Consider the following 71,323-nt stretch of genomic DNA (forward strand, 5'->3'; position numbering starts at 1 on the left):
ACAGAGCAATGCCAGCTGGCAGAGGGCACCTCTTTCGGTCACAGTTAACCCCAGCTTGGTGGGATTTAGCTCATTTTACAACGCTGGCATCCCAGAGCAATGCTGAGCATTATTCCTGTTTCATCAGAAGTTGAAGATGAGGCAGCAGTGTGCCAGGGCCAGCCCACCGGCTCTCACCGTTGCTGCCTGCCCTCCGGCACGAAGCAGGGCTCTGCTCTGTGGCAGGAACTGCTTGAGCCATAAAAGAGGGGTCTGGACAGGGTCAGCATAGAAAACCACTGGCAAAATCAGTCCTGAGTGAGGGCGGCACTATGAAAGTGATGATAAGATACCTAATTTTCTGTTGCCGAATGCTGTAGCACTCATCATCTTGCTCTTTGTGGCTTGGAGACAGGCACTGTTTTCACATGGTGGATGTGCTATGGGGCACCCTAAAATGCAAGGCCTTGCCTGGGGGCACATGGACAAAGCCACTTTCTTTGCAGAATAACACGCCTAAGGGGTGTGGGGCAGTAGCAGAAGGGGGTTGCCAAACCCCACTGCATTCCCAAGAAATAGCAGAGCATTTCTCAGAGAGGGCTGTTGGAAATGACAGATGCTGCTTGGCCTTGCCCAAGCCTCCATCCTCCAAGGTGCAGGCTGCCACCGGCTGCCACAGCTCCCTCACCGCTTGGCCGGGTCACCTGTCACCGCTGCGTGCACTTTCCCTGGCTGCGGGGAGCGTTTCGCAGGCTTTCTACCAGCTACATGCTGCAGTTGGCAGTCGCGGCATTCTGGAAGTAGCCAGCAGGTTAATCCCCGTAATAATTTGTAGTACACAGGAAAGGGCCGACTGACATAGAAAGCATCAGGACTGCGGGTTTCTATGGCACCTTAATTTCATCATTGTCCTGATATCTGCATATCAATAACCCAGAAACGCAGGGAATGACACAGGGCAGAGGTTATGCGGGAGCTAAGAAAACACTGACAGCAATAATCCAGCAAGCACAGGTTCTATTGCAAAAATTATGCCGACTGCCTACCAACCGTTTTCTTTCTTTAACGAGTCCTCCCCACCTCTTTCACTCTTTTTTCTTTGCATTTTTTTTCTCCTGATTCCCTGTAAATGGAACATGTGCAGATTAGCTGGTTCCCCTTCATTCCTGCTTGTCCAAAATGTGTGGTAAGAAGAGAGAGAGAGAAAGAAAAAAAGAAAAAAAGCTCTTAAAATGCCTGGAGCCATAGCTTGTGGATAAAAAACAGCTGCACGTGAAAAATAATTGATGTGGTTTTCAAACTCCTACAATTTGAAGAATAAAATGCCGACTCAACGCTTACTTCCAGAAAGAAGACAGAGCCCAAAAGAAATACTGTTGAAAATTGTTTGGGTTTTTTTAGTGATAGATGCACAGAACCTAATGCACCTGGATCCGACACCACATGCAATCCCCTTCTGTACTGGGGTCCAGGGCTGTAACCTCCTTCCTATAAAAAAATCCTTGTCAGAGGGCATTTTGGTGCTGTTAGTCAGAGAAGTGTAGCAGCTATCAGTTCTTCTAGACACCAGGAATAAACCTTAACCCCACCTTTCCCTACCATGAACCTGAAGAGAGGGCAGTAAACGGAAACAACACCTGTTCCCACGACCAGGTGATGAATCTTTGCTGGTTGCAGAGGTCCCTTTGACTGGTGCAGGGAGACCCTTTCCTGCATTAAAAGGACCGATGCTATAACCAGAGGGAAAAAGGGGTCAGCTCTTTGACAGACTATATAGTAAATGGGTTTGTGCTCAATAAAGGGATTTATTGTTACATACAACGTGCAGAAGTATACCTAAGAGACTGGGGCTGTCTCAGCTTTGGTCCCACGTATAATGTACTAAGATTTCAGTGAATAACTCCAGGATTTCTTTTTCCTCTCTTTTTCAGGGTGCCTATTGAACCTTTGCATTTTCCCCCGTGGCAGGCAGAAATAGGGTGCATTCCCTCCTCATTACCAACTTCTGAAGAATAGCGCTATCATTGCCATAATGCCTCTGTGACTTGACTTCCAATTACACTAAATCCCATGAATGCGCTTTCATTCTTGCACGCACACGGGTCCAGCATGCAAAATACTTGGCTCAAAAAAGTCGATCACTGAGTACAGTGAAAAGTAAGGGCACTTTGGTTCCCTCATTTTCTTCATTTGTCCATAGGGTGCTGCCTTACATCAGAACCCAGCTTTAAAAGTAACTTAAACACAGAAATATGAAGCTTTAATCAGTAATTACAGCCCTGGATTATCCTCTTGTTTGTTTTCATATAGAAAACTTAAGAATCAAGCTATTTCAAAATACGATGACTCAGTGAAATGTTTTCATTAGTCATTTGATGATGGCTGGAAGATTTTCTGTGGTTTACAGAAAGTGGAAAAGCACAAGACTTAACAAAGGGTTTTAACGGAAAAGGTTAAAAACATGGTATCAAAAAAAATGAGAGGAGGGTGACATCAAACCTCATCCAAAACCCACCGACAGTCATCAGACATCAGCTTCCATTGACTTCAGTGGACTTTGAATCAGAACCATATTTTTTTCTTAAAACAAACAGATTTCTATTGCTGTTAACCAAGTTTTTATAACATTTCTAAATTACGTATCTGGTATATTAACTTCTGTTCATGGATGGAGGAGCAGATCCTTTCCTTGAAACAGTGATGGCCACCAGATCTGAATCAGCCAAATTTTCCCTGAAGCAGAAAGGGCACTTTCTGCTCATCCAGTAGATGCCTTGTACTGACCCTTTGCTCTACCACATGTGAGAAACAGTGATGCTACTCTCTCATTTCCCTGATATTTAATGTTAGTCATCAGAAACACTGGGAAAGGGCAAAAGAGATGAGTAAAAACTACATGGAGCGAGATATAGCTGCCATGAGAAGGAACCTTGGCAGACTGTGGCAGCTCTTTTTTCACAACACATTTTGCACCAGTACTGGGTGGGATCCAGACACCTTTTGCCCCTATCTCTCCCAGCAGTAATCCGCTCCTGAGCATTAGGTGTGATAAATTCAGTCCTGTACAGAGGATAACTGAAAGGGCCCCTCAATAAAAAAAAAAAAAGAGATAAAAATAAGCATCTCTAGAGCTAAAGAATGTAATTAATTGTTTAATCTAGAATTGCTGTCTTATAGTTACGTTCATTGGCAGAAAATGCTCCAATCTGGGCTCTCATCTTACATCTCATCTTGAAGGGTGACACTCCAGCTGGATAAGACCTCCACTCCCTGCACAGAGCTGAGCTTGCCTTTCCCGATCCTTGAGGGAGTTTTAAAGGCACTGGCAGACACAAGATGGCACATGTGACAGCGCTGAAAATAGGCAGACATATCTGAAGGACTCCATCTGCCCCAAGGGCCTCCTGTTAAACTGTAACAGGAATCCAGCATGCTTACACAGACGCCAATATAGAAAATGGTGATCTTTGAACAGGCCTCTAGTTAAAAAGTAAATCTGATCTTTTGAATTTTTGAGATTTTTATGACAAAAGTCTAGGTCAGACCGATCTGACTGGGCAGTAGGTGAGGTTTTCCACCACCGTTTTGCTTCTAAAATTAGCTTCACATGATCTCTTTAAAATGTTAATCCCAGCTCATCCCAACCCTTAGCAGGGGGCTCAGGCAAAGAAGTTCACAGCGAATCCTCTCACATCACCCTATCTAGGGGGTCAGCATTTCATCCTGGTGGAAAAGGTTGAAGGACTTGCTTTAGATGTGGGGGACCTCAAAGGATCTCCAAGGGAACCCATACAAGGTCTAAACTATCTGAGCCCTGTTCCTGAGTAGTTTTGCTTTTTGCTCTCCCCAAGGCGCAGTGCCCCAGATCCTCTCCCAGGGATGCCATGACACCCCCGAGACTTCCATCACCTCCACAGTGTCTCTGAGGACACAGAGCACATCCTCCACGTCCTGTGATGCCTGCTTTTTCCAATGTAATTTACTGGGACTCCAGTCCATGTCTGAGATCTGCCTCCTGTCCTTCCAAGAGGGAGACTTTCATGCACTAAGTTTCTCTTGCCCTGCTCCAGCGAGGCGCAAGCTGGGCCCGAGCCAGGAACACATGCATTCAGGGAACATCATCGCTCTTTAAACAGTTCCTAAGTGTAAACTGGCAATGGAAACCCCACAAATACAGGTGATCTTCAGATTTCTGGGTAGTTTTGTCCATCTGTCTACCTCTAACCACACTGCAAGAATGACAACTGGAAAAATCTCTTGCTTTTACTCACCAGTAATACAGTATGAACCTATGTTCCCATGAAATGAAGAAAGTTTGGGAAGAGATGATCACTGTCTTCCTCATAACTATGCAATTTTCTACTCCAGCAGCTCAAGAGGCATCACTGATGGATAAAGAAAATATAACTGTGCTGGAACATCTGTCATGTGTGCTCCTCTTCCTACCCTCTACCAAGCTCCCCCAGGCACTGCAAAACAGCAGTCAACCATGCCTGCCCTGGGAAGATGCCCACAGTTCATGGCCTTGCACAGCTCAGCTCTGGGTACTTCTGAGCCCCCAGCTTTGGTGAACTTGTTACTGTGTATTTGCACAGGTCCCATGGGACCTGCTCTCCTGGCTTGCTATGAAGACCCAGGAGGGTGTACCAGGAGGATCTGAGCTGCCCATGGCCTAGGTTGCAGACTGCATGGCCTGCAACAAGTAACACAAAAAGTTAGAAAGAACAAAAGTGTTTATCATGTTGCCCAGTTGCTAAGCAGGAAAGAATGTGCAACCCAATTATTTGGCTTGTGAGCACCAAGGCACGTGTGCCAGTGGTATCTCAAAGGAGCAGCCTTATGCTGGGAAGGTGAGGGCAGTTCACCAGCTCTCTCCATCTCCGCATACTCAGGCTGACTTTTGGGTGTCCTTCCTGGGGTGTCTAGCAATTTTTCTTTATTCTTTCCAGTTTTTCTACGCAATGTGCCCATTTCAACAACATTAGATCTCCTGCCCCTGCCACTACTGTATGTCCTTACCACACATCCTTTCTCTCTCTTTCCTATCCCAGCAATCCTCCTTTTCCCACCATGTATTTCTCCTCCTATTTTCCCTCCCTGACCATTGCTCTTCCAACTCATTTCTAGGTCAAGCCTAAGTCTGAGTGCACTCTCCCTCCCCCAGACACTGATACCACCATCCATCTCCTGTCTAAGGATTTTTTCTGCAGTTTTTCAGTCCAGATCATCTTCCCTCCTCCCTGAGGGATTTCTGCAGACCAGCCTTCCTCTATCCCAGCCATCCCTTTTTAATCCCTCCTGCTCTTCCTTTCTAGACCTTTAGTCCTCCCTGTTTGCAGACCTCAACTAGCCCTAAGCTCCTGATGTCAGGTGGGCTCAAGGAGCAGTGAGAGCTCTTGCTCAGGTTTCCCCAGACTTACCATCCTAAATACTCCAGCAATTTTGCCTTAGAAGCAAGTTACAATGTAAGTCATTGCCTGGCATTTCCATTTTCTCTTCCCCAGCCCTGCTGGATATGACGGCTGCAACTCGGCTGTAACGACCTAAACCAGCACTCATCAAACTGCACCCGCGTGTGAGTCTTCTGCAATGCATTTCCCTTTCGCTAGGCGTGATGCAGAGACCCTCAAGGACATCCTTTTCCTCTACAGCCTGATGTGAGGAGACCCAGGAGCGTGGGTCCAGCCCTCTCCATGCTGGGCAGCCCGCAGGACAAGGCTCCGATTAGCCTGCAGTTGGCTGCGGGAGGTTAAACGGGCTGCAAGCCCCTGTCTAGACACGCACATGTTCTGCGTTCATCTGGAGAGCAGGGAAAACGACAGTGGCAATGCGAACAAAATGCTTTTCTGTCGTATGTAAGTTAGCGCTGAAAAATCAGAAAGTTGACAAGGATCAGCCTACCTGTACCTTTTAAGTTACAGATACAGAGATAACACAGCCCTGAGAGACAAATGTTCTACCGCTATCAGTAGATTATACACTAAATACCTCTCAGGGAGCATTTTGGTGATTATATAACCCCAAGAGGCCCTGACCGTGCAGCATTTTTTAAATGCATTGCAGAACCCAGCATGGTGGTCTTAAGATATGATCATGCTGCTTCTAAAACAAAGCCATTCTTAAGTTATCCAAGTTCAAAGTGCAGAGAAAGAAGTATGAAAAATTTCATAATGCTTGCAACATGCTCACCTCCCAGGTTAGATTCAGATAAGTAAAAAAAGTGACTGTGCAGAAGCTCTCTTCCCTTCTTCTCCTACAGTCCCTGTGCTGAGACCTAAAAAGGGAATGGTCTGGGGGTGAAAACTGGTCAGAGCTGTGCCTTTCCCTCTTCAAAGCCCCGCTGCAGAAACTGCTGTCGGAGGCGTTACGACTGTGCTATTCAACACCTCAGACTGTACGGTACTTTCTGGCCCCAAAACGTGTGAACTAAACCACTGACTGACTAGTCTGGGGAATGAAGGGAAAAGCCTCGACGTCTACCCAGCTCTATTGCTCAGTCTTTCACAGTTACTAGAAGGCAGCCAATGAAACAAGAAACGTCTTCAAAGTTTAGATAACTGTTTTTAGTTAGCCACTGGTTAAGTCGCTCTTTCGAAACTGCACTAGACCTCAGAAAACATACATTTCAAAGGTTAACTTCCATTCTGTTTGTGCACGACAGCATGACTGGATGCAGGAGCTGGCACCGGCACCGGGCCCCAGCCAGGCTGGTCCGCAGGCACCCGCTGCTTTGGAAATGCCCTTCCAGTCCCCTCGCCGGAAAGGCTGCTGCGCGGTCGAGGCCGGCTGGACCCGCGCGGTTGCCCACGGCCAGGAAAGCGGGAGCGGGGAGGGGGCAAAGCCCCCGAGCCCGCGGAGAGCGCAGCGCACCGCGCAGCCGGCCGCGCGCCGCCGCGGAGGGGAGGGGGGGAGGCGGGGCGCTGCGCGGGCGGCGGCGCGGCGGCGCGCGGGGGCGGGCGGAGCGCGGCGGTGCGCTGCGCGGCGGCGGGGCGGTGCGCGCCCTGCCGCGCGGCGCCGCGCGGGGCGCTGATGCCGCGCGGCGCCGGGCGCGGCGCGGCGCTGCGCGGGGCGGGCGGGCGGCGGGGCGCTGCGCGGCGCGGCGCGGCGGCTCCATGCGCGGCGGCCGGGGGCTCGGCCATGGGGCTCGGCGCGATGTGGCTGCCGCTGCTGCTGGGCTGCGCCGCCGCCGCAGGTGGGTCGAGACCGTCCGACGCTCCGCGTTTTCCGTCCGCGCCCGGCGTACGAGGTACACGCGGCGGTAGCTACGTGCATATATATGTCTCTCTCTATATATAGGTATATAGAGATGGGTATATGTGTGCGCAGACGTGCGGAGGCACCGATCTCATAGATGCGTATTACAGATGCGTGCACATAGATGTGTACATATAAATATATATATATTTATATATATGTGTGTGTGTGTGTGTATATACACACGTGCATGTGTGCTGTGCGTTTGCACACGCATTTGCAAGGGCCGGGGGCTCTTCCAGCGGCCGGGGCCGTGCTCCCCGGCGGGTGCCCCCCGGGAGCAGACAAAGCCGGGGCGGGTGCGGGCACGGCGCGGTTGCCGGGCGGCCGGAGGCGAGGGCGAAGCGGCCGGAGCGGGGCGGCCGGCTGCGGCTGCAGCTCCGCCGGGGGGTCCGCGCGGTGCCCGCGGCGCCCCGCGAGGGGGGAGCGGGGCCGGGAGCGGCGGCGGCTGGGGGCTCCGTAAAGCGCTTTTTTTCCTGCAGCTCCTGACAGCGGCCCTTGCCGTCGGGGTGTGCGGAGCGGTGCACAAGGCGGGCAGGGCTTTTCCAGCCCGCTTCCCGCTGCCGTTAAAAGGCAGCGCAGGATAAACGCTTCGCGCTCCGGTCTGCCCACGGCGGGGTCCCGCAGCACCGCGGGCAAACTGGGCATAAACAGTTCGCGTAACGCTTCCGCGGCTGCTCGCAAGCCAAGTGCCAAGTTTCTTCTTTAAAAAGAAGGAAAAAAAAAAAGTGGGAAACAAACACATAATCGGGAGCAAGATATAAATGAACCATCACAAGGCAAGTGTTACAAAAATGCTTAAGCAGGAAGCATATGATTTTCCATGGATGTTTTACAGGTGAGTCATGGTATTCGCTGCATGCTCTTGCTCATTACTAAAGGTCCTGTTCGGTGGCATGTACAGTATATTGAATGGGAGCAAGTGCTTACTTAGGCATAATCATTAGGTGCAGGTGGGGAAAAGCACCTTTTCTGGGGCTGTGGGAGAGCAGTCATGAGCTTGTGGCTCACCATGTGGAAATCCTTGTGCTCTGATCTGTCCTTTTACCGATTTCTTGCAGCAGACAGCAGTACACGAGAAAGCTGTCACCTTCTATAACATGCATCACTCTGCATCCATCGTACTGCCTTATCTAATTCAAGTGGAAACAAAGGGGTTTTCCTCCCTCCCCTTCCCTTCCCAGCACTGGGATGGCACGGGGGGTCTGTGTGCCTGCAGCCTTCTCCAGCTCTTACTGATGCCAGCCCAAAATCTGGCCGGGAGACGGCTGCCGTCAGTGGGCGTGCACGGCCAAGGCTGGGTGGTACCGGGAGCTGGATGCCGCTTGGGGTGGTTGAATAGCCTCAGCTCCCAGGGACTTGAATGGCACTTTGGTAGCCAGCACCTCCTGGCAGGGCTGCGAGCCCTGCGGCAGAGCACCCGAGGGACCGGCCACTGGGGACACCAGCCATGAACCTGGCACCGCTGCCGTCCCAGGGAAAACCCCCGCTGACCATGGGCCCAACCACTGCCTCCCTGTGGGCAATAATCTGCGGTGGGCGAAAAGCAAAAGGTGCAACGAACATAAATAATAACCTTGAGCTGTCTCAGGGTCCCAGCTGAGCCATGCTGTATTTATATACCTCTTCCCAAATATGCTTTACGACTCAGTGAGTGAGGGAAGCACAGTAAATGTTCACCTATTTGTTTAGCAGCTAACTGCACTGCGTTACATGTAGCCAAAGAATCCAGGAAAGCAGCCAAATACATAAATTAGGCCAACTTGTGGCAGGCCTAACTGATAATATGATAATAGTACTTACTTACCTACCCCTCAGGAGAGCTGTGTAGGTTAGTTAATGTTTATACAATGCTTTGGAAAGGATCTTCAGGAGATAAAAGTGATATTATATAAACTTTACAGTTATATTTGTTTACTTTTCTAGAGTAAAAGTATTCTGCACAGTTGATACAGATCATCTCGGATACACTTCTACCCATCATATTTTTATACCCTTAGGAAACTAATTTCACTGAGTATTTTTGTTCACTAAAAACTTCCCTAGATTGTGTACCCAATGAAATCCAGAGTCTGGGTTTAGAAATACTTTCTAATGAGGGCATAACAAGCAGTGGTCCACATCTGTTCTGAATAATCTGTATAGAAAACCTGTATAGATCACTGGTGGTAGAAACATTTTGTTTCCAGTGTGTTTTTCCTTAAGAAGCAGGAGGAGCAGGGAAATCTGTTAGGTGCGGAAGGCTTAGTCTCTGCTAGTGCATAATATCACTTAATTGCAACTATGGCACTGTAGACAAAAGATGAATAAAGCCCCAATAAAGGATTTATTGGATGCTAAACTGAAACAACCTTTGAACTTAAGAAAAATGCCAAGCAGAAGCCATAATAATTGGTGCACAAAGCTGGCTATGTCGGCCTGGCCCAGCGATAAAGACAGCATTATGCACCTCAGATGTTTTGGGCTGCCCACATCCAAGTCATCAGCGCCTTTTTTTTATGTTAAATGGTTATGGCTCATAAATACAGTCTCACGCTACGGCTAAATAAAGAGGCGGAGAGCCCCTAATCAGACGTTCCTGAGTCATGAGGGTTAGTTACTCTGCAGATAGTTTCACCCTGAGCCCCATGGCGATTTTATTTTTCTCTGACACTTCACATGTGGTTTTTAAACCAGTGTGGCTTCCAGAAAAACTGGAACAGAAACTGCAGAGACTCAGTTGCGGGGCGGTTTGCCAGCACCATTTCAACCAAGGATTTTCTTTTATTATTTCCCCCCCCTCCTTTACACACATCAGCGACACGTTTCCAAAAAACGAAGCGGTGCTTCGATTAAATTCTGACCTCCGCTGCAGCTTGGGGCTGCGGCGAGATCTGGGGTAGAAATGGAGAGCTGGGAAAAAAGGTGAGGATTTGTAGAAAGATGTGGTGGGATGGGATGGAGGGTGGGGGGTGAAGCAATGCGGGCCGGCCCCGAAAATCGCCCCAAACTCTTCTCGACCTCCCTTGCAGGTGCGAGTGGCGGGGGCGCCCGCTGCGAAAAGGCCTGCAACCCGCGGCTGGGCAACCTGGCACACGGGCGGGTGCTGCGGACGGACACGGCGTGCGGCACCGGCGCCCCCGAGCCCTACTGCGCCTACGCCGAGGCGGCCGACCGCAGCTGCGAGCCGCCAGCCTGCAGCCGCTGCAGCAGTGCCCGGGCGGCCCTGGCCCACCCGCCCGCCGCCATGGCCGATTCCCCTTTCCGCCGGCCCCGCACCTGGTGGCAGTCGGCCCAAAATGCCCTCCGGGAGACCATCCGGCTCGACTTGGAGGCTGCCTTCTACTTCACCCACTTGATCCTGGTGTTTAAGTCGCCGCGGCCTGCTGCCATGGTGCTGGAGCGCTCGCAGGACTTCGGAAAGACGTGGAGACCCTACAAGTACTTTGCTGCTAACTGCTCTGCGACCTTCGGGCTGGAGGACGACGTGGCCCGGAAAGGAGCCGCCTGCACTTCTAGATACTCGAGTCCCTTCCCCTGCACCGGAGGAGAGGTGAGTCTCCTTCTCCAAGCTCGTAGTCCCGTGCTCTTTTCCCAAATCTTCTCCCATCAGCTGGTGCAAAGCTGCACAGGCAGCAGGGAGTTTGGGGGACGGAGAAGCAGCACCACCGCTAGAGGCGCAGATGGCGTCGAGTGCTCGGGACTGTTGCTCTTGGCGGTCTTTCCCGGTTGCCGTGATTAGGTGGTTTTGTGGTAAGATAAGTCCATATCAGTTTGAGCAAAAATGTAACCGTTTTAAAATTAAGGGTCCCCAAATTCTCTTTAAATAAAGATGACCATTGCCAAGAAGCAAGAGGGTAACCAGCCAAAAAAGCTATTGGCTAGACTGATGTGTAGCTCTCCATAAACCAGATTAACCAGATAATTAAGGAACCTTATACTTCTTTTTTTTTAAATTCTGTTTACGCTTACTCTTTCATGAAAACAGCATGCAAAATGATGAGAAATCACGCTTGCTGAGAGGGAAAGTATAAGTCTGTGTGAAAAATCAGATTATTTTCAATATCAGAAACAGCAGGGAATAAGTTATGTGCTTGGAGGTTTTACAGATAATACTGTTTCCTTTTTGCCTAACCCGGGCTGCCCCCCAGTGCCGGAGACCCTTTCCCAGGAGCCGTGGCCCTAGGGTTGCTCTCTGGACTGAAGGGTCCCCACTCATGGTGAGGCATCTCCAGTGACCAGCTCTGGATTTTAAGAGCTGCTCCCTCTAGTGGCTTAATTTAATGAACTTTAGCTGAAAGTTAAATCAAACTTAAAATTCCCCTCTGATGTGACACAGAGAAATGGGCAAGTTTAAATGGTGAATCAGGAGGTCAGCTCTATACTTTTAGTCCCTGTTGATTACTTGCTTTGAGATGAAGGTCCTGGTCTTGGAGACCAGTATTCATGTCCCGGGAAAATCACCTGTTGAAACCTCTTTGTAGCTTCCCACCCTCAGCCTGTCATTTGGAGTCACCCTCATCCGTGATTTGCTTAGGAAGCCACTTGCTGCAGAAATACCTATCTACTGGATTGCGTCTCTTGGGGGAAGAGTCACAGGGAGGCAGCCGATGTCCTGCTCTAGGAGAAGCTTACCTGTGCCCCTGTTGGCTCAAACAGAGATCTCCAGAGCTGTCAGACAGGCCCAGGGTTGTTATTTCATTAGCCCAGTGAAGGGTTTAAGTAAGGTGGTTGGCAGGAGAAAGTCAGGGCAGTTATCTGTCTTTTTTCTGTCAGGTCCCATATAGATAACACCCCGATGCAGTTTTCACTAAATCACACCTGCAAAGTATGTGCAGAGCGGGATGAGGGCTGTGTCTGGCGAGAACTTGTGCAAATACCGTCCTTGGGCTGGCTCATATAGGGGTTGGTGCTATGTGTGGGGAAAATGGTATTGAGCCTCTTTTACATAAAAACCAGTGTTTATTTAAAGAGGGAAAGGAGTTTGGTATTGCATCTGTAGTAGTGTGCTGCAAAATAGGCTATTTACAGAGCTTGCTCCTGCAGAATCCCTTCTTTTGGCTTCACTTTAGTTTGTGTTATTGCAAAGAAGCCATAAAAGTCAAGATCATGTAATTATTCCAGGCTTTAAACAAATGTCGAGTACAAGGGGCTGGAGCTTATAAGATTTTATGTATATGGCGCACTTCAGTTCCCTACACTTAAACACCACTTGTATTTACCTGCAAAGTAATAACAGCAACTTTCTGGTGACCAGATGGCAAGCATGCATGCTTAGCAAATATCACATTTAATTTATTACAGTGTGCTACATTCCAGCAATTACTTCTAACTGCCAATAGCAACATGCATCTCACCTAAAGAAACATCAGAGTTTTGGGTTCTGTTTGGAGTTATGCAGTGCTTTACTCCCACTTCTGGTAGCACCTAATTTCAGACATATGGAAACAGTAATTTCACTTGAAACAGTGGTTTCAAATATGCAGTCATCTCAAAGCATCCAAGTCTGAAGGGTATTATTTAATTGCAGCTCAGTTGCCCCAGTTTTCTTTAAGGCTAACATAAATTCTGCAAGTGCTACTGGATTTCTTTTTTAACTTTTTAAAGTTTTTTTTTTTCCCTACGACGTAACAAGTATAACCTGTGCTCCAAACTGTGTATCGCACCATCTATATACCACTTTTTCCCACCCCAAACATTTCAACACCACATGGGCATTTCCAGGCCCAGAGTCAAGGCTCACAGGATTTTGCAAAGGGAAGGCAGTGCCCATCGGCCCATGTTTCTGCTGCGCGTTAGGGTTGGCAGCAAGCCCCATTCAGAGGCAGCAGCGTGCAGAAGCTCATAGTGCACAGGGATCTGCGGCCTCTTTTTAACAAGTCGTATGTGTTAATCAAACAAGCATCCGCTTCACTTTTTATTGTTTGCTTTTTTAAGAAAAGAAAAAACGGTCTCTTTGCATTTCTTTTGCCCTTGTTATCATGAGTCATTCCTTAGATGCCTAGTCTAATGCTTATGACAAAAACCCTCCCGTTACAACTTTGCCATGGTGTTGATTTTGAAGAGATTTATGATACCGCAAAAAGCAAGATGCCAAGCCTCTAGGTTCATTTTAAAGACCCAGAACTCAGTGTTCATGGAAAAACAAGAGATGTCGAATTAGCTCCAGGAGCTGCTTTTCATCTTTTTCCTTTAATGGACCAGCTCTTTGTTTTCCTTTCGGGTGCTGGCACTGGCAGCTGAGCTAGAGGGTGTTGACAAAGTGATCTGTATGGGACCCACCACCTAAGAAAAGGGGGCTACGTCTTGGCTAGCATTCGTTCTTCCTGGTCTCAGCCCCTTGCTTTAGTGACACAGGGTCTCTACAAGGACTTGGCAGCTCTCTACCCTTCCTCGCTGCCTTTTCCAGATGTTGCAGCACCTCTGGGCCTAGCTATCCTCTTTGGATATGGTTGAGTTGTCCACCCTGAAGCAGGCATGAGCTGGAGGATAAACAGCCTCCAATGGTGAGGTTGGGAAGGAAAGGGAAAATTCAGAGAGAATTTCTTCAGCAGCTGTCCACCATGCAGAGCAAGGCGGTTGAAGGCTGCGTAGCACAGAATTGGTATCTTCTCCTCCTCTCGCTTTATGGCGAAGTTACTCCTGTTTTACATCAAAGTAGCCTGGGGGAAGATCAAATCCTACAAGTACAATGTTGGAGGAGAGGAATGCCTGGTGCTTAATACAGTGTTCATCCAATGTTCATGTTCATCCAATAACAACATGGAAGCAGGGATTTTTTTTTAATGATGGGCAGCAGCACATACCTGATTAATCAATGTATGGCTAGTGCTCAAAATTTGTGTGAAAGCGTACGTCACAAGAGATATGACAGAAGCATGAAATATGACCATTGGAAGGAATAATTTGGGATTTATTTTTCACATAAAATTACCATGAATTATAATGTAAGAGACCAAAGGGAGATTCTAGTCAGAGCCATGCACTGGCTTTCAAGAATAATGCACTAATGCTCTGGTTTTAGTCTTAAAGGCTGTGTTGAGGGAATTAAGCACATGCTTACAGGTAAGCATGTACTTAGAGACTTTGCTGAGCTGAACTCTTTGTAGGAGCAGTCTGCCTCTTTGATCTGGTCTCAGATGAAGAAGAATCCTTTCAACAGCCAGTGAAGTAATGACTTTTCTGTAAGTGTCCAGGAGCTGAGCAAAGTGTCTGAACCCCTCCTTGATAGGAAGCAAAAAGCCAGATGGTCGGTGCCACCTGCCCAGGCATCCCCAGATACTCAGTATGTCCTGTTTGGAAACCCATCTCTAGTCTGGCACTGCTTTTGGGTGCTCCCATGGTTAAACGTTTAGGGTCAGACTGTCCCCTGCCATAGGGCTCTTTGGGAGTGGGCAAAGGAGAAGCAGGAAGGAAGAGGAAAAGCTGGTACAACCAATTGGGTTTCCAGCAAACCTCAAAGATCTGCCAGTGGGAGAGATCAGGCTTGCAACGCTGTGAAGGGGAGAACACATATCTTCCCTGTCAGGGAACAATTTAGGATCAAGCTGTGTGCAAAGGGGTCACTAAAGACCTTCCTTATGTTTAATTTAGTGAATTAATTGTTTCATGACGACAGTTTGTTTAGCCTAGGCAGAAACCTCTAAATGCTGGCCTTATATTATCAGTGTTTTAAGAGAAAGGCTAAGGCCAAGTTTTTGCCTGTGTCATATGAGTGTGCTACAAATCCAGATTAATTTCACTGTCTTCCAGGGTGTTACCCTTGAGCCACGTTACTGCGAGGAAAATCAGAACTGGATTCACCAACCAAACATAATCTGATCTAAGTAAACAAGATGCAGAAATAAACTCTTTCAGCTTCGTGCTCAAATAAGAATGCCATTTTATTAGTATGCATAGAAGGCTATCTTCCCTCCCATATTTTGAATCATGTTAATATTTCTTCCTTTACAGGCTAATCTTAAAATTATCTTTGACTAGATGTCACTGTTAAGGGCTCATCTACATGGGGCCCTGAGCAGATGTTAATTCTTTAACTATGAGTGAGAGTGACTGTCCACTCTGCAATGCAATTATCTCATTCACTTTAAATTCCCATCTGTGGTCAATTCAGATTAGCTCGCCTGAGTGTCCCCATTTAGACAAGCTCCATGATAAAAGAATTTACTAAAGCAGAGTCTCCTTGACAAGATTTTAGTAAATTAGTAACTTGTTTGAGTGTTCATCAATTCAGAATACTGCTAATAAATCACTTTGAGACTTCAACCATTGTTGCTATTTGCTATTAATAGGAGAAGCGTATTTGCAGCTTGACAATATTCCAGCAACAAATTCTAACATGCTTCCAACTTTTGAAACATCACATGCTGCTGTTTTACTGCAGTGTGTGTGTGTGTTTTACTGAGCATTTTATTGATCTCATGTGTCTCCTGCAGCAGAAGAACCTTCAAATGTTCTGCCTTGTACTGTTACTGCATGCAGCCTGCCTCTGTTCCTTAAGGATTTGCACACCAGTCCTACAGGCTTTACCTGAAAATAACTCTGTAGAGCAAAAGTAAATTGTGTCCTGCTAATCAGGAGTTTGGCCCTAATAGACACAGAGCAATTTTAACGCTCGCTAACGCAAATGGGAGTTAAAGGTACTCAGGATTTTTATTTTGGGGGCCCTAATTTTGGATCATAGAAACACTGTGCTGCAGCCTAGAAACTTTTGCCCATCTTTTAGGCCTAAGTCAGTTTGGCTTTAAACTTATCTACTACCTCTTTAGTGTCCTTAACTGAAGCTGAATCTCCATTGCTCTGAGCTCCAAGGGTCTCTTGGGCATGGGAGATTTGAGTTCAGTCACTTGCAGGACTTGGGACTCCGCAAAGAAACTGTGCGGATATGAAAGAATAGCCTCGAAACAGACTTAGATTTCAGACCATTAGAGGTCTAAAAACTGTTTTGTTAATGGTTCTGTGCCACTGGTATCTGGACAAAGAGAAAATAAAAGCCTAAACTAGTCGCAAGGAAAGTAAGGTCCTGCTGGTGGCTGGTGTTAGCAGTGCGCAGGACATGTAAGGACAGCAAAGGCAGTATGTTTTCAAGTGCCACGTATATGCTTTGTAGGTGTCTATTTTGTAGAAAAAAAAAATGTCTTTAATAGCATCTTCCTGATTATTCTGTCTTTGGGAAAACACTCCCTGTTGGGTCCTGTACAAAAGCACTGCACGCAAAGGAGTTTCCTAATCAAATGGGGGCTGGTGGTGACGGGGGTCATGACCAGACACGGCTCAACTCTTTGCATTATCTCAGTGAATTTAGCTAAATGTGGGGTCCCCTATTTCCTGAGCAAAAGAACAAGAATGATGATTTCTGATGGAATAGTTAATTGGATGACATAAGCAGACTAAGGCTGGAGTCGTTGAAATGATGTAAGAGCCTAAAAATCAAGGGCTGTGACACCTGGTGAGGAAGTGCAGGTTCCCTGGAGCAGGATCATGAGAGCTGGGTGGGATGGGTGCCTGCCGGCCAGCACGGGCATGGCAGCAGGAAGGGGCTGTGGGTCACGGCTGTGCCTGAGAGGACGCAAGACAAGGGCAGTTCTGGGCATGTGCAGAGATGAAGCTTTGGTATCTGGGGAATATTGCCATAAAAGGTACCTTCCCTTCAGATTTCGGGCAGCACCAGGGCTGAGTCACAGGACTGCTGTTTTCTGGGCACCGACACCTGCCTTCCTCTTAGGTTTTCTGTATATGGAGTAGCAAAGGTGATGCTGCCAGCGAGTACTTTGGGCCAGGCTGTGACAAGCCCCTCTGTCCCGCCGGCAGTCCCGGAGCACTGACGTGTCCCTTTGCTGGACTTCCCAGGCACTCAGCATCTCTGAAGGACCAGGGCATGCATGAGATGCTTCCTTTACCCCCCAGGGTAAAGTGATCCTCCACACAATTACCCTTTTGCAACTAGCCGACAAAAAGGTTTCATCTTCTCCTTTTCTCTCTGCCTTTCCTACTGTTTATGGCACTTGGAATATGGCCCTCCGCTTGGCCAGCTACTGAAGTGTGGCCACCTCTGGGATGGAGCATGGCCAATGCTTAATAACGCATATCGACAGTCCCCTGTTTAGAACAGCAAGTTTCTGACTGTTGCAGATCGGAGCTGCTGGATCAGCCTCCAACTTACAGCTAAGACAAATTATTCCTAAGAGGGAGCCTGACCAGTCTATGAAAGGGGATATATTGTAGGCCACCTACAATAGGAGAGAATGGGTTCCACAACTCCAAGAGATCCTTTCCAAACTTATGTCCTTATGTAGGAAGTGAAGAGCACTGTACCCAGATGAAACAAGAGGAATTTGGGTAGGCAGAATTTAATTATCTAAATTGGCATCTTGCCTTGTTAGCAGGACTATTGCTTCCCCTGAGAAAAATGCCACGGGATTTTAGTGGTGAAGCCAGAGCCTCTCTTCCAGCACTGCACCCCACTGCTTCGTTTCACTGTTCCTTTTGGGCATGGAGGGAAGACTGGCACACTTATTCGGCTCCCTGTTTGCTGGCTGTAAAGTAGAGCTGCCATATTTCTCTGGATACAAACATATACATGGGAAGCGCAGTGTCTGACGCATCTCAGAAGTTTTGGATCAAAACTTCATGCTCTGTGGACTTAATCTGTGCATGCACGATGGTTATTTGCATGAGATTTCCAGTCTGTTGACATCCAAAATGCTAGACAAATGGAAAATCCTCAAATTCCACCTGGGCCACATTTCCAGGAAGAAAAGGCGTTAATATCCAAAACAAAATTACCATAGATGTATGCCATGGCTTGAAATCTATAGCAGTAGGCTGAAAGGTGAGGAGCGCTGTTTCTCATGGCCTCTTTGACTGTGCATATTTACGTGTAAGTCAGACAGGTGTTCATTTTCCTAAAATTAAGTGCAGCACATGGTAAGTGAATGGTTTCCACTGTAGCAGTAAGCAGCCAGATGCATAGACACAAAGCCTTTTCATCATAGACAAGAGCGGTTGCAAAATGTTCTTCAAAATGATTTACTCTTTGGCTGAAAGAAATCCCCCTGATGCTCCAGGACTCCTGCAGGCGCTCTTGCCAAAACGCTAGCCTGCTGCCTCGCAGGCTTTTGCAGTGGCGTGCCCTGCTTAGAAGCTATTAAGGGGGTTATTCTGCGGCTCTGGGGAACGAGCCAGCTTTTCTCACAGCACTGCCTATGAACAAGCAAGTCCAGTTTTCTGCCTGGCTCTTTGGACGCAGCTCCAGGTTTTTCTCATTGTCCCTATAAAGCACAGGTACTGCTGGCAGGCCATGGCTGAGTCCATAAATCTTTGTGGGGCTAGGGAAAGGAGGGGAATAGCTGGAAGGAAGAGTATTTAAATATTGTCTTTCTTGCTGAAAGGCCATGGGACTTCTTCGGATTGTCAGCTGAAATGTGCCAGTTCATGTTCCTGTGCAGGACAGTGCAGCCTTGAAAACAGTGGTTTTGAAGAAGAGATTTTGAAGATGAGAACATTGTAATGATTTTTTTTCTTTTTTTCTTTAACAGTGAATATCCAATGGCATTATTCATCTGAAGGGTTTTGTGAGCCAACAAATTAAGTGTTTCTGTCTGTCTGTGATGAGAGAAAATAGTGATTAGACAAAATAAAGCCACTGTGGGAATAAACTGCTGTGAATTGGAGGTGAAGAAATCCAAATGCTTTGAGCCGTTTGCGCTGGAGAGATATTTTTGTGATAAGAATATTACTTCTGTGATCATTGTCTGAATGAAAACAGGCATGACCTAGCAGTGTTTCATTTTCATCTAATGAAATTGCGTACCATGATCTTGAAAGGCAGTTGAGAAGATGTCTCGCATCTGATTGCTTCTGGCCAGAGATGCGAGGGATGCTGGGGAGATCCTGTGACCCTTGCCCAGGTTTTCCTCATGCCTCTTTCAGCTGCTCACCTGCTGGCTTCTGCGTGTGAGCAACAATTTTTCCCCTACAGTTTGTTGCTTTGGAGAAGGGCAGGACATTGCCTTGAGTTTCCCAAGAGATATAAGTTGTATTGGTATAAATTAACCTGTCAAGGCTTCCGCAAAGGCCAGTTATTTGAAGCAGCTTGATTTTCTTTTTTAAATCTTGGTAAGATTGTGTGACTCTTGGATGGTCAGACAAGACATTATTTACCTTGCTTTATGTGCTGTAAAAGATAGCAGAAGGGCTGTAGGCACAAGCCAAATGCGCCCAAATGGTGTCCTTTGTCAAATTATGTTAAGTAGCCATAACAGCCACAGTAGTGCCATTTCTGCAGCATCTTGATGAGCTCAGTGGATGGCTGTTGGTCATATGTAGCAGGTTTCTATTGCCATTGCTTGAGTGTATGGATAGAGCACTTCATATTGCGGCTGGAAAGACAGGCTCCATTTGCTCTCAGTGACCTTAGAGCTTTCTCTAAGTCTATGTCTAAGTCATTAAGTTCCTATCTGCAGTAATGGGCCAGGTTTCCCAATTTCTGTTGCTGTTTCATCTCATCTGGATGATGCTGAAGTGCACACTGTGAATGTGCATATACAGGTCAGGCCTTCCCCTGAGGAAAAGAGGGACCCTTCCCTATAGTCTACTTCATCTCACAAGCAGACAAATAAAGAAGTGCACTAGAGGAGGTTGTAGGCGATAGCTGCCCCATTTAGGCTTATGAACTTCCCACACCAGTCAGTTATTTACAGCATCTGTCAAAGAGTCTTTTTTTAGCCGCGGGTCATTGCAACTAACCTTGCATATAGCTATTGATGGGTTTCTCTCTTCATAGCTCTTCTGCTCTGTGTGGGGAGTAATGCATCAAATGAGTTGAGCAACCAATTATCAGTAAAGGGTACCGGCACTGTGGTTCTAGCAGCCTTCTTCATGGAGGGAAAAGTTCACTGGGTTTGATTTTGGTAAGGAACAAGACTTTTTATTAAAAATTTAAGAGCTTAATATCTTAAAGATAGATCTGTCAAATATGGTTAAAGTTAGCCAGTGGTTCAAAAGTTTTTAGGAGGGACTGACAGACACACAGATACAAACACAGTGTAATTGCTAAGTCATATTTCAGCAGGACACTAACCTAAAAAATATGTGAACCTTACCAAAATGAAACACTCCTCTGCAGACACTGTTCTCCTCTCTTGGATGAGCTAAAGAGAGAATGTGACTGATGTTGACCACATTGGCACACAAAATCCCTGGAAATTAAGTGCCAAAAATACTAAACAGGAAAGTAAATACTAGCGTAGATCTGAGCCTTCAGCAATGAAACTGAGAGACAGTAAAAATCTGTCTGTAGAATATCTCTGTCTCTATCTTCCAGAGGATGTATGTTGGCAGGAAATACATTGGTTATTATCAGCACTAAGTCTAGTGGTTAGACCATGAGTATGGCAGATGGGGAGCTCTGCTACTGAAAGTGCCATGCGATTCCAGTTAAATCATATAAATTGTGTGCCTGAGGTTTCCCTCTGTAAAAAAGGGTCGCCACAGATGTCAGTGCAGGTAGGACTGTCAGTGCTCCCTGTATGTATCAAATATGATTTATTACTGCAGACCGAGTCTGACCGCTTGGCACAGCAAATCTTGAAATACGAGTAGTTTACAGGCACTGGTTGATGTGTACGAAGTTGGTAAGATGCTGGTAAGAAGTACAGCTGATAATGTCATATGTGTAATCCCACATGTGCTTTATCCCAGCTACACTCATGGGCCAAATTTCAGTTTTGGGGCACTTGAGGTAAGTCTACTGCAGGCACTAAGCCAAAGTGGCCATAGTTATTGAAGTTTTCCATCCTCACCTGTACAACAAGACTTTCTTTCATGTGTTGTTGGGTGTTAGGCTTAATTACTCTTTAATGGAGAGGTGCAGGGAGATGAGCAGAGAGCAGTCTTGGCTCCGAGGCTCTTTTGCACGTCTGAGGACTAACGAAGCGGCAGGTGGGGGCCCAGCACGCGAGCCTTATCGAAAGAGGGTGCGAGAGGGACATGTGGAGGCACCCTCCTTGAAGTGGGAGTGCCTGGCTGGCGCTGAATTTCCAGCAGCTAAATTTAGATTTGACTCCCTCTGCAAGTGAAAGAAAAAAAAAGCCTAATCAAGCTTTCATGGTGATGATGAGTTTATTGCTCTTAATGCAGTTTATTGGATGGAAGTTGAAAGCAGACATCGTGGCAGATTGACATTATAGAAAACCCCAGTGGGCACACATGTGTTGTATCATTACTATTATTTTTAAACTACCTATTTCTACAAATCAGCCTATTTGCCCCCGTGAGCTTTCCATAATGTTCAGCAAGGCAAATGATTGCTTTTAACTTTTACATCTATTTAGAAAGAAAGCTTAATTGGCTCAATAAAATTTTCCCATTAAGCTTCTCCAAATAAGAAAAGCAAGAGTTGAAAGCAGTCACCACTTTGGGGTAACTCCTCTGCGAGAACGCCTATTTTTGCCAGGGGAGCCACAGTGGGAGGGAGGAGGTGGCTGCCCCGAAGGGCTGCAGTGGCACTGTAGGTGGTCGGCAGAGCACCAGGGTCCCTTGGGGGTGCTGGGCACCCGCTGCTCCAGCATCAGTCAGTGTCTGTTGCATTTCTGTGGGCAGGCAGGGCTTGGGACAGGGAGAGGGAAGGACAGCATGGGAGCCCAGGCTAAGCTACGGGAGAAGTGCAGGAAACAAGAAAGCTGACCCGAAAACTAGCACTGTTGTATTCTGCTCAAGTTTCCTGGACGGAAATGCATCCACGTGTGCTGGGTAATGGATACCCAGGGAACCCAGCCAGCAGGCTCTGCCATGGGTCTGCTGTGCATTCGCTCCCTATGTGGCCCGGGCATGGGCAGTGATGCTTGCCATGCTGGATTTTGCCGCATGTGGAAAGTTCACCCGAGCAGGACATGAACAGCATTGCCGGCACGCCAGGCGCCCTGTGCATGCAGCCCAGAGACCACGTGCTCACACTCAGACATACAAGTCCTCCCAGGCTCTGTGGACCAGAAATTCTAGAAAAATATCCAGAGTCCTCAGGTTGCTCCTGGATGCAATTTCTGAGTTTTCCCAAATGCATAATAGCCTCTGCTTTACCCCAGGATACTTACTGTGAGTTACCTGGGCATGCTTTTGGGGGCAGGGAGAAGCCCCGAGGCAAAGCCAGCTTGCCATATCCCCAGGCAGGTAGCTGCGTGCCTGGAAGCAGTGCAGACGCGAGGAGGTAGTTGTGCGGTGTATGTATGGGGCTCCTGGCCACACTGCTCCACTGAGTGGGGACATTATCAGGGAGAATGACAAGACAGGAGTCATGATTTTAACCCCGCTCAGAGCAAGGTGACCTGCAAGCGCACCTGCAGCACAGAGGCCTCAGCTGGGGAAATGGTCCTCCTGCAGCAGTCCCGCTTCCAAGGAGCGGTGGAAAATGTGTGGCAGAAAAAGTCCCGGTGGGCAGGCAGGACCCCAAAACTATCTGCTTTTTTTTTAACCAAGAGAATCTGCTGAGATAGCTTCAACTATGAGAAAAGCAAAGGTCTTGAGCACAACCTGCAGACAAATCCATGGGTGAAGGTGGTGATGGTGATGGGCACACAGCCACTGAGGAGGAGGAGGAGGATGAGGTGAGCTGGGATGGCAGAGGGGTAACAGCAGAGAGTACAGCATGAAGTATTTCACCTTAAGCTGATAGCTCGGCTGAGCTTTGCTTTGCAATTATGTGTGTCTGCAAAGAGGGAGACGAGCAGATGTGTGCACACAGCTGGAAACCTTGTGGCTGGGAGGTGGGAGGAGAAGGCTCCTGGCCCCCGCTTTGCCATGGCCGCCCCCTAGCTTGCAGCAGGTGGCACCTCGACTGGGTGCAGGACTCAAGGACTCGAGGGAGATTTTTCAGAAGATGGGTGTGTTGGCAGAGCTCCACCATGGGCTTTACTGCCTACATTTTCAAAGTATTGTACAAGTACTAAATAAACCAGATAGATTCCAGTGACACGGAGATTCAACAGAGCCTAATAATACTGGCCATTTAGCTATATTTATTTAGTGCCCGCACACCAACAAACACTGCAGGCTCCTAATGCAAGCCTTAACATTTCTGTTAAACACTTACCTAGACGTCGCATTCCCTCTTATAAGTGATGCATGTCTCTCATTTTTTAGTTGACTCTGTATTTGGAGAAAACAGCAAACCTTGCATTCTTTTTTTCTTATTAGAATTTTTTCTGTGTCCCTGTAAAATACATGAAAATGAATAAAAACACTTGCAAAAGTCAAATAAAGCAGTACTGAATTTAGCAAATGCCCAGGAGCCAAATAGCTGAGTCCCCACTATAGATAGATCACAGTTATAGAGTGCTTATAGATGCATTTTCATGGATGTGGGTCAGACGATACAGGGCAGTCTGTCATTCTCTTTTGTCTGGTGCTCTTTTTGAAAGAAACCATGGGTTGTTTCATGCAGTGTTACCATTTTGGTTTTCATTTGCAAGCAAACGAAAGTGTGGCTATGCTTTTCATACTTGTTTATTACTTTTATTTCTGATATTTTGCTCATTTGTTGGCTTGTTTCCATGTGCGTATGCTTATTCACTTACCCGTTCGTTTATTCACTCTTCTGTTTATTGATTTTTGTTGTCATTTTGCGAACCATCTTTGATGCCTTCCGGGCTCAGTATTGAGAACCTGCTCCAGGCCATTCTCCCGTCCGGATGTTTGAGCCTGGTACCTCCAGCACTGCGCGAGGGCCCTGGGAAGGGGTGCGCACACAGGGTTTCCACACCCTGCTCTGCTGGCGTATGTATTTCTGAAGATCTGTGAGGAAGAAGGCTCCCGTGTGTCTTAAAATAAGGATGGCCGTCATGGGTATTTGCAACCCAAGGGACCCCATTTATCACTACGATCACTTGTATCTTGACAAAGGTTCGGGCCGCCACAGCTCTGGCTGGAGGAAACTCAGCAGTCTAAGATGCACCTATGACTCATCTAGAAAGCTCTGCTAGTGGTAAATCTTTCATTGGTTTTGTTGGCTTCCTCAGGCAACCTTGACCTCGGAGCCTATTTTGTTGTGTTCTCAGCATCATTCATTAGCATTTTCCTTCCCGCTGTGGATATATATATAAAGCTGTCCTTTCATTGCCTTTCGAGTGTAAACATACTAGGGTACTTCTTGCAAAGGGACTTTTATGTATTTATAAATCGAGGTCATTATGGTGCAAACAGTTACTTGAGTGCGCCGCATTCATGGATGTTGTTTTATTTATATTCTGGGCTACATTTTTGTGTCTGGGGAAGGGTGAGTAGCTAAGGCTTCTTGCGCCACTAAGACAAAAAAAAAAAAAGTGAAGTAATCAACAGATCAAGAGTTGCTCATGACTGCACACAAGGAAATGGAAATGCTGTGAAAATTTATGAGAGGGTGTCTATGTTATGATGTGCCCAAAACACAGACAGCTGAAGCAGTCTGGCTGAAAACCAGAGTATTTTTACTCTGCAGTGTGTGCAGGGTGCTACAGGGGGAGGTAGTGCTTGGTCTTCTCCTGCTCACTGCCGCAAGGCAGGAGGGCAGCAGCGAGTGGTGTCCACCCCGGGGTACTCAGCTGTGGGTGCACCAGGTGCTGGGCACCCCTCTCTGTGGGGCAGAGCCAGCCCGTGGGGGCAGCAGCAGCGGTGTTCCCATTTTTTTTGCTAAAACTGTTACGTTTCTTGGATGTCTTTTGTGGGGACAAAATTCTCTCCAGCACTACCACAGGGTATTGTGCTGTGTAGATAGACTTTTCCCAAGAGGAAAATCCTTGTGGAAGTTTTAAATCACTCCTGTATTGACATTGATTCGTACAAACATCTCATTTATAGGAGACGGGAACCAACAGAATAAAATTCCACGTGGCGTGGAAGGAATGTGTCTCTTGCATGGTAAAAGGAAACATGGATGTGGAAGAGAAAGGTACTCAGGATTACCTGATTTCCACAGAAATGCTGCAGGTGCAACAGAGAAGGGAGACCAGAACTGAGAACAGAGCTGGCAATGCTGGGAATGAAAATATGTTTTTGATAGGATACTTTTTGGCGTGTCTAGCCTGGGAGTGTTGTGAGTTTTTAATTTATTACTTTCTAGTTCTACGAAACAAAGAGTGTGTATTAATGCATTCACTAAACAGTTGCTATTCTAAAGATCCAGTCGTCTCAGCTTGTTCTACCTGCTTACTACCAAGGGAAGCCACATCATCTTCCTAATATTATAATGCTAATTTTTGACCTAGTGTCTGTATGATGTGTACGCAGAAACAGAGGCTGTAAGATGCTATCCAGTGAGGCTCGCTGAATGCAGGTTTTAAGGATGATCAAGAAGGATGTTCTCTTCTACCTCATTGAACTATGTATCTTCCTTGTATAATCATGGTATAGCTCTTGTTGGTAGGACTATGTGGCAGGACCTTTTCCAGGACTTTTTCGCTATGAAGAGCAATTGACTTTCTTAAGACAGACTTATCAGAGAGGTGTGAGGGAATCTGCATTTCCCCCTTCACGTCTGCCAGAGTAATTGACTCAATAGCCAAAAAGCTGAAATGTGCCCAAGTCAGCCAAGACTTTGGCCGCAGCTGTGGAGCTGCTGGTGAGGGTTTCCATCCCTGCCACTTGTGCCGTGGCTGCGTGTTTTCGGTGTCGCTTTAGTGAGTTAAACCGGGAGGACTTTGAAGAGCTGTCGGGAAGAGGAAGCAGCGGCTCAGGATTAGTCACTTCACCTTAAGCGGTTGTTTTGATTGCTGTTGCAGGGCCACTGAAAAGCGCTGGCTCCGAGGTGCCTGTCTGAGCCTCTTGTGGAGCCAGCTGAACCAGCCCGGATGGGGACCTGGCGGCGATGCAGGAGGCTTGTGGGGCTGCTGGCTCCCTTGGGCACAGACCCACTGCCAAGGAGCTACTCCGGCTCCTTGGGCACCTGCCAGCAACAAGGGGAAGGTTGCAAAAACCAGAGGAAAGTTGCAAAAGCCATATTGTCAGATATGCTGTGCAAAACCATGGTTCATTCGTAGACAGGATGCTGTAGCCAGGGCCTGTCCTATCAAGGGGAGAATTGCATGGCCTAGTCCTAGGAGAGGTAAAAGTACTAAAGCTGACATTTGAGCATCTGTATATCTGGGATTATGGATCCTGGGTAGGGCAGAGGTGCAGATCTGTAACAGCTGCTTCATGTATAAGGACAGTGTGACCCAACCGCTGTGCTAGGATTATTCCTGAGATGGGATGGGATAAATCATTGAGGTTAACAGGGAAATCCTGCTGGGAAACATGTTCTTGATCTTGTTATGCAGCCTCTGGGGGTTCCAGCTCAATTGCCTGGGGCAGTGCAGAGAATTGCTATTTGTACGGTGTCTTGCATGTTATAACGGCTGCTTTCTGTTTTATTAAAATAGATCTACTAGTATCTGGAGGGATGTTGACTGTATTAGCAGTGCTGGGGCCAGACTCCTGTTATTCTGCACTACTTCAGATTGCAAAGGGGCTCTGAAGCTGGGGCTGCCGACCCACCAAGTTGAGTTCAGGACGGCTGCGCATCGCTGAAGCGATACGGGGCAGCCATGATGAGCTGCTGAGAAGCTGGTCTTTGTAGTCCACTGGGAATTACAGGCAGGGATCATGTTTAGCGTCAACTGTTTTCAAGTAGCCATAAAAAGAAATGTTTGTAACATTTCAGGAATTGAGCTGGAATACTGGCTCCATTGAAACCAGTAGCATAACTCCCCCCTCAATTCCACACGGCCAAGATTTAACTCTCCAAGTGCACAGGCACTCAAAATCATTGATTTGCTCACCGCGACTGTCTTTGCTAGAGTTATAAACATCAGTGATGTGCACGGGATGTGTGTGCATGGATAAATAAGAGTAACTGAAAATGATGAGAAGAAAGTCTGTAACTGCATCTATTTATTTATTTCTTTCACCACTCTGGTCTGAATCAGGAAGAACAAAGACTTCTCTGAGATGTGATTTATGTAATCACAAGGAATCCAAAGTGCTAGTTTTTTACTGCAAATTCTCAGCCCTGCATTTTCCATCATCTTCACTAAAAAGATATGAATGTCTCAAATTTGGATGTTTTCCAGGGAATTTTCTTTCCATATCTGAAAGCATCTTGTGTTCACAAAGCCACTAATGAGGAAATGTGATCAGAATTACATTGATTTCAATTTGGGTGAATAGCATGCCTTGGGGAGATGTGGAGGACCTGATGTTTGGAGTCTTTGGGGTTTCTGTTCGTATCTGCTTGGTATTTTTAATTTTAGGAAAGTAGAAAAGATTGTGTATGTTCTTGGAAGAGAGAAAAAGGACCTTTCAAAATGCGTTACTATTTATTCATATGCCTCATCAGACTCGGCACGTCTACACAAGGGGCATACCATGAACCTGCCTTGTCCTCTGACCACCTTTCCCAGCTTACCTTCTCCCTTTTGTACAGCTGGGGACAAATGCTCACATATCTCTGGGAGCTGCCATGGGCACCGCGGCGGTGCCTTGGCACAGGCCTGCGGTAGCCCGGCGACGGCTCGCAGGAGTGCCCGCATGGCTGTTTAGCTTGCACTTGTCAGCGCCCGCTGCTGTGCCGTTACATGCGTGCTAACACGCCGTGTTGGGCACCCGGATGTCCAAGCCCTGCTGTCACCGGCGCACTGATTGCTGCCGCGCTTGGCAGGCTGACAGGGTGCACAAAAGCACGCTGCCACCATTCAGCTCAGCAATGTAAAAAGCTCTAAATCTCCTTCCAGGCCTTGACAAAACTTCCTCTGGCTGGGGCTTGGCAGCTCTGGAAACCAGCCAGCTCCTGGCCAGGAGCTCTGCCAGGAGCCGCGGGCTGGGAGAGACAGCAGCCGGCAGGCAAAGCTGGCAGTCCGGCGAGCGGGCAGCACCAAGAGCCAGGAATGTTATCTCTAGTATGCATGAATCCCGTTAAAATTAAAGGGAAGCCTTCATTAGTTGAAAGGGATCAACCACATCCCTCAGTAATAGCAGATATAAAGAGAGGAGGCTGCAATTCACTTGAGTGGCTTGGGAGACCAGCTCCCAAATAGGCACAGGGCCACGGAGAAGTGGCCCTGGAGCAGCGTGCCCACCTCCCATGCCTGAGCAACTGGCACCAGCGATTAAGAGATTCATTAAGATAGGTTTTCTTCCCATCCCTCTGGGTCCCCTGGAGCCCCCAGCTCCTCTCCGCAACATGACCCCCTCAGCACCCCGCGCGTGAGCATCTGGTTATAATATTATAAATTCATCAAGCCCTCAGAAACTATTCAGTGAAGAACCACCTAACTATTTAAAATGTGTGGACCATAAATTAAATGTACCAGTAACTGATGCGTGTGTCATAGAAATGTCATTTTATGTGAATGGTAGTTAAATGAATTATACGTCATTCATGGTTTCACACTGTAGGCACCTAGGCCAACAAGTTTTAAATAAACCTCTTAAAGAAAATTAGTTATTTTTATCTAGTGCTCTCAATTTTCAATTTGAGCCAATATTTACTTATTCCATCCAACCGAAGTTAAAATAAAGGCTGGCTAATAAGTATTTGTTTAAACTTAAGAAGCCCCCAACTTTTCTTTCTTTCTTATCTCGGTTTTCTAGACTATCAGCTTGCTGTCACTAATTGCCACACCTAATCGCTTTTCCACGAGGAAGCAGCCTGGGACTGATATGCACCAAATATTTGGAAATCTGAGCTTTATTTGTTGAAAATATGCCCCCAATTTCGGGAGGGGGGAAGGGAAGGAAGCAGGTTACTAAACATTTACCCGCCGTATTATTGCCCGGAGGAAGGCACATCTCTGTGCTGAGGCTCCTGCTCTTGCTGCGGCTGCTCACAGTGGCCAGGCACGACGGGTGGCAGCGAAGCAACCACCTTTAATATCAGTTAACAGTGAAATTTCCGTGGGCGTTGGTGGGGCTTCATGCATCCCGGGGAGCCGGAGCTGCCGCTGACACCCCCCTTATTTCCACTTTTTTGTGTTTTCTTCCCTGGTGTCTCTCTGCACAGGTGATATACCGAGCTCTGTCACCACCCTACGCGGCTGAGGACCCGTACAGCGCTGAGGCCCAGAAGCAGCTGAAGATCACCAACCTGCGCGTGCAGCTGCTGAAGCGGCAGGGCTGCCCCTGCCGCACGGAGGGCCTGCAGGCAAAGCCCCCGCAGCTCCTGCACTTCGCCGTCTACGACTTCATCGTGAAAGGCAGCTGCTTCTGCAATGGCCACGCGGACCACTGCGTGCCTGTTGCTGGCTTCAGACCTGTCAAGGCAGCCGGCATTTTCCATGTGGTAGGTAGACACTCAACAGCATCGGCACTGCAAGAGGCTAGAGGTTTAAAAATAGTAGGGACAGTAAGGTTTCTTGATCCGCGTATGCAAACATTTGACATGTGATGCCATAAATTCAAAGCGAAGTAAGCAAAAGCAGTCTTTGAAAAGGAGGTAGTCCCCAGGCGGGGTTGAGGACCTGTACTTCCCTTGTGTCTTGGTTCAAAATGCAATAGGGTCCACCAGGATCCCCTTCCTTCAAGGCTGCAGAAATAGCTATTCCACAGTAAGTTTATTTATTTCAGGTTGATCCTTAAAGAAAATTAAAATCACTGATTCCCTTCTTTCCTCGAACCCTAACCAGCAATAACGCAATATCTAGAAGATGATGAATACAGGGCATTTTGGTGACAGAGAGGGAGACATTTCCCTGAAGGCCATAGGGATTTTGTGATTGCTGTTGCTTCTGGAGGATCCTCAGTTACTGAGTTGGGTCCTGAGCTGAGAGACAGCAGAGCTGGGTTTTGGCTCTCACTCCCAGGACTTTCTGTTGTGATTTACCTTACACATCTCTGGATAAAAACCCTGGGCTCTGGTTGCAAGGGAGCTCTCATCACAAGAGCTGTGAATTCAAATCCTTCGGAACTGAAGACCCAAAATCCAGGTCTCCCACATCCTGAAAATGTGTCCTATAGCCACCAACCCGCCTAGAAAAGACGGGCACGGTGGCAGCCAAAGCGTTTGCCGCCGCGATGGTTGGTGCCACCAGGTTCAGTGCTGGCTGCATGGTCTGGCTGGAAGTTTAGGACGTGCCCACTGCAGCGCATGGCGGTGGCACCCTGGCAGGGTTCAGATGCCTCCTCGCCCAGGCACTGAGCTGCAAGGAGCAGTGGCATGCCTGCTCCTGGGAACACGGCTGTCCCATGCAGGCAGGGCTGTCTGCTCTCACCACCAGCTGGGCAGCACTGCCGAGTAGCTTTTGGAAATCATCTTTTCAAACCTACACACCCATGTAGTCCGCTCAGGGCAGGGTCCAAACCTTGCTTGTAAGTATTTGGAGCTTGATCTAATGCTGGCTGAAAACCAGCAGAAAATTGCTGTAGTGTCTGGGCTGGGCCCTCTTCAGGTTGTCCTCTCTGCCCATCTTGGTTGGCTCTGAAAGTATTAGCTTTCTTGGCATAGGAGAGGTAGGGAAGGTCAGGGCAGTTAAATATATTGCATTGAATAAGGTTAAAAAGGGGAAGATCATAAAAACGTAAGCCAGTTACTAGAGGTAAGAAGTCTGGCATCTATCCAGCTCTTCGGGGAGCTCTCATATGAGTTAAATTATGGTCTCAAACATGAAGTAGACAGCATGTTTCTCTTCTAATAGAGCAAGTCTTGCAACATCTTGAAAATATACAAATTTGAAAGCATGCAGCACTATGATTGATAAGCCTGTTTCAAGTAGCACTACTCTGGTTTTCACAGATGTTCCCTGAGCAAAAGTCTTTGAAAGGAGCTGTTTACTTGGGATTATTTCGGTGTGATACAATTGCATGGGAGCGTGCCCCAGAGCACCGCTGAGAGTTACAACAGAGCTTGCAGCCAAATATACTTCTGGTATGACTGTAGCCTGTAGAAATAATAGTGCATAGGTAACAGGGAATGGTGTGGGAAGGAATCAAAGGCCAAGATCACGCTGAAAAAACAAAGCAAGAAATAGCAGCAAGCCCCCACTCCAGCCCCTAGGGGACTGGAGAATTAAACTCCAGTTATAAATATTTATGTGGCAAGAGTCCCAAAGGTGAAGTCTCTGCAGCAAAGTTAACTTATTTTACCATGTCTTAGCGCTTTTCTCTGTGTGACCCATAAGAGATCAGCCAGCGTAAAGGTCGTGTAGCCCCACGGTTTGCGGCAGGACCCTGCTGTAGGGTCGCGAAAGTGGTGTTTCCTCTTCCATTATCACATTTTTTTCATTTCCAATATGGTATCAAAACACAGATGTGTGCAAATGAGCAGAAAAGGGGCAGAAGATGATGGGAACTGGGGCTGCTTAGCTAGGAGAAGTCAAAGAAATTTCTGAGAAGAGAGGAACATTTCAGAGAGGGAACATTTCTGTGAGTTTCACCTGAAAAAGTCATTTACTTAAAAGATAATTCTGAAGAATTATGGTCAATCATTCTGGTTTGATATGGGTATGTTAAGTGTTAATTTTAATGTATCTCTATCTGTATGGTGTTACAGCAGAAACCTCATTGTAAAATTGAGGACAGCAAAAGTTGGGAAATGCATTTACATTTTTCAATATTATTATAAAATTTGACACAGTTTTTGTACTTGTTTTGACTGGAGTACTCCTGAAGGATACTGCCAAAGCTAGGGAGTTAACATCGTATTTCAAAAAAGTTTCTGAATCTTCCCAAGAAAACTTTTTCCAAAAGTGTGTGCAAGCGTGTCCAGCCCCTGCTTGGTCTCAGCCCAGAGGCAAAATCCTAACTCCAGGCTTGTTTTCAGCTCCTGCTTGGCCAGTGAAAGAACCAGATGTGATGTATTTGTTTGGCTGGTCTGGGGAGGAAGCAGGGGTGTCCTGGTAGCCCTGGGAGTAGCTGTCAGGTCTCAGACAGCCCTCGCAGAGCAAGCTGAAGTATTTCAGTCATTTCACTCAGTAGCCAGGGAGAGATGGTTCGGCAAAGCTAAGTGCAGATAGGTGGAAGCTGGTGGCTGCCACCTGGACGGGGATTTGGCAGAGGAGGAATGAACCGTGGGGCCAGCAGGCCCCTTTCAGCTCAGGACATGACCTCCTGCTGCTGCTGCTGCTGCTGCTGCTGCAAGGGTTCCTTCCATGATATGAATTTTTCTTGATGGCATGGCCCTCATGCACTGGGAATCTGACTTTTTTGGAGAAAAATGTTCAGTTAGCCTCAACAGCAAAAAGCAATGGTCGGGAGCCTGATAAGATAAGAGGCTTCTTCCTACACCTTCTCTGTTGTCTAGCTGCAAAACTCCCTGTGCTCCTCCCCTCTGTGCAGTTTCCCTGCTTGGGAATCGCGCAGCAAAGCTCGCCAGGAACTCCCCACTGATGGTTCCCTAGCCTGACTTCTCTGACAGCCAAGGGGATCACGGCAGCTTTCATTCTGCATTCATGTGTTTCTGTGTGAAAGTGGATGGCAATGCCAGAGGAAGCCTTAAGGCACTTAATGAGATATACAGTTTCAGCTTTTGGAATGGGAGAAGGTAGGAAGAAGGGCTTAGGCAGAGATATTTATAGGTCGACTAGTTCTAAATAAACGAGGAAGAAATTTAATATATGAAAGTTCTGGGTTCACCTGAGAGTTGGAAATGCAGTGTCAACATTTAGGTGAATCATGAACGTATTAGTTGGGCTCTTGCACTAGGGGGGTTTCCCTTTTCATGAGCTGCAGAGGAAGCCCACAGAAAGGACGTGGCTACCTTCCAACGATGGCCAGGGTGCTACGTGTGGGTAGTGTACTGTGACCGGTTAAATATTTGTGTGCAAAAGAGAGCTGTCAGGGCGATACAGCTACTCTTCCCTCTCTCCCCCCCTCCTCCCAAACCATTTATTCAAAGGGTCACTACCCAAATCTCAACAGCCCAATGCACGCCCAGAAAAAAATGTGCACGGACAAATGCACCTCACACTGTACCATGCAAAGCAGTTGAATCAGTTTGCGAGCTGGGTTAGATGGCGAAACACCAGTGCGAGTGGAGAAATGGATTCACGGACACAGGAGATCCCTCCTGATCCTCAGGGGCCATGAGAAGGCATTTTTGGGGCTGATCCCTAGCGCAGGGGTTCTCACCCCTTGCTGGTACCTCTGCGCATGCAGTGTGTGCCTGGGCCTTTACCAGCTAAAGCACCCTTTCTGCCCTGTTTCGCACATCTTTTACCTGCCTTGCACTGGGAGTGGGAACAAATTAACAGCCTGGTTTTGTTCTTTCTCTTGTTCCCTTTTTCCTCAACGGCAGTTTTAATAATATGATACAGTCATTTTATCTTTGCTCTGAAGAAAGGAAATAGGAAACTAGAACCCAAGGAAGAAAAAGCACTTCTCTATCATTAGGCGGCATGAATATTCCTCCCCCTTCCCACATGGCCGACTCAGTGGCTGTTATAAATTGTTATCATGCTACTGACATCAAAAGACACTGAAGGTCTTCTCCAGAATGACTGACAAGTTGCCTATTGTACCAGGAATGAAAAAAAGATACCCCCCCCCCCGTGGAAACAACAAAACTTTGTATTCTTTCACAAGAACAAGATAGGAGATGAAAATTTTCTCATGCATAAATTTGGTTGCCTGGTACTTAGGGAAATACCTTGCTGCATACTAACACCAGCCAGTAAGCATAGTTTCTAAAACTGACCCAGTGGGTTGAGTGCAAGATAATTTAAAAGCTATCATTAGAGACTCAGCATGAATGACATGATTTTCCTTTGGACAGATACTATTTCCATTTTCCAGGAAAGGAAAGAAAAATAGAAAAAATACAATTTTAGCAGTTCCAAGAAAGTCTATTAAAAACAATTGCTCCTCCCAGCTATTTAGTCTGTCTGTTTAGACCGTAAGGTCTTTGGGACAGTGACTTTCTTTTACTGTGCATTTATGTTGGACCCTCTGTACAATAGGGGAGTTCTTGTAATATGAATTAATAAATAACAGGTGACTGAATGTGTTTCTTCTTCAGTGCAGCATTTCTTTCTCACTGTGGTACATTTTGGAACATGATAAATAGGGGAGAAAGTATTTTATAAGATTTGTCCAAGAAAACACATGTATTTGCAGTCTGAAAGGAAGCATTGGAAGGTAATAATTCAGCAACAAAAGGCTGTGGAAGGAAGCATGCCCTGGCAACTGTCTTTGTATATAGAAATCAGTCGCTCATTTATCCTACACAAGTCAACTTTTGTAACACTGTTTGCATTGTGTCCTCTAATGACTGACGTTGCGACCGGGCTGTCAAGCTCAGAAGGGAAACAGTGTGAAAGTGAACTGCAATGTAAAGACCCCATGACAAAATGAAAAATGGTATGAAAGGGATTTTCTGCTTAAATGAGTCAAGAGCTGTGTGAATGCTTAAAGCAGCGAGACATACTGGGAACTGTGTTTGTGTACTTAGCAATGCTCCATAATGACCCCCGAAGGATACGCCTTATAGTTAAATGTAAATTGAGGTGAATGAAAAGGGAGGGAAAAAGTGCTCTTTCCATTGTCAGTATGTGCAGGTCAAATTCTACCTTCAGAAAGATGCAGAGCTGCCAGAGAAATCACCAGGGCCGGGTGTACGTTTTCCAGTTCTGCCTTGGGCTAACTCAGAGCGGCAGCCCCTATTTTTCAGTTGGGTTTCTCAGCCCGGGCTTCCCCACTGCTCTCTGACGTAATGTGACGTTCACAGGGCCTCACAGTCTTGCATCTGGCCTTGTACAGCTCTTTCCATCATGAATTTCTCCCAAGTGCAGGCAGTCCGTTAGCTATTCTTCTTGTCCTTTCTATCTCCTATTTTTAGCTGTCACAGTGTTTCTTTCCAATGAAAAGAAATACCTGTCTGCTTATGGGCTACAAGAAAGGGCTTGCAAATGCTTAGTTCTTTTGTTGTTTCCACTACGTAAAAATCTTTTCTGTCATACTGGAATTATGCAGAAGAAAAAAGAGATTTTTCTTCAATGGGATAAAACTGGGATGGAGAGATTTTTAAAGCAGAGCTTTTGGGAGGTAATTGTTATAATGCTATTGAAAGAGAATAAATACATGAGCCGGAGGCAAGGTTTTTGAAGTACTTAGGTCCGACTTTCATTAAATTTCTGGAAAAAAGGAACAAGAAAAAGATTATGTTAACTAAGCAGTTACACTGAGAGGTTATTAAAGAGCCTGTTTCCCTCCCATGCGCTCTGTTTAGACTGTCCCTTGAGCTATTTAGCTTGTTTATTGTCCGCAAAATCTCTGGGGCGGCTGCTTGCTTTCTTCTACCACACATGTGCGTTGGAGCTGCTTCACCGCTTGGGCCAGGGCTGCTGGGTTTTTCCTGACGTCCGCAGGGCGATTTTGCCGCGGGCCGGGGGGCCGGCTGGGCGCTTTCCCTCTGCGCTGGGGATGCACCCGCGCGAGGAGATGGTCGGCCACTGTGCACCGGCTGCGGACGAGCAGCTGCCCCGGGGAAGCAGGTGGGTGTTAAGCTCCCGCTGCCCTTCCACCACAGGAGCAGGTAGCGCGTTCGGGTGTCTGTGTTCTCCGTTTTATCCAGAGGAAAGAGGCACAGCCAGGCTCGCAGTCTGAGATGTAGATGTAGCTCGACTTTCCCACTGTCACGGGAAAGACCTGCCGTCACTGCCCGGGACCTGCAGCCCCTGGAGAAACGGGGCTCTCCGGGTTGGCTTCTCAGGGGCCTGTTCGTCACCCTGCCCATGGCAATCCCTCCTTGCTGTGCGTATCGATGTCCCGTGACTGCCCGGACTCTCTCCCTAAGGGCAGTTTTCTTCAGAGTTCAATTACCGATTAAGCTCAACGCGAAGGTTTATGTTTTGGCTCTGCATGCCGAATTAATGGCTGCACATCAGGGTCTTGGGCTACCCTGATGTGCCCTGATGTTCCTCTCAGGCGAGGAATGAGTTCAAGGATTTCACTGGGTGCAGACACCGTTCAGGCTTTTGAGCAGCTAGCCACTGAACAGCCAAAGGGTTTGCAAAAAAAAAAAAGAACCCTACCAAAAATGGCATAAAAGGGTTAGGGGTTCACTCAAAAGCACAAGATGGCCACAAGACCCATACAGGTTCAACAGATTTATGTTTCCATGCGGCTGGATGCTTTTGAAGGGTATATAAAGTACCTCTGCAACATTTGTTTGTGTGTGGATATTGCCTAAGGAAGATGCAACAGAAAGGCAAGTTGTACTGAAGAGTGTAAATTTAGGAAAGCCAAGGATTTGAGGGTTTGGAAGAAGAAAGTTTTGGAAGTGACCTAACAGAAAAAATGAAAGTATGAGACACACTTTGAGAACTAAATATTCCAGCTGCAAAATTGACTTTTTTCCCTATATTTTCTTCTTGTTCCTTTTCCTAAGTTAGCCCACATTGAAGCGTATAGGTGGCTTTAGTATGATAAGTCAGACAGACCAACTAATATCCACCATGAGGCCAAAATAGCGCAGCAAGCAATATTATCTTAGTATTTGCCTCTTTAGCTTGGATGCTTTTGGCGTTCTGTCAGATTCCGCCTCTATCTGTTCACGGCGCATGCAGCCTACTCGCTGCGTTGTATTTCGCTTTTGCCTGCTTTAATGATCCAGGCATTTTAATAAGGCAAGAAAGGATCACTTGAACAGTTCTTGAAAGATTTTGCTTTTTGCATTGCTGCTGAAAAGTCTTGCAAGGACTTTCAAGGTCGGTTTTAAAGTTTCATCCGTACCGGTCACTTCTGACGCCTATGAGATAGTAGCCAAAATCTGTTCATTAACAAAGGGGAAAAAAGCCACATCATTAGTCAAGAGCTTGTGGTGTGCGCGTGTGTGTGTGCACCTACGCAACAAGCGGGAGCTGTTTACAACGCGTTCAAGGTCCTTTTCTGTTTTGTTTGCTGTCCAGGTTTCTCACAGGAGCCTTTCTCACGGCAGGGCTCAGCAGCAAGCCACGTATTTAGGAAAAACACGCTTGCCAAACCGCAGAGGAGACGGAGCGGCAGGCGCTGTCGTGTAGCGGTAGCTGGGGCGCGTCCCAACGCCAGGCTGGACTCACCAGGCACCCCGGCCGCGGCGTGTCGCTCCCAACCGCTTTCTGCGTCACTGGTGCAGGGGCACGCGGGGCGCATTTTGGCCCACGCGGGGCACTGAGCTGCGTCCTGGGCTCGGCCCCAGCTCAGACGTCTGGAGCGACCCTCAGCTCAGGAGAGCCTCCCTCTCTCTCTAGCAAAACCGTACTGCAAAAGCAAACCCTGCCAGGCTGTTTGCCGCAGAAACTCATGCCGGTTGCGCCGTGTTGAAACCGGAGCCGCTGGTTGTAGCAACACGGTGGCCCTCCGGGTGGGAAGATGCCCCTGGCTTGTGCCTGCAGTGCCCTGCCGGGTGCTCCTGCAGCCCTTCGGTGCCCCATTTTCCCCCCAGCGTTCAGCCTTGCCGGTGGGCCACGTGTTTTCAGACCCCAAACGGTACTGGGGGCCTTTTCTGAGTGCAAACCCGCAGGTGAGGGTCCTGTTCTGCTCCGGGCCAAGCTGCACTGAGCTGCTTCAGGTCTTGATTTCGCAGCAGCTAGGGACTGCCGGGCTGCTCTCGTCCGCTGGCTACGTCCTCCTTCCCTCACATTTGCCAGCAGTGGGATTAGCACCAGCGGCTGAGGCGGCAGCTGGCACAGCGCTAGCTCTGCTGGCTTTCTGTCTCTAATTAGCCCCCTTGCACTAGCTGCTAAATTACCTGCCCATCACCGGGATATCTGCGTCTAGACCCTCATGGTCTTTGTGCCGTCCCTGGTTCTTCTTCTGTTGTGGGGCAAAATTTCTGCCTAGGATGAGTACATGTGTATGTCTCAGGGTTTTTAATTCCTTTATTTCTGTACGTATTTATGTGGATGATGGCTGGGCAGATGGCGCAGGGTGCTGAGGCTGTGTGTGCCACTCCTGGGGTGATGCAAAGGGGTCCTGGGGTGGGGAGGGGAGAATTAGAGAAAGGTTTTTTCCGAGGATAGCTTTTCTGAGGTCTTGGCTTCTTGTAATCTCTCCTGGAAATTCATGCCGTAGCTGGAACCTCTTGGCTAAAGATACTTTTGAGGTCTCAGAAAAAAAAAGTGTGATTATGCAATGCTATGACATGCACACCCACACACAGACATTATTTGAAACTACAGCTACAGAGTATTTGCTTTTGGCTGAACCAGACCACAAGACAGGCATTGTGCTAGCCCTCTTTCTGGTTTATTTAATCGCGTTTGGCTGTCACGGTACCTCCTGTACCTGGGCATTGCTCGTGCCCCAGAGACTCCTCAGGCTTTGCTGTGAGTGATCCTTGCTCTGTTTCCCCTTACTAGGTCCATGGGAAATGCATGTGCAAGCACAACACAGCAGGATCCCATTGCCAGCACTGTGCTCCGCTCTACAATGACCAGCCTTGGCAGGCTGCAGATGGCAAAACCGGAGCCCCCAAAGAGTGTCAGTGTAAGTAGCCAGCCGGAAAAAGTGTCTCCAGAGCAGCTGCAGGGGTGAAACTCTTCCTCCTTGCACACCTTTCCCTTTTGTTTCCAAGAGACAGCAAATATTCAGGTGGCAGGCAGCTGTTGGTGAAATACCTTAGCAAGTGGAAACCCAATGTCACATTCCTGCCCAACGCCTACTGCATGTTTGCACAGTGGGGATGGCCCTGTTTGCAAAGCCGCTCACTTGGAAGTTCGCCCGAGAGCGCGTTATCTGTTTATTTGGCCTTTCCGTGGGATCCAAGCACATCCCCTTGAGATGTGGTCTTCTGTCACTGGCAGGCTGCAGCTCACTGCAGTGATTTGGAGTTGGCGGGGGGGATACAGCTGTAGATAAGGAGCGTGTGCACTTTCTCTTCTGGGCCTTTTTCATTCTGGAGTCGAGCCAGCCACAGCCAAGAGGAGCTTGTGAAGCTGCAGGCGTGCTGGGGACTTGCTTATTTTGCTGTGCTGCTAAGATTTAAAATGTTCAGCTGTGTAAGTTGTGGTCCAAACTGGAATGGAGAGTTTAGAAATCCCCAGGCAGACAGTTTGCCATCCAGCCGGGCCTCTCGGCTCACCCACCCTGCCTACCTTGTCCCCGCCATGAGCAGCGCTGACAAATGTGTTTGCAGGAGGTCTGGCCTTTTGGAGACATCCTGCCTGCTCCGACCACCAGATGTGGGCTCCTCTTGTCCCCTTGGCGCTGGGGCTGAGCTGACTGAGCACTCGCAGGTCGTGCTGGAGTCAAAAAGAGCCCTGGGCTGTGTGAAGGTGGGAGGATAACCTTTGCCATGCTGGAGGGTGCTGCTCCAGTGTGAGGGCAGGCTGCAGGTAGTCCAGACATCACCAAGCATTTTGGCAATAGCTGCAGCCTAGCCAGGGCAGCGCTGAGCTCCTGAGGGTTCGCTGCACCAGCATGGGAAGGTTTGCAGACATGCTGAGTGCATTTCGGCCATGGGGATCTTGCTACCAGCACTTAAGCTAGCATTGGCCTGTCTACATGGGCTTCAGTATGGATATTCTCCAAGGAAGTGACAGCAAATCTGCACGTTCACTGGCAATATGTGATGCACAGGGGGTGCAATGTATCTCACTAGACTTCAGGAGAGCAGGCATATAGACTTCCTCCACTGCTCGTGCAGGGAAAGGGGGATAGCTGCCCTCAAAGTGCCTTTTCCCTCCATGGGGTGCAAGGAGCATCCCAGCGGCACCCATGCAACTGCTGCCCTGCGCGGCATGGCTGATCGCTAGCAGGGGAGAGAAGCTTGTGCCGCTGGAGGCCGGCGAGTTGGGGGTCTCCCGCTGCCTCGTCCTGCGCAGGCAGCAGTGGGGGCGGCAGAGGGAGGCCGTGGCGCAGGTCCATGTGCTGGCACCACTGCTACTTGAAGCTGCTGCCAGATGGAGAGCTCAGCAGCCTGTAGTTTGTGCTTGGTGCAGTAATGTTAAATTGCTGTTTCATCCAAATCCAGGGTATGCTTTAGAGCTTGGTTTAGTTTAAGTCAAGCAGACACAGGCCCTGCTTCTTGCTGCTTTTTTCTGCCAAGCCATACCTCTCCCTGTCCAGCCGGCAGCTGCTTGTGTACGGACACATTTTCCTCCAAGCTCTGACCGGCTCAGTCTGAGGGCTCCAACACTCACCTGGCCATAACAGTGACTTTCGAGACCTCAGTGTCTCCAGGGCCTTTGAGGTAACCCATTCTCTGCACAGGCACAGAAGTGCAGATAATTCAGATGATCCAGATGTAATGTCTGACAACACTTTTGTTTTGCCACATCAAAAATGAGTTACCGGAGTATGAAGCATGGTGTAGAAATATTTTTATTTTTCAGAAGTGAAAATAAACCAATAAAAGAGAAACTACCTTTTCTTAAATGTCATTCCTAGGGAGTGGGAAACATGGATGAAAATGTCAAGATACCTCAGACATTTGAATAAATAGCATGTTCATAAGTCAGGTCCGCCATTCCAAAATGTGGCTTGGATTTTCATTTATCTTTTATATAAATCAACATCTTTCACTGCCTCAATAAGTCTTTATGTTCCCTTTGGCTTCATTGCAGCATGCAAGTGTAATGGGCATGCCGACACTTGTCATTTTGACATGGACGCGTGGCTGGCGTCAGGGAACCGCAGCGGTGGCATCTGCGACAACTGTCAGCACAACACTGAAGGGCAGCACTGCCAGCGCTGCAAGCTGGGTTTCTACCGAGACCTCAGAAAGCCTTTCTCTGCCCCAGACGCCTGCAAATGTAAGTCAACATCCTTTTACTAGTAATATACTAGTTAAATAAATACTAGGTACTAAATTAACTAGTTAAATAAATACTAGTTGAATAGAAGGGTGTCAGACTGAAAGGTGAGATCTTCCTCCAGGCTCCAGCTTGAAGCAATCTTACTGCTTCAGCAAAGGACAGGGAGCTCTCAGCAACATATTGACTGGATTCCCTTATTGATGCTGTTTGCAAAAGGCAATGGTGAGGTTTGCAGGATGAAGGCCCACAGTGGCTGCTGACAAATCTCTCCTGAGGATCCCTGTAGCTTTGGGGTGGGGGAAGAGGGATGATTCATTGATGTTCTCCGGCTATTTATGGAAAGCAAAACCCGTCTGCGTATCTCCTTGTTTGGTGATGGCTGAGACCCCAAAAGCGGGGTGCCTCGGCCAAACAGGGTGCAGTCAATAAATAGCATCGCCCACCAGCACGTGTTCACAGCAGCAGGTGGATACGGAGGGAGAAACGGGAACATGAGCTAAGTGATGTGCCGGAAAGCATGACACCAGGGAGGCTAGGCCAGAGGGGATGATTTGGCCACATGTGAAATTAAATATTTCCCAAGCAAAAGCAGCGATCCAAGAGCAAAGCTCTCCAGGGACCTGTGTGAGCCATGGTGACTTGCCATAGGGGACTCCAGATCCCTAAACTACCCTGAGGACATTACACGGGGGAGCTAAATATAGGGGCCCGTCATACTCACTGCTATGCAGCATATAGCCACCCACTGACTCACTGGATTTTTTCTGACTGACCCAATCTGGAGCAGGATCTTCACTGGTGGCAGGAAAAAAAATCCCACTCACGCCCTGTTTATGCCATTTGAGGGGAAACTGAGCACATCATCCTCTTCCAAAAGAGAAAATCTGATTTAAACAAGGAGAAGCTGGCAGCCCCTTTCAATGCTGGAGAGCTGTGCTCTGGGCTTGGATCGCGTGTGCGGTTTCACTTTCGTCTCGGGGCCACAGCACGAATTGCCTCTTTCACCCGGCTCCCACTCTGTGAATTATCCTACTGAGGCTTTCTGAGGCACAGCCAACATGCCAGAGGAATCTTCCTCTTCTTGACCTTCCACTCATGCAAAAGATGAGCAGTAGCATCTGAACTGCGTATTTTACAAACCTGACTCTCTGCATGGAAACAGAATTGACCACAATTCTCCATTACTTGTGTAAATAATTTGTTCACTGCTGTAGTATGTACACAAAATTGTTTTTTAAACAGTTACTTTAATTACTTTTCAAAGTCCCTTTACCTACTTGTGTATGTTGAAGTCCCAAGTCTCGTTATCTGAAATATCAGATACTTTGCCAAATTATTGCCCAAACTTATACAAGAGTATTTTGTTTTGTAGTCTCATTAATTAAAAAATACATTTGACTCTTGGACTTGCATCCAAAGGAGAGGTTTGGGAGGCTTTTTCTAACTCCCATGGATTCAGCCTTGCAGATTAAAAAAAAAACAAAAAAACTGATCCCACCACATTGGATTAGTTGACTTCTGGTCAACAGGATAAAAAATTGAACTAAACTCTACCTGAGTTTCTTCAAGCTCTGAAATGTGCTTTTACTGTGCCTGTGCTGCCTTCACTAGGATTTTAATTCTTGTTAATTTTTACGTGACAGCTCATGTCAGGGATGGGCACACACTTTTTCTGGGTCATTGAAGGCAAATTAAATGTTGCCACTGATTTGAATGTGGTCTTCTGGACACCAACAAATAACGTCCTTCACCTTGGGGGTGGGAGGAGTGGCCAATGTCTCCTACCCACACAGCCCATCGAGGAAATGAAGTTTTGCAAGGACCATTGTACAGTTTTCCTAGTGCCAAAACTTCTTATGCAAATCCTGCAGATGTCTGGAGGGTCCTAAGGGGAGTGGAGCTGCCCCTCCTGGGCTGGGATCCAGCACAGCGTCACCTTCCTTGCAGAACCAGATACCAACAGAGGTACTGGGATGCATTGCTGCAATACAGTCACCGTCTCAAAGGCAAGGCTGCCAACAGGATGCATGTGTGTACAACTTACAGAATCACAGAATGGTTGAGGTTAGAAGGGACCTCTGGATATTGTCTAGTCCAACCATCTGCTCAAGCAGGGTCATCTAGAGCACATTGCACAGGACTGTGTCCAGACGGTTTTTTAATGTCTCCAAGGATGGAGGCTCCACAACCTCTCTGAGCAACCTGTTCCAGTGCTCTGTCACCCTCACATTAAAGAAGTTTTTCCTTGTGTTCAGATGGAGCTTGCTGTGTTTCAGTTTGTGCCCGTTGCCTCTCAACCTATCGCTGGGCATCACTGAAAAGAGTCTGGCCCCATCCTCTCTACACCTTCCCATCAGATATTCATACACATTGATAAGATCCCCCTGAGCCTTCTCTTCTCCAGGATAAACAGTCCCAGCTCTCTGTCTCTCCTCATAGGAGAGACACTCCAGTCCATTGATTGTCTTTGTGGCCCTTCGCTGGACTCGCTTCAGTAAATCCATGTCTCTCTTGTACTGGGGAGTCCATAACTGGACACAGTACTCCAGACGTGGCCTCACCAGGGATTAAACCAATGCTAATTAAATCGGGCATTACATCACATCATTAGCTATATGTTAGCCAAACCCGAAGGGACTTGATTAAAAAGTTTATCCCGGCTTTTATTGGCAGGAGGAAGCTGTGGAGATGAGATGATTAATGGATACTTTTATTGACATAATGGTGGACATAAATACTGGTGCAAAGTCATCTCAGTTTTCTGCATTCATTTCTAAATCATTGACCCGTGGCATTCTCCTTTCCACACTTTTTTTTTCAAAATGCCATGTGTCTGACATAAAGACCATGATTTTGTTTCCTTTTTTTTTTTTTACATGTAACTATCCAGTCTCTTTAGGGACCACAGTGTTCTGTATTAATGTACTAATAATGTATTAATAAACGCCCTGCGCTTTTTCCACAAGCCCTTTCTGGCCTCACAAGCCACCCTTTCTGCTGCTTGTGGAGGAATCAAGCGAGGCAGCTTGCAGAGCTGCAGGCAAGAGACGTTTTTGCTCCTGTCTCAGCATTTTCTGGACTCTGTTCCTCGTAGCAGGTTAGTGCTATTTGGCATAGCTCCAACTGAAGAGCGAATGACTAATGACTGTTAAATTAAATTATATAAGACTGATTACAGTCTACACCTGGAACATTTCCAAGGACTGTGTCATGGTTTGCACTAATAAGGGACATGTGTGATGTCCTGTTATTTTGTCAGGGAAAGCCACAGAATTACCTGCTTACTTCTGGCTCAAGTAACCATTATTGCTCAACTGCAGAGTAGCAATGAAAATTTAAAAATACCAAGGTCAAAGTAAATAAAAGAGCTGTTAAGCCATAATCTTTAAGGATACTTTAAAGATTCTTTTAAGCAAAGAGTGTATAATATTTGCTCAGGAGGAGGTGTGTACCAGATAAAACGAGACATTTACCATTTGAAACAGCAATCTGATGACTCTTTCCCCCCACCATACCTATTGGTCCTTTTCTTTACATCCCTTATGAATTTTTAGGCCTCAGCTACAGTACAATTGCAGACAATAAATCAGGTTTTATAATTGCTGAGTTTATTTTTGCTTTTAAACTGTACAGTTTTTAGGGTAAATATTTGTCATTGCCAAAGGTTAACTGACAGCTCGGGAAACCACAATGGTATCACCAATCCAGGGGGTGAAATTCAGCCCCTTTCACTGGATTTCACTCCCAAACAGTGCCTCTGAAGCAGGGACAGTTATTCCTTCATATGTGCATGGAAATTGTGTACAAGATATTGCTATAGGGTACAGTGATGTAAATTGGCATTTTAATAATGTTACTCATGAATATAAAGAAAAAAAATAATTACGCTTTTGGAAGATTTCTCTTGAGCACAGGCTAATAGACCTGCCAAGGGCTTGGTCTAGGTGGTCCTTCTCTCCCTGCAGTTTCTTTGGTTTGGGGGCCCCAGTGTTTGGGAAACCCCATAACTCAGGCACCTCCCTGCGTGTTAGCCACAATGCCCATGAGATGAGGTCACCCCACACCTCACACTAAGAGTCCCGCTCTATTCACAAGGGCATCCTCCACGACGTACCAGTCAAAAATTGTCTGTAGGTGCTTTATCTGCTGCTCTGCTGTTTTTCCCAGCCTTCTTGGGATTGCGTCTCATGCTACAAATACTAGAGTGAGTTGCAGATTGGGTGAAAGAAGGAAAACAGGCTCTAAAATCAACTCGAAGTGTGGCAGACCATGAGACAGCAGTAGCTGCAGGCACCAGATTTCACATCGTCTGTCCTTTAACATCTTCTTCCTGCCTGAGTGTGGAGGCGCTTGGTCCTGTTTTCATGCAATTCTTTTACAGTTTTCTATAACATGTTCATTTCTGAGCTCTAGAGTATCATTTCTGTGCACGGTGTATAGTGACAGGGAGCGTTTTATTTCTCTGCATGGCTCAGCATGTTCCCACCACAGCACATCACAAATATTTAACGTATTATAAATCTACCACCAATAGTATCCAGATTAACACCAGTCAGTGTCATAAAGTGGCTGGGGCTCCACCCCAAGATACAAGACCAAAAAGCTTTAATTCAACAGCTTTAATTCATCAACACCCCAACCAGCACTCCCTCCTCCACCAGCCCAGCTGCAAAAACAGCATCACCTCTCGGGGCTACTTTAGCTAATTTAAAAGCCTCTCTTAAGTGAACTCCATTCCAGACAAATAAGGCAAAGTTCTGGATTTCAATTCAATATTGTTTTATAGCCAGGAGCTGCTATTTTACACGTGCTGCAGTTTCTAGAGCGCTTTGAGATTTCTTCAGGGAGGAACTATTAACAAATCTCAGAACAAATTCGCACAGACGTGCTGAAGAGGGAAGAGCACATATGGAAATGACAAACCTTTAGAAACGCATCTCTTTACAGCTTTAATTAAAAAATACAACCAGCTACATTCTCATTCTTAATTGCCTTCAGTCCCTTATGAGTTTGATGATGTGCTTTTCACAATGGCCTTTGTAAGTTTAATTTTCTTTCCTCACTGTGGTGTTGCCATCGCCACTGAATTTCCCATTAGACAAAAAAAAAAAAAGTGAGAAAGCATTGAATAAAATGCAAAAAGCAGCACTGGGTTCCAACAGACTTGGGAGTGAAACTCAGCTGAAGCGGATTGAGTCTGCATCTCTGACCGGTGGGTTTAGCTCACTGGCTGCATGAGAACAGCACAGTGTTAAGTGCTTGATATTTCCCCTGAAGGGGCTGAGGAATGCCATAAATATCCACAGCACCTCGTAGGAAAATAGAGCATTCGGATATGTGTGTCAGGTGTAAAGCACTTCACAGACTTCAGGAGAAAGGTATGCAAGTCTCGGTGAGCGCTGTTGAAAACTATGCTATTAGAGGTGCTGGAGTTCACTGCCTGCAGCTAGTTATGCAGTTTGTGGAGAGGCTTTCTAATCTTTTAATTTTATATAATTATATTTGGGGGGGAATGGAAAGGGTGGGGAAAACGTGGGGATTACTTTGACAAAGATTCTGGAGTCACAGCCTCCTCTGTAAATTGGCTGCCAATATTAATTCATCCTTTAATATTTTAAAACTACAATTCAGGTATGTCAAATCCCTGAAACCACAAAAATGTCATCAGAGCAGATTTAAATACGTGTGCACAGCAATAAGTATTTTAAGACAAAGCACGGTTGTGTTACATGCAGTGGCATTTCTTCCTATTGCCTTCACAGCTGCAAAATAAATATTTGGATTAGAACTTGGTGAAAATTTTCCTTCCAAATAAATTTTTCACAGGAAATCCATTTTTTAAGTAAATGGGAACTTAGAAAAAAGCATTCCAGGGAAATTTTTATTTTTTTCCTCAATCAGATCCCAGAAATTGAACTATTTAGGAAAGTACAGTAATATTAGAGTATCTCATGGGAGTTGTCTTTTGTTTGTTTTAAATGGGCATCTTCCTTTCTGGTGCTGGCTTTTCAGCTGGGCACTTTCCTCTAATACACGCTTATGAGGCTGACTGTAATGCGTCCTGGTCAGAAAACCAAACCTATGAGTCTCCTAGCTATGGGGCCTTTGAGGCACTGCGGTGAGTGCTTCCATGTCCAAATAGTCAGAATTTTGGTTTACGCTTTTGACAATTATATTTCTGATTAAAAAAAAAGAAGATTAGAATTCTTTTTCCTTAAAATATTATTTTAATGATGGGGCCACAGACCTGAATTGTGCTCATACAAAGGAAAAATCATAAGAAGAAACCGGCAAGGAAAATTTCAAACCACCGTTCCTAGGTATCCTTTCTGATGTGGGAGAGCGGCCATTTCTCCCACCACATCCCGATGCTCTTCCAGTTCATCATTCAGCTGTAACGGGTTGTGAGAGAGGCAGAAGGAGCATCCCACTGCTGGTCGGGGATAGTCACAGACCACTGCGGCTCCCGCTGCTAACACGCGCTCTGCAAACCCACGTTTCAGAGCAGACGCGAAAGCTGATCTCTCAGGTGTTGGTGCAGTCAGTCTTTATTTAATGTTTTGAAACGATGACTTTGAAAGCTAAGAAAGAAATTGCAAGGCAATTGCGCTCTGCTTCCTTTTTGCAATGAAGCACCCGGGTGCTGCTTCTGCGGCTATTTTAACGTTATGTACCTTGAAGCCGGGCACGCGCCTGCGCGGCGAGCTGGACCGCGCTGCCCTGACGTTGCCTCTCCCTTCCTTCCCCGCGCCCGCAGCCTGCGCCTGCCACCCCGTGGGGTCGGCCACGCTGCCGCTGGGCCCCCGCACCTTCTGCGACCCCAGCAACGGCGACTGCCCCTGCAAGCCCGGCGTGGCGGGGCCCCGCTGCGACCGCTGCCTCCTGGGCTACTGGGGCTTCGGGCCCTACGGCTGCCGGCCCTGTGACTGCGCCCGCCGCTGCGACCCGCTCACCGGCGACTGCCTCAGCGGGTGAGTCGGGCTGCCCTTGCCCTGCTTGTTATATACCACGTGCAACGTGCCGTACGGAAAGTAGGCGCTGTGGGAAATACTTGTATGCAGGGTACCGTCAAGGATTTTAGGGCGAAGCAGGAACCGAGGCCATGCTTCACTTAAATGACTAGCAGATCAGCTCAGGACGCCGGCACATTTTGATTAGTCATCTGCCGTGCCGGTGTGAATGTATCTGGGGCTAGCATCTTTCCGAATCTTTGCATTTTCGTCCCTCTTCCGCTCCAGGGGTGAAATATGAGCCTTGCAGAGACCTAAGCGAATGGAGACCAAAGGCTTAACGGTGTTACAACTCAGCTTGCATTGATTGCACTGCACTTAGAGTCAAGCTATAGCACATTCAAGTTACAATAACACATTTTAAAAACAGCCTGCTGCCTGGATCTTGTGTCTTCCTCTTTTTCTGTACTAATGATATTTATAGTGTAGAAATTCCTATAGTGCATTTTAAACCAAAAATGGATTCATAATCCACTCTAACAAAGATCAAACTGTTCACTTTCTAAAACTGTTCCTTCTGTGTGTGGGTGTTTAATAAAATCAAGATGTGTGGAGAAGGTTCTGGCTGGAGAATGTGTTATTAGTGGTAGAGAGTGGTGTTCTCGGATGGCGTCAGGAGGAAGGCTTACCGTGTCCCTTTCCTTCCAGCAGCGCAGACGTAGACTGGCATCATGAAGTGCCTCCTTTCCAGCCGGTGCTCAACGACAGCGAGCCAGCCTGGGGCTGGGAGGACGAGCAAGGATTTTCGGCTCTGCGACACTCTGGTAAGATTGCTGCTTCACACTTACTTCTCTGCCCCTGCCCACTTACTAGGAGCCAACATGGAAACGGTCTTTTGCATTGATTGGTAATTAATGCCTTCACAATTAATTGCAGAAGGGAATATACATTCCCATATTACGTTCTGCTCAACCACCTCCTTCCCCTTCACCAGCTTGAAGACCCTTAAGGCTCATTCAGTCAACAGATATTAAGACATGCAAAATCTAGGTAGATGTTCCAGGCTCAAAACCTGAACCCAGTGTTCAGGTGCCAGTAAGGCAAGAATTACCTGCCTGAATTTTCAGCCCAAGCTCTGAATTTGAAGGCTTTTGTAAGCTTAAGTCAGATCATTTAATAATCCTGTTGTGTAAGTTTTTAAAGACTCTTTTTGTTTTATTTTGTCCAAAATGTTTTAAATGTGTTCTTACATTTACCAGAGCTAATACGTTTTGCTGGATAACCCAAAAAAGTTATTTAGAGCGTGATGCTTGCCACTTAATGGACAGAAAATTAGGAAATTTCCAAATCAGAATTTTTTCCCCCCGATACCCACAACAATTTTGGTATCAATTATAGCTTACGATGTAATTACAGATTGCCTCATATTTCAGGTACAGTTTCAGTTAGAGAAGTTATTTTCCTCCTGTTCTCATAGTATGGACACCCCGGGTGCTGCGTGTGGTTGGTGGTAGGCAGTCTGGCCCCAGGGTGCAGCTCCTCTGCTGGTGAGTGTAGACAGACGACAATGTCCATCCTCCCTCGAAACCATTAGATACAAGCAGGCAAGTGTAATTTCCTGCATTTTCAGAAAGCTGTACGATAAAATCTCAAAGATACAATAATTGAGTTAATTGAAGGGAAAGCACCATCATTTGTCTGGGCAACTTAATTTTAAACATAAGCAAGTATATCATGTTATTCTTTGTTCTAAGATCACGGAAGTCATTAATCTGCCTTAACCTCTACAACATTTCCTTTCAAAATTTTGTCTGGTACATTACGGTGTGGAAAATACTGCAGGGAAAGTCATGCTTATTTTTTGCATCCTAATGCAAAATAATAAGGCCTTTGTTTTCCTCTCTTTAATCAGTAAACAAAAAATAACTGCCCTTGAACTAAGACTGTATATTCAACCTGGATCTGAAAACAGGGGTTTTTGCACCGTGCTTATGTTTGGACTGAGTGAATAAGCTCTGAGTCAGGCGAGGGGCTAAGATAGCTCAACCCCAGTAACACAGCTAAAACCCCTCTGGAGCACTGAGCCCTGGAGGGCCATAATACAGAATATCCTGTCCTTGACTGGGAAGCCCTTGGGCTCTGGCCACAAAGGAGACATTAAGCTGGTGAGTTTGCCACCGGTGAGGAATTAGCTAGAAAGTTGGTGAGGTTTCACTGCTCAGTAGGAAGGTAGGAGCAGCCCAGCTACAGAGTAAATGAGTATAATTCAGCAGACCTCACCTCAATTATTATTGATTATGGCTGAACAAGTTAGAGAAGAATCAGGCCCCAGAATTGTCCACTGGTGGCTGCCTCTCCCGAGGCCTTCACAGCGGGATTTTGACCATTTTCCAGCTTTCTAAAACATGCTGGCTGCAGCTGAGCAGGGAGCCTACCCGAAGGGAAATACTAGCAATTTCCCACTGGCATCAGAGGAGCCAAGAGGCCCCCTCAGATGCTCTGTTTCCTCCCCAGCCAGACTGATCTAACTCACTAAAGGTGAAGGCAAAGATTACGTATCTTTTCACTCTGTCTATTCCCAAGCTTTGGTGAAGATGCCCATCTGTTAAGTGCAACACATAGACGTTTGCTTCAATTTCTTTCCACAGGTAAATGCGAATGTAAAGAACAAGTTTTAGGGAATCCCAAGGTCTTCTGTGGAATGAAGTACACCTACGGTGAGTTGCTGGGTGAGCTGGTTGGAGCATAAGGGAGGGAATTACACGTCTGCATAAGAGTAGAGGAGCATCAGAGCTGCTGTTTGTCCCATTGAGCTGTCTTAAATCAGCAAGGGCTGAAGAAGGGATATAACGCAGGTTAAGCCTTTTACTACAGCATGCAAGAGGATATGGGTGTCCCATGAAAGCTCACTGGGTATTTCACGGGACACATATGCAGTCTGTCTTCATTTTCGCTATTTCAGGGATTGTTTTCAAGGGGAAATTATAAAGAGAAATACAGGTTTATTTGCAGACATGAAGCTTTGGCTGGTATTTCCTGCCTTCCCAGAGCTCCCCAGGGAGTTTGGCTGCATAAGAGCTTTCCCTGGTGCCAGACACTGCTCCTGGAGGCAGTGTCCAGAGCCCACAGTGGCGAGAGCGCATCCCATCCCACCGCCGCCTATGCTCGGTAACAGGCACTGGAGTGCTTCAGCCATGCAAACCCGTAAACTGCTTAGTATTGAGACAGATCTTAGGTCTTTTTCAAATGTCTTCAAATGTATTTCCATGTCAAATAGATATTGTGGTACCTGGTCAAGCTTGGTGAAGCATTTTGTTCTATTACGTACCCCTCTTGTTAGCAAAATACCCTTGTGCTAAAATCTCAGGAAATTGCAGGAGAACAGAGATGGAAGGGTCCCTGAGAGGCTGCCTAGGTCTGAGACAGATTTGAAAGTGTTATTATTAAAAACGGATTGCTGAAACTGTATCTGTAGACCAGGTGCCCCAAGCATTGTCTAGAAACCACTAAATCTGAATTATACTGAACTGAAGGAGGGACTGTGATCACTGCACAATACACTCCACTGAGAAAACTGCTCTGGTAGCCGTTAGGAGCTTTGTGTGCAAAACCCCCTCAGGTCTGTGCCAGCGAACCAGCTCCTTCAGACCACTGCAGAGCAAGGAATGTTTTTCTAACACTCCCTTCCTTCATAACCTTCCAGAGGTTTTCTGCACCTGTTCTGTCTCGCGCTGAAGTTGAAAACGCACAGAGAGATAATCCATACCTCTGCAGGCTGCAGAGCAACCCACAAAGGGAAGTTCAAGGGGCTGCGAGTCGTTGAAATATAGCCCTGGCTTAGTGATATTAGGAAAAAATCTGATTCTGCTTTGCTTTCCTTCCTGAATGCGATAGTGACTGTTTTTTTTTATTTCTTATCTTCTGCAAGATTAAACAAAGTTACAAAAATGCCAAGTTCATAAATCTTATCTAAAGTGCACTCAGGCTTCCCACCCTTTCATCACTCAACATGCAAAGGTATCTGCTAAACAGGAAAGACATGAATTATGAGGCTCATCGTGAGCTTCAGAAGGCCATACTGTAGGAGGAAAGGGTTTCCTATGCTTCACAGCATGCCATTGCTTTGGGTTTGGTGGTTCTGCAAAAACTGGAGGACAAGCAGCAGGAGCACTCACTAGGGGCAGCTGTTCATCTCGCTCCCATGCTGCTTTTTGCGTGAGGGCCACAGTTTGCAAAGCCTCAGGGTCCATCCTTAAAACCAAGGCTTTCAGCCTGATTTCTAAAAGTGCTAAGGAAGCAGAAGTCTTTGCTGAGCTCCAGGGGAAAACAGGGTCCTCAAAAGTTTTGGAAATCAGTTCACTGGACGTCTCCTGCTGCCTGCTTAGCAAGTCCAGGGATCGTGGCCAGACTAAGCCAGGGTGTTCCTGCGAACAACTGGGGAGGACCTATGCACTTACCTATTGCTGTGCCGAGCCGACCCTCAACTCTTCAGCAAAGACCATCAGGCTAATTCCACTATAACCACATTAGACAAAAAAGACTATTTTAAATAGTTTATGTTTTCTTTGTTTTGAATTCATGTCTTCCCAGTGATAAAGACGAAAATCTTATCAGCTCATGATAAAGGCTCCCATGCAGAAGTCAATGTGAAGATCAAGAAAGTCTTGAAATCTACAAAGCTCAAGATTCTCCGGGGCAAGAGGACTCTCTATCCTGAATCCTGGACTAACAGAGGCTGCACTTGTCCAATCCTTAATCCCGGTAGGTATTTAGTTTTGACTCCATGAAAAGTACACCCCCACCATATTTATACAGATTTCATTCTCACCCCTCCATCCCCTCATACCAGTGAGCTTAAATTGTAGCCCAATGTTGATTAAATTACTGGCTTTTACATCATTTGGATTCCAAAAGCAATCTCTGTCAAATATGGATTTTCTATAGAAAAACTTTTTTCATTCTATAGACTTTCAAAATGAAATTGCTCTTCATGAAGTGTAATAACAGTATTACAGCTTTACCAGTCTCAGTGTATCCCCAGAGGGAGGTAGATGCATATCACACCATGACTATATGACATATCTCTTCAAAACTGATGCTAATTTGAATCCTTATAAACACTCAGATCTAATCTAAGTCATGCTACTGTTCTGAAGTTATCATCTAATCTCAAGGGAAGATGTCCCTTTGAAAGTAATATTAATTTGCATCCATAAGGTACAGAGGAAACTGTATTCTGCCTTCTGCAGTGAGAGGAGAGCTTCAGCTTCTCAGTTTTTTCTCATCTTCTTTCACTGAAATGAAGTATAATCAATGCTGGTTAAATAGTGTGTGCAGTCTCCTGTAGGGACTGGGAAATGCAGACTCAGGGTTTTCTTCAATAGAGCAAAACTAAGATCCAGCTGACACACCTTTCTTTATGACTCCAAGATAAACCACGTTACTGACTAATTCAGATAAAGGATTTTCTTTCTATAGTGTAAACACATCACTTGGAAATCACCCTATCGAAATACAGACTTAAGTACTGAGATTTCCTTTAGATGTGCAGCATTAGGAAGTTCTTTTGGGAGGAAAGGGCTGTCTGCGAGGTTGAATCATGCAGAAAGGTTATTCATTGATGAGATATTTGCAGTCTTTCATCTCCACCAGAGTGATTGTATTTGGCTTTGAAGGCAATAGCACATCTGTAGTCAGGAAGTCTTGTCAGGTGCAAGGGTCAGATAAATCAGCAGTGGTAGGCAGGACTTTTCCATTTAGAAACAGTAAGATTTTGGTTAGTGGTAAAACACCATAAATCCATAATTAAATAGATACAGCTGTTTAATTTTTCCATAAGCAATGCAAATGCAAGAAAGTCCAGACACAGCTACCTTAGTATAAACCTGAAGAAATGCCATGGAAGCTGTCAGACACCAGATATACAGGATGGCCCCTCACCTGACGTAAAGCTCTGAGACTCCACTAACTTCAGTGGAGCTTCCCTGGGTTTCCCCAGCAGAGGGTAAGAGAGCACGTCATCACATAAGCAATTAAGATCGCTGCCACTTAGACATCAGTGAAAGAGTGAAGGTGCAAATGTTATGCAGTGTTTGGCACACTGGGTGTTACCCCCCCACCCTTCTTGGCCACTTGCCAGATTGCTGTCATACAACCCAGCCGTCAGTTGCCTGATATTTTAAGCTGGTGGAAAGTGTCTACCAAGAGCTGAGTGGACTCTTTGCTCAGATTTGCTACGTTTTAGTGGAACAGCCCTTAACTCCACAGTTCTCATGTGCAAGTGCTTTTCCAATGCCCTTCAGCCCTAGGCAGGTGAGAGCGGGATGTTTATCCATCACGGGAGGCGGCAACATGATGAAGATACAGATGGGAAGGCAGACTCTCTTTGCAGCAAAGACCTGGGTGCTGCATGGGGGGAAGTCTAGATATTCACGAGGGGCTTGACCACCTTGCGCTCCAGAAATGCCTGTTTCTCCTCCCTGACTGTACAGGATGTCCCGGCAGCTCGCTCAGGTGGAGATGTTCGCGTGGCTGACATCGGGGCAGGCATTTGCAGTGTTGTGAGCTCTTACAGTTTGCCCTGCAAAGCTTGGTGTTTTCTTGAAATGCAGCTGCTGGAGTCCCCTGAGTTTACACTCACACATTAATCTCAGCTTTCATGTTAAAAAGAAGTAATGAAGCTTCTAAAATCTCTTGGCCCTAATGGGAAACTTCAAAATATCAACTGCGTGCATCTTAAAGATTCACAGTTTTCAAAGGAAAAAAAAAAAAGAATCCCAAGTGTTTTTCTAAAATCTCATGATTTTTTTTTTAGCTACCGCATTCATTTCTGGATGGTTGCAATACCATATTAGCAGATTTAACCCCCTCTCCGAGTAAGAGCTTATGACCTCCAGATGAATAAACCACCAACAGCAGGATAAAAAGCCAAGCTGACATAAAACAATTTCCTGACATAGAACTTTAATGGAAATCACATCTCCTCAAAACATAGAGGAGATCAAAGATCAAAATTTAAAAAAAAGACATTTTCATTCTGTTTCACAGTGCTGAAGTGATGCCAAACAGTCTTTTAAAGATTCTGGCAAGAAATAAAGACTCCAAACGTTTATCAAATCTCTGCAGGCTGCTGCTCAGATGATGAATGTGCTTAAGAGTCCCATGAGGGGATATTTACTACACACGCACACACACACACACAGAGATGCAGGGTGAAGTTCCAGGAGGACAGTAAACATAAAAGTTTTCAATGTCTCAGCTGCCTTCTGAGGAACAAAATCCCCTTCGTAATCTCAGCTCTGCCAAGCACAAACAGGCGCAAACAGAGTTCCTGCGAGTGGCACAGGGTAAAACTCACAGCTCGAGTCCTGCCTTGTGGCATCCCAGCCGTTTGTTTCCTTTTATTTTTGCGCTTCCGTAAAGTCAGGCTAAAAATCAAAAAAAGCCCTAGCAAATCAGCAGCCAATGCAATATTTGCTTTTTCTCTGAGAAAGTGTGTCCCGTTTCTCTCTCAAAGCAGATAGATTTCCCATCCCTTGAAGAGTGATGTATATAACAAAGATTGACGTGGCCACCATGAATGTCTCACAGAGGGTAATATTGCCATATGCATATGCTGTGTTTACGTGGCAGAAGAAAGTGTGCCCAAAAACTCAGAGAAAGGGGTTGTGCAGGCCTCGCTTTGCTGATCTCTGTCTAAACCTTTGGTTTTAATCTCTCGGAAAGGCAGGGTCCTATTGACACCAGTCTGCTTGCACCCCAAACCTAAATCTGGAGCGCCTCTGTGGTCACTCTTGCCGTGTTTCTCTTGGATAGTCTCCTATTTTTCCCCTGAAGTGTCACTCGCCTTGTAAGAATTTACATATACACGTGTGCTCCAAACCACCGCTACGTAAATCACTGGAAATGCCATTTCTGAGGAAATGAGATTTACCTTTATAATGAGGTTGAAAAGGAAGTTTGTCTACCCTCTGTGTCTTCCTTACCCCATCACGTCAATAAGATTTTGAGTAAGACATGAGCGTTGTACCAACCTGCACAGTCATCGCTGGAGTGAACTAAACCAACCAATTTCGAGGCCCAGACCTACTAGGGGAAGAGGGAGGCAGGTGGCTGCCAAATAAATGTAGTATCAGTTCATAAACAAGATGATAGAAGAACTTGTACTGCCAGCCCCCAGACCTCAGCTTCAGTTTATATGTAGAAGCTGGCAAAATCCAAGTTTGTATACTGCATCTCACTGACAGCTAAGCCCCAGGGATTGTTTTTCCATAAGTACAGATGTAGTTAAAGATATACAGATATATAAAGAAATCTGTATATATAAATATTTCTCCATGTAATTACTGTTTTCCCAGTAGATATTCAGGCTAACTCTGCAGCATGAATAGATCTCTCAAGCGTTGCGCTGTGGCAGCCCCTGACCGCTTTGCTCATTTGCAGGCTTGGAATACCTGGTAGCAGGACATGAGGATGTGCGGACCGGCAGACTCGTGGTCAACATGAAAAGCTTTGTCCAGCAGTGGAAGTCAGCCCTCGGAAGAAAGGTCCTGGAAATTTTGAAACAAGACTGCAACTAGAAGTGCACAGCCACCTAAGGCATTTCTTTATGCACAAATTGCAACCTTCGCGGAGAGAAGACTTCTAGGATGAAAACTGGAATGTAAAAAAATAGTGCCAAAATGTGTAGCAAGGTGTTCCGATTTGTAGGCACTGTCTGATTTAACCCTTCCCAGTCAATTTTCATTTACTCTCCTGTGGCTTCTTTGCAAGGGTGCTCGTGTGAGCCTGTGGCCATAGTTACGCTGAGGGAATCAAAGCAAAGGTGGGTTCTGTCCCACTCCAGTGCAATTCTGGAATAACTCCTATGAAGCCACCCCAGACTCAGTTGTCACCTCAGAGAGGCAAAGCAGGCCCCACTGTCACCAGGATAAATCCTGAGTGACTTCCAGAGCAGGGAGATGCCCCCCCCGAATTTACACCAGTGTGCTGTGGGGAAGAGAGGGCCACAGTCCCCCATCGCTGCACGCCTTGCTGGGGGCTGCAGGCGAGGTCTGCAGCAGTGGGCAGGAGTGAATTGCATTACTCTGCCTTTGCACAAGCGTGATGAAGGGCAGATCCTATCCACCGCGCTGTGTTAGAGAAGAGCCAACTCTAGAGGGTGTAGTGTCTCTGAGCTTTTGTCCATGAAGGGTTAAAAAAATGAACCTATCCCAATGTAAATATGTCATTGTATAAAGCACTTTACTACCTGCCACTTCATGGTGTGGAGAGTCTGACTGTGTTGGGGAAAGAAGTTGTTGAAGGTGGCACAAGAGAAAAACTTATTGAAACAGAAGCACTCTGAAGACCCCCCAGTGTGGACACCGTTAATGGTATAAAGGGAACGGCCAGCCTGGCACTGGCCCCTCAGAGTATCTGAGGATGCAATTTGAAAGATAATGTATTTGCACTGAAGTCCCAACTTCAGACCAGCACTTGGACTCCATGGGTAGGACTCCAACGAGACTTCACAAACAGTATAAAACAAAGAAGAGACTTTGAAATAAAAAATCCAATTGCCAGAGGAGAAAACTCTGCCTGTAGGAAAAGGAATGGATTCAGAGAACGGAAAGGACTCTTATTCACATATCACAAGACAGTGATTCAGGGTGGGCCTGGAGTTTATTTTATTTTTATGTTAGTATTTAAAACTGAACATTTGATTTGTTTTCTTCTGTGTTTTTGTTTGCAATATCTATGGCCATTATACTTCCTCATTAACACCAGTATGGAATATAGCACAGTTTACTGCAGTTTTTAGCACTAAAGTATATCTTCTCTGTAAAGCATCTTTAAACACATTGCATAGAATGTATTTTGTTCATGAGTATGAGGGGAAAGAAAAGGAAAATGTGCAACACCATAAAAGCCACAAGTCTACCAATCCGCTTTACATATGTATTTTTCTTTCAAGGTCCTGTGGACTCACAGAAAATGATACTATTTTGGTAATTTGTTTTTATATCTCTTGTATGTAATAAATATAATATGATTTCAACATCTTCATCTCTAGTTACTGCTTACGCCACTGGCAATGTGGTCTTCATGCCTGTACTAAAGAGCATACAATGAAGTGGAACTGAGTGAGAGGAAGTTGTCATGGGGCATAATTTCCCCTCTGCGGGGTAAAACTCACCATATGGAACAAGGCCAGGCAACATGGATGGCTCACAGAAATCCAGTTTCAGGTCTATTTTGGGAGACTTAATTAAAGGCCCTTCTCAAAAGAGGGAGGATTTCTACTTAAAATTTTTAGAGCTGACCAGATCCTTGCATCCATACAAACATGATGGCTGAGCTGCAGAGTGGTTTCTGATAGAGAGCAAGTCAGGAATGGTTTAAATCACGCTCACTGTCTACATTTGAATCTGTAAAGGGGAAAAAAAGGCTGTGGGAAATCAACACTGTGGCAAAAGGTCTATAAAAACGCCACAAAGTGAAATCAAGTGTCAGAAACGAGCGGCCAGAGGGTACAGACGTAATGTGCAGCATGGCAGCACCTCCTCGGCTAGCTGGGTGGGCTGTTAATGAGTGACCACCGCAGGAATCAGCTTGTGGCAATGCTAATTTCCCATCGGCTGAGGAAAGGCAGAGGAGAGATCAGGGAAAGACTTCTCCTGCAAGGTCTTCCATCATGCAACCGAGTTCACTTCTTCATGGAAGAGCAGCTTTGATTTTCAGAAGTCCTGCATCCCTTCAGATCTGTGTGGGTCTAAACAAATCTATAGGGTCTTTCCCTTCACCGTCCTGGCCCTTCCTGCCCCACCAGGAACTGGCAGCCTCATCTTCATCTCTGCTCCTCTGCAGCATTCGGGGCGGTTTGTGCTCCCAGCCTGCTGGCTCTGCAGGCACTGGATGAGGCAAGGTGGGCTGAGACACAGAAGGGCACCTTCTCAGACCGGTGCCACCAGCCAGCAGCCCTCAGCCAGGCTGGCTGCCAGTCTTCAACATCTCCATTTTGATTTAAAACTTTGCAATTTAACATGCTTAATGTATTCTTAATTCTATTTCCTTTTAACGTCATTAAAGATACCTTTGCAGTGATCACTTGATTAATGAGACGTTAAAGCTGAGGGATGTGAGCAGAGGGGGTGCAGTCCCCAGCCAACTCTAGCACCCAGTGAATTAGGATGGCCCTGGTGACTGCTGTGGGGAAAAGTGGGGTTTGCTTACAGCATCTTCTCTGACCCCTGTCCTAGCCTTGGTCAGGGCACTGCCAGTTTTACAAAGGAAAGGAATTTGCTTCCATCAGGGCTTGCTTCTTACCTAGTAAACCTGCCCATGGGAGATTTCTACCACAGAACTTTTGCTGAAAGGAGAAATGTTCCTTTACTGTAAGCAGGCAAGTGGCAATATCGCTCATCTTCAGACCTACCAGTGGCTCTTTGGATTTTGCTTTTGACAGGATTACAGGTGTTTCCTTGTTCCCTTCAGCTGGGATTCACATGGATGGAAACACCAGATAGCCTGAGCCATAACGACTGGACAGACCTGTTGCACAGCCCCTGAACACACTTTCAGTTTTGAGGCACTCTCTATATAACCAGCAAGACAGCTTTATCATACCACCCATCCAGAGCTGGCGATTTGCCAGAGAGTACAGAAATTTTGTACTTAGCTGACGCTAGGCTATACCAAGCCCTGATCAGTCAGAACTGTCTCCCCTGCAGAGCAAGACACCAGCAGTGCGGCTGGGATACACATTCAACTTTTGTAGCCATACATCTTCCATAATTTTTTCACTAACATTACAAAAAACACATCCTCCCTTCTCTGTCCCTTGTTACATTTGTTAGCTAGGTTAGATCAGGGTCTTGGAGAGATCTTGGTGATGCATGGCAGAGCTTGCCATGCCTCTGGCAGGTGCCGTGGGAATGATGTAAAAGCAAAATGCTTTTCACTGGACATCCTATTTGGATTTACCTGCAGCATTGTGAAAATGAATGGTGAGCTGCAGCTCATCACCAGATGCCTCGTGAGGCTGTTTGTGGAGAGAATGGAAGTTTGTGGAAGCTTTAGCTTCCTCTCTGAATGGGGACAACAGGAGAAAGCAGGCATCAGCAAATGCGCATCCAGACTGAGCCAGATGAGCAGGAATAACTCAGAGCCCTGGAATGAAAGGGGGTTGTAGATCACCTACGAGGTTGGGAGAGTTAGGGTTTGGTGGAACAGTCTCTCTCCAGGGACTTTTAATGACAGACCTGACTTGCACATGAACTCAGCATGACCAGGAGATGCTCTTACTCTAGACATGAGCCTTGGCTGATTTTATGTCCCTGTGGCAAGACACAGAGTAGCAGGGCTCAGGTTTGAGTGCTGGCCTGGTGGTCTCAAGGCCAGAGCTCAGCCGCAACAACTCAAGTTTTAAGCAAGCTAGAGACCTCGATTTGTGGATGTGGACTCTGAAGCTGGCTAAGCTGGGCTATAATCACAGCTCAAATGTCCCACGGCATGAAGTTTTGTCAAACAGTCTCAAATCACAACTTCTTTGCTCCCATCTTGAGAGTAAACAGGATTGATTTAAAGATAAACCAGCTGTTTTCCAAGCCCATGCTGAAAGAATTAAAAAGCAGTAAACGATGTAACTGCAATGCATTACAATATGACAAAACCAGGGACTTTGCACACTACTGCTTGAAGGATTAATTGTGTCTGCAGTGAAGGGCAGAGTGAACAGGCCATCCATCAGCAAAGCGAGAAAGCAATCAGACTTCGCATAACCCCTCTGTTCACATGAGATTACCTCGCAGCAGCAGGAGAGCCCACAAAGCCCTTTCGCAGCTTGAAAAGCATGTTTGGACAGCTAAGTCTTTGCAACTGAGTGAGTTCATTGGATGTAGCTTGCCTGACTTATCTTTTTGATTTGATCTTTTTTATGTATAAGAATACGACGTCTTTCCCTGCCTACCTGAACAGCAGATTTATTGCTCAGTAGCTCCAGGAGCAGCAGTGCCTTGGCCAGTCCTGCTGTGTGGCAAAAATCAATGGCAGGAAAACCAAACTCGTTGTAATCATTATTGGCAGCAAGGCACACAGCATCCACAAAGGGGTCTTTTCTTCCAAAAAGACACCTGTGGCCTTACAGTCAGCAGTGGCTGATGAAGGCAAAGCTGGTGCCTTCCCACTAACTGAGCTGCCCCTCTGCAGCCGGTGCTGCTCCCGCTGAGAGGAGAGACGTGAGCGCTGGGGCTTCAGGGACCGAAGTGGTGGCAGTGGCCCTGAGAGCTGCACCTAGATGGCAAGTGCTTTCCTGATGCATGTAGTCTCTGAGCACCGCTCCTTTGCCCTTGAGCTCTGTGTAGGCTCTGAGCATCCCCATTTCCAATGCACAAGGCTGGATCTAGGCACAAATGGGAAACCTTTTCAGCTCTCTGTGGTGGGTTCACACACAAACTCTCAGCAGATGCTTCAGAGCAAAGGAAAGGGAACACCCAGCCCTGACAAAATGCATTAACAAGTTTTCAGTGCCCTCTTCCACAGGGCATCTTTCTGAGCCTGCGTCCTGTGCCATGAGGGCTGTCAGGACCAGGCACCGAACTCAACATCTAAGCTGCTGTGCGAGTGAAGCTTTCTCCACTGTCCTCTGCCGTGCTTGATACCTGCGGAAGAAAGCAGGCTGAGCCACCCACATTTCTTTGTTACTTTTCACCAACCTTAAGCCCAATGCTTGGAGAAGGTGGTACTTCCATTTCCCAGAGGTGACCCAGCATCGTCTCTCAGGTAGACCACCTTATAGACCCAAATACTTGCAAAGTGCTAATATGGTCATCTCCCCCCCCGGGCCAGACGCTCTTGTGCAGCCCATTCTGCAAGAAGCATGAGGGGGTGGATAGCTGAGGAGCTGCATAATGGACAAGAGCACATCTCACTTCAATGTCTCCAGTTTTGTTCTGTTAAAGAGCATTTTTCTCTTTGGACCTCCTCAACAGACACCTTCTCAAACCTGTCTACAAGGTGTAAGTGCAAAGAGGGACCATGGGGAAGCTGCCCACAGCCCTGCCCGCATCCTTGCCTGCAGTAGCCATAGGAGGGACTGCGCAGCCCGCGGACCCCAGCAGCACATCCTCACACCTCTAGAGAGCTACGTTGCCCACACAGAGGATCAGGCTGGCCCAGGAGCCAGTGCTGTCCGTGAACACAACTGGACGCCCATGGGGGGCTCAGGTAGAGCAAACGTATGATATTTCTCCTGAGTACTCTCCCAGCCTCTGGCTGTTTTCAGCTCAGGGAACACCTGAGCCTGATGTGGTTTGCTCTGTTTTTAACCGAAGGAGCTCCAGATCTTGCCTTGAACCCTGGCCAGTGTTTTGCACCCACAACACTGGGGTCGCAATGCCTGGCTGGCTTGCAAATGAGCAGAGAGGGGCAGGTGCTGCAGTCCCCCCTCCTCAGCACCTCCCAAACGAGCCCCGGCTCCAGCCCCTGGCAAAACCCCTTCCTGCCTCTGGGGCGCTATGAAACGGCCTGTGCGGAGCTTGCTGCTAGCGTTTGGTGCTTGTCCCTGCCATCCATTGCTGGCTGTGGAGGAATGCAATCTTCCTTTTGCAGTGGAAAATTACAGGCATGTTTAATATAGTTGCTGCAGCGGGCTAAATTTTCTGGGATGTGACCATGTTACCGAAAATGACTAAACATCTGGTACTACCGGACTGCCTAAATGGAAAGCTGGGCTGGTATGGGTAAACATAACAACTCTGGAACAAATAGCTACAGTATATATATATATTTTTAAATCTTTATTTTTAGTTGTCGTATTGACTTCAGTATCAACAGTGGATAGAATAAACATCTCAAAAATGTCCCGTGGCTGCCACCCCAGCATCCAGAAGAGCAATGTCTCTGATAAGGCAGGAGGAGACTGGCTGTCTGTGGACCTTCTGGGCTGATGTGTTGATTTTTTGATGACGGTGTTTCCAAAGCATGCCCTTGCCCAGGGGGTCACAGCTTCTTGCCGCTCTTTTCCCACAGTTCAGCATGGAAATATTACGAATGCATTTTATTGCTCCAATGAAGGCAATGAGGCCTCAGTAAGGCTCACAGGCTGGGAAATATACTATATATGGAAAACTTGCTGGGACATTGAAAATGTTAGCATGGTCAAGAGGCTAATATGCCACATGAGGCATCAAGAGAGAGGCTCTGTGTGCCCAGCTGGGCTCCAAAACATGTCCATCTCCTTCTGTCACTTCTGTCACTCCGGTGGCTTGTTTGCAGCAAAAATCAAGCTGGGCTGCTCATGGATGTGTTGTGCTCATGGACACGTTGTGCTCACAGATGTGTTGTGAGGACAGGCTGATGCATGTAGGCTAGGGAACACTTTATCATGCCCAAGTCTTGTTCCTTGCTACATGATCTGCAGTTCAAGGCATCTCCAAGCTCTGCCTGGACACTTTCTTAGCAGTAGAAAAGGCATAAAAGAAGGTTGTCAGTGTGCTGAGGGGTGTGAGTGTGTACGTCCCCATGGGGCTCCTCGCTGCCTCGTTTCCCTGACAGTGTTTTCTCTGCCCATGTCTCTAAGCTCCCTGTGGCCTGGCAGGTTGCTCACACTGACAACATTTCTTTCTTTGGTCTGTTCTCTCAGTGTTATATACAGAATTCATATACACTCACAAAGCACAAGACCTGCATTTTAAATCATCTGGAAAGTAGGGCTGGCAAAAGGCCCTCAGACCTGTATGAAAATAGATGGGAAGAATTAAATGGCTTCCTAAAACTAACACCAGCAAAGCTTCCCTGAACTGATAGGCTGAGGACTCCTTTCAGCAGGTGCAAAATCCAGCCAGCTCCTGCGTCCTGGCTTGGGACACACACCGAAGGACTGAAACAAAGGCAAAAGAGGTCAAAGTCAAGCAACCATTCATTAGGCTGTCTTTAAGCTTTAAGGAAAGGAATAAAGAGCTTTTTATTGCTGCATTTCCCATGCATGCCTGATTCATGCACATCACCCCTATATAGTTCAGTGGGAGATATTTTTAATGTTATAACCTTAAAATGCAGTTGCTCTCTGTCTCTGCTCTTTGTAGGATCTGGTTCTCTTTTGTTTGTACGAGGTGTAACTCACAACTGGGTCTCTAGCATTTGTACAACCCCAGTGTGACCAAAGCCGCTGCATGGTCTTTGCTAGGGCTTTTTTGAATAGCAGCTGTCGGACATAGGGGAACATTATTTCAGAGGCACAAACACAGGCTGGAGGTTCACCCCATCTAAGATGAGGTGCCGGTGGCAAGAGCCGATGGAGTGAGTCTCCCCCAATCGCCCCAGGGTTGGGGAAGAGACCTGCACCCCCAGGTCCCGGGGCGCCGTTAGTGCTGCCCGAGGACCAGGGCGACCGCAAGGGGAGATCAGTGGGCAAGGAGATGCCCAGGTGCTTTTGTGGCTTGAAAAGAGTCACCCAGGAGACACAGAGAAGAGCAGAGAGTTAAAGCCACCCTCCATGGGGCGGACATGTTAAAGCAGAGCCACAGGAAAGCAGCTGGGCTGTGGCAGCCTCCCTCGGCGCCGGGATAACCGGACTAGGGGGGGGCCTGTTTGAGGATGCTCTCTGCTGACCCCAAACCTAGGAATGGGTAACCAAAACATGTGGAGCAGGTAGCCACCAAAGAAGTCTGAAAGTGCCCACAGGCTGCAGCTATATGTGCAGATTAAAGGGCACAAAATGACCCTCACCTGTGCTATTAAATACTCTCAGCCTCCGAAACAGGCTAGCTGCATGCAGGCTGCTTGGGGAATGTCCCTGGTCCTTGCTCTCCCCTAAGCCATGCAGGGGACTGCTCGGGAGAGCAGGAGGCGATACAGGCCAGAGCTGTGCCGGGAACCATGCCAGCAATTTAACAGTATAGATGATCACATTCCCATGCCCGGGAACGTTCCTGAAAGAGGTTTAATTTACTAGCATGGCCCTACCTCCAGAGACGCGGCACATCCTGCCCCGTGACTTGGCTCCGGCTGTGGCCAATAGCTACAAAGGAAGGAGGAGAAAAACAACAACAAGAAAACAGAAGCCAAGTTATGCAGCAGAAGGGAAAAAAAAAACCAAACATTTTCCTGCTCGCTGAGGGTGACCGGCAGAAACCCTGATGCACACTGTAAATACGATTCACCAGCACGGCTGTACGTAACCAGTCAGGTCTCCGTGCTCTTTCCCCCCCGGCAGAAACGTGCTTGAACCAAAAAGGTGCCAACGGCACTCTTTAAAACCTTCCATGGGGGCTGGCTGTTATTTTCCCCAGGTCCGGGCTGGAGCCCAAACCTCCCCTTGCCACATCCATCAGTGCTGCCGCGCCGCTCGGCGCTGTTTATCTGCAAGCCCAGCCAGCGAGGCCGGAGCCGCTGCCGAGCGCTTCCAGTTCCGCACCCTGGCATAAACAGGATGCCCCTCCCCGGGCCGATAAAAATCAGCGGGACACTGCCGAATGGGGAGTGGGGGGAAAGGCTGGATTCCTGCCCATGCCCTCGATGCTGGGTGGCTCTGCCAAGCTCTTGTTTTTATCAGCCCCGCGCGCCCATCACTGCTCGGGGCTTCGAGACACGCCAGCGAAGCGCACGAGTGCTGCTGGCGCCCACGGCTCCCCTCCCTCAGGGACGTGCCCAAACCCCAGGCCAGGGGGCTCCTTCGAGCTCCATAGGGAGAGGGGACCTGCGCCCCGGGCATGTCTGCCTCCCTCCAGGGGCTGCAGGGAAAGGTGCTTGCTCAGGCACAGGTCTGGACCAGACAGCGAATCTGGCTTGGTTTCTCCAAGGTCCACCTTCGCTGGTGCCCTCCAGGTATCTGACTGGTGCACCTGCATCCCGCTTGTAGGGCAGGCATCAAGGCAAAGCTGCATGCCCCTAGTCCCCAGGGCACCACTGGTCTCTGCTCGAGATGGCTACAGACATGGTGTCCCATGTCATAGACCAGGCTGAGTCCCCTCAACAGCTCTGGAGCACGGCAATGACATGGGGGACCAGCCAGCAGTTTCCTTAGACACATCCACAGGCACAGATGGTGTCTGTAGGCTATTCCTCCTTTTCCTTACCTACCGAGGGGGAGAATAAAATATGACCAACACTGCAATGAGCTTCAAGATCTAAGGATGAGAGGAACAGCATGGGTGACTTCTGCCACAGCCAGATTGCAGCAGGCTCTGTTTCTTCAGCCTCACTCTGTGCTTGTGACTGTTTAACTTTGACACATTAAAGGTAATAACTGCTGAATTCTTCTGAGCAAAAAGCACTTATAATTGGATAATGGCCACAGAGCATCAGTTGCTGGGGTGCCTAATGCCTGAAGGAAAGCATGAGAATTTTTTTCCACCCACAGACCTATTAGGAAGCTGACAAGGTCCTGCTCTCTGCAATTCCCATTAATTTTACTGCTGGGCTTAAAGATTTATGACAGCTTTGTCTGACGTTCGTGAGTCAGACGGGTATTGTTACATGCCAGTATAACTCAGGTAGCAGCCACAGGTTGTTTTCCACAAATGACTGCACTCCAGTCAGGTTGCAGCAGTTTTGGAAAACTCCCAGCTTTTGTACAGGGAAATACTAAATAACTCAGAATCACTCTAAATTCCAGTCTCCCTTTCCACCCTCAGGGAAGCCCTATACATTCCGGAGAATAGGGATCAGTGTTTGTTGTGTATTCAAACAGCAAGCAAGCTTAAATCCTTAGAAATCCTTGAATACCCGGTAGATGATGACATGCACCGAGGACATACCATACCTGTCATTTAAACCCACTGTGATTTGGAAAGAGTCAAGCATATTACCCAGGAGCAAGGGAAGAGTGATCTGCCTGCATGCTTATTCTTCTACTTTTAGTACCTATAGCTGTGCAATTTTATATATATGTATATTTTTATATATATATATATATATATATATATATATAAAATGTCCAAACAGAAAAAAAAAGAACTAAAATAGAACTAAAATAATGACAATACAATAGACAATACCATCAGGAGTTCCTGTTCAGGAGGCTATCCCGGGATTTATCTGTGGCTTTCAACATATTAAATAGCCATCCAGTTTCTGTCAGCTTGATGACAACTTCTAGCTCAAATCCACAGCTGAGACAACCTTTTGCTTCACTCTGCAATTTCTGCACTATTATTTTTCCTGTTAATGCTGTCATCTGGGTTAGCAATGCAATGTATTCTGGAGCACAATTCGTATGAAGGTATTCTGAAAAATGAACCTGTATGGCAAATCCCTGAGCTTCCCTCAGCTGGGAAGAGCCATGATTTTGCATTCAGTCTGAGTTCTTTATGTTAAGGAAGGCTTTGCTGAGTGAATTGCGATGAAGGCAGCCCGTTGCTTTGCTGATAAAGAACCATGAGAGAGACTGTGATTTCTGTAGATTTTCTTCATCATTCTGAAGTATGTTCATTATTATTAGTAGTAGCCAATGGGAATGCATATGTGGGAAAAGGCTGGGGACTAACAAAGCTATAGCACCCCTTCCTCCTCCCAGTTCCCTCGCCCCAGGCTGTACAGCAAGTGCATCCAGCTTGGTGGTGGTACCTCCCAGCAGAGGCTGGTGCTAGGTCCTGCCCAGGGAGTTTATTCCTCAAAGACTGCAGGGCTTGAGGGCTCTGGGGAGACCAGGGCTGGGGGGGGAGAAACGACATCTCCTTGGTCATGCTGGGAGGATCCTGTGTTACTTCCCTGGCAGGGAGTAAGGAATAAGGACTCTGGAGTGGAGCAGCGGTGGAGTTTCATGGCTGGCAGCACTCTTACTTGTTGCAGCTGTGACACGGATTTTCCAGGAGGTAGGACAACACTTCCCTGCCACCGACAGGCCACCCAGCTGGCAGGAAACACCACGCTGGCAGAGGTGGAGCCCACCGAGTAACAGCAGAAACCCAGGTCTCGGGGAGCACTTGTGCTAGCACCGAGCCTGCTTGTGACGGCTTAGCTACCATGGACCCACCCTGTTAAGAACCAGTGATATGTTGTACTAAGGCAGTTCAAACCCTGGGTGGCTTTTAAATCCTTCCACTTTCCAGAATGCATGAAAGCTGTGGAAAAAATTTAAAGTGTGGATCCAAAGTCCGCTGCAGTCCACTTCTTATAGGCTTGGGGAAGAGGGGGATCCTTCTACTGAAGGAGTGCAGAGGTTTGAAACCAGTGCAGGTAGGTCACCCATTAAAAACTGGAGATGCAATGGATCTCACTTGCTGAGGTTGGGTGATTTTATCCTGATGACCGGCAAGCTGCTGAGCACTGACCTCCAGTCCAATTCTCTCCTTACCACTCCTTCAATAAGTACTAACTTGGCAATAAGGAGCCATAAAGGTTACTGACTCATCCTTTCTCTTCCAGTTAAGGAAATGAATTAGTCAATTATCACATCACATAACTCCAAAAAAAAAGATTCCTGTCAAGGGATCCACTGCGTTATCCCACTGTAAACAGAGAAACAACCTTCAGGTATGAGTCCCCAGACAATGCAACATTATTTGTGTGTGTTATAATTAGCACATTGTTTTTGTTGCTGTGCAGTCCTGCAGTTACACTGCCTTCCACTGGAAACCCACTCAAGCCAGGTGACTTAGCCAACAGCTTTGACCTTCTCTCATCAATGAAATATAAGTTATTTTTGAGAGAGCTGGTGTATCTGCATGCTTTTTTTTTTCTTGGAGCTGTCATGCAACCGTGATTACTTTATTAAGCACAAGGGGAAATGACAACAGTGGTCCATTGTGCTGTGTACCAGGAATTTTTTTTTTTTTTTTTTTTTTGTGAGGGGCACACATTAAAATCCATTTTTGACTCTGTATCGCATACTATGTGACCATAAAAATCTGAACAGACCAGGAATAGCTACCCTCACAGTGCAAACAGACACAAAACAACACAGATACTAAAACTTTTCCTTGACTTTGCCTCCCTCGAGTTCACAGCCTTGAAGCCCTCTGGTATCTTTAGCTGCTGATACAGTGGCTGCTTGGGGTGAGCCAGCGGTGTATCCCGCTTGCTGGGTCACAGGCTATGCCCTTCCTGTCAGCCCTCGCTGCCCCAGGAAGGTCCTCACTGGCCCTTGCCATGTCCTTCACGTGGGGCACCAGAGCTGGTTCTTAGCACTGCTTTTCTGTAACATTTCCGCCAGGTTCAGCTCATGCTTCAAGGTGCCCCCAAAGGCCATGCTCTGCCTGGGGATGATGGGTGCCTGCAGCCACTGTCTGTGGGCCCAGCGCAGGCAGCAGCCATGGAGAAGGTGATGAAGGCTGAGGGTGATGGTGACTTCCAGATGGACAGAGCTGATTGGTTGCCTCAGGCCCAAGCGCACCCCACTGTGCACGCATACTGTGTGGGGCATCCTAAGTTCCTTAGAAGAGAGCTTGTAAAAATCTGCTTTGCAAAAGAGAGAAGAAATGTGGCAGGCTGGTGGCTGGGAAGAACATACAGAAGGACATCAAATATGGCAAAAACACCAGAAGTGGGCAAAAAGGACAACTACTCAAAAGACACCTCTAAGAACCTAGCACGAGCTGGTACCCAAGGGCCTGAACATTTGAGAGAGCTGAATTTCCATAAGACTTATTTGGTTTTCCATTATAAATCTTCACTTGTGTTACAAAAACTTGAAGGCCTGCATTTCACATTCAGGAAGCATTTGCCTTGCATGAGCTGAGGGGCTCACGTGCCCAGGGGAAACCCTGAGCCGTGATCTCAGCACATACGGAAACTGAGAACTCCAGCTCCGGTGCCAAAAGACTTGTCTTTTTTTCAGCTCTCTCTCTTGCCCTACTAAAAATTATTGCCTCTTCCCATGCACCCTGTTTCACCTCTTTCCTTAAGCCATGACAGATATAACATTGCCATGACAGGCAGCCTCCAAACCACAGCTGTCCGAAGGCAGAAATGGTTTCACCACCCCCATGATCCTTTTTTCCTGCTTGGGTCAAGGTCCAGCTCATGCCTACAGGCAGCTCGGCGTGAGCTCGGAGCGATTCCCTGAATGGGAACCACAGCCTGGCTGGCGCCTCCTGGCTCTTGCTCCCGGGCAGCTGAGGGCAGCGCTCAGCTCCTCATGTTTGGGGTTGCGCTGAGGGTCTGCAGGGCGAATCGCAATGTGCTACCTGGCGCTCTGCGGGAGGTATGGGATGTGCGGCCATTGCCCTGGAATTTGCAATTAAAGAATTAATAAAAATTCCAGGCCAGAGTGCTTCTGTGAGGTCTATAACCTTGACATTTTTTATCACCCCCTGGCTTGTTTCTTTTCCCCTCTGTGACTAAACCAACCCATTCAAATTAGTATTTCAAAGTATGCAATTAGCAATGTGCTCCTGCAGCTATGCAGGTCTCCTGCCACCCGTTTCCCCAATGGGGGAAATCAACAATAAAGAACAAAGAAAAGAATTTGCTGCCCGTATTAATGACTGCTGTTTGAGGACAGCATTTGTATTTTAAATGAACCGTTTGCTGAGGACAAAAAGGTCAGACCTGCATTTTATGGTGGTGATAGAACCGCGAGAGGATGGGAGAAAGCAAGCTGCAAGCGGACAGGCTGAACAACGTGCTCTGCTTGCTGCAAGGGCTGACATCGACACCAGGCCACACTGAAGCCATGTTTAAGAGTCAAAATACAGGCACAATCCTGCCAGGTGCTGAGGTCGGCAGAGGGGACTGAGCACATGCCGGTCCCATTCAAGTCATCGAGCTCTGTGCTGCACAGCGTGGTTTGGAAATGCTCACAGGGTCCTGCTCAGCCTGGTGATGCACCCGAAATCCTTCCCCACCACCTTTTGCAGAGCCATGCTGTGTCCATTTCTCTGCACATGGGATTTTTTTTTCCCCAGCGCCGCACGCCAGTGCTGGTAGCGTGCTCTGTGCCCCCGCGACGCTGCCTGTGGACGTGCAGCAAAGAGCCTGCCAGGAGCCAGCGAGAAAGCCTGCACCTGCACACTGAGCTCAGCTACCTGGGAAGGCAACTCTGCTAGCGTCGCTCCTGCAGGTCGACTGGAGTTAAACCGGAGCTTAAAAATCCAAAGGGAAACCTGCTCCTTGTCCAAACGATACTGCAAAACGCCAGTGTTTTTCTGTGGGTATCCTTCAAGAGGAAAACTCGGTCTGATGGCTCACTGCAGCTTCAGGATGAGGATGAGCCAATATAAGAATTTTTTGCAATACAAATGAAATGACCACATATCATAAAGCCAGAAAGAGAAAAAATACCAAAAGTCTCCAAATGGTCTCTGGGATTTGTGCACCCGATGGCCAGCGGGAAGCATGGCACGTGGTGAGGGCCGTCCTCAGAGGACAGGTGTCCCTCTCGTCCCAGCCTTGCTGCAGTGCTGACTACAGGGCAAAGCTTTTGAGGAAAAAGTAGGGTATGTTAAAACTGAATGATGGTTGAGCTCTCTTATTTACTATAAGACCCGGAATAACTTTTCATTAAGTGCATGTTTCTGCCAGTGTAACAAGCCTTTACCTGCAGCTGTATGTGAAGCACTAATAACCTAA

The 71,323-nt window shown here is 47.1% G+C and overlaps 1 protein-coding gene across 3 annotated transcripts; it reads left to right on the forward strand.

Moving 5' to 3' along the window:
* Positions 1 to 7,693: 7,693 nt before the first annotated feature.
* On the forward strand, positions 7,694 to 57,872 carry NTN4 (netrin 4). Of its 3 annotated transcripts, XM_067312232.1 has the most exons (10): positions 7,694 to 8,071; positions 10,245 to 10,765; positions 29,219 to 29,497; positions 38,487 to 38,613; positions 40,692 to 40,880; positions 47,641 to 47,854; positions 48,542 to 48,657; positions 50,482 to 50,550; positions 52,424 to 52,594; positions 56,276 to 57,872. In XM_067312232.1, the coding sequence occupies exons 1-10, from the start codon at positions 8,047 to 8,049 to the stop codon at positions 56,410 to 56,412; spliced, it is 1,848 nt and encodes a 615-aa protein (XP_067168333.1). In that variant the 5' UTR covers positions 7,694 to 8,046; the 3' UTR covers positions 56,413 to 57,872. The 3 variants fall into 3 exon arrangements, with proteins under 3 accessions (XP_067168333.1, XP_067168329.1, XP_067168331.1); XM_067312228.1 differs by lacking the exon at positions 7,694 to 8,071 and having other exon boundaries at positions 10,186 to 10,765; XM_067312230.1 differs by lacking the exon at positions 7,694 to 8,071 and having other exon boundaries at positions 10,186 to 10,765; positions 48,545 to 48,657.
* The last annotated feature ends 13,451 nt before the right edge of the window (positions 57,873 to 71,323 follow it).

The sequence above is a fragment of the Apteryx mantelli genome, chromosome 1, assembly GCF_036417845.1.
Source record: "Apteryx mantelli isolate bAptMan1 chromosome 1, bAptMan1.hap1, whole genome shotgun sequence".
Lineage (NCBI taxonomy): Eukaryota > Metazoa > Chordata > Aves > Apterygiformes > Apterygidae > Apteryx > Apteryx mantelli.

Coding starts and splice junctions, on each gene's coding strand:
- NTN4 (XM_067312228.1), top strand. CDS start 10,193: ATGCGGGCCGGCCCCGAAAATCGCCCCAAACTCTTCTCGACCTCCCTT. Junction 29,498..38,486: donor CAGCCGGCATTTTCCATGTG/GTAGGTAGACAC, acceptor TCCCCTTACTAG/GTCCATGGGAAATGCATGTG. Junction 47,855..48,541: donor ACCGGCGACTGCCTCAGCGG/GTGAGTCGGGCT, acceptor CTTTCCTTCCAG/CAGCGCAGACGTAGACTGGC.